Below are 72,089 nucleotides of genomic sequence, written 5' to 3' on the forward strand. Positions count from 1 at the left end.
TCAGTGTCTTTCACTCAAATAGCTAGTGTGAAATCTTGCTTTTTCTACTTCTGCTTTGTCCATTTGGAATTTTTTACTTTAAGTACTCATCCTGCCTTTGGATTTTGTGTTTCTGTGTAACCTAACTATGTGATTTCTGGTTTTCTTGTTAGTCTGATATTCCAGAATTTATGTATTATGAATTCTTCCTGCTTTTTAGTTTCTTGAAAGCATGAGTGGCATATTGGTATAAAGAGTAGCTAATCACTAATATGCTTCTACCAAATCTGGGGCCTAGTAATTTTAGGATCTACTTCTTAGTATGTTTCCTTATGGTTGGAGAATTGGTGACTCTAGATTTAGCTTCCTGTCTCTTTAGATGCATGGATTTGAATAACACTTTCTGCTTTCTAACATTAGGCTACAAGCTCAATGAATACATACATCTTGGATTTCTGTCTGCCTCATTCTAATCAGGCACCTATAAGAGTAAAATATGCTCCTATATTGAAAGACTAATCAATATATATGTAGCCACTTTAGTTTTCATAAAATGTCATAACCTCTATGAAAAGCAAATATCAATAATTTACTCAAAACCATTTGACTAATAAGTACCATGGCCAGAGCAATACTGCAATGACTAATCTTCTTACAACATAACTCTGGTCAGTCAGTTAGAAGAAATAAGAAATTCTTACAAATATCTAAAATATAGGAAATTGCCCACACCAACAAAATGATGTTTAATTTTCCCTTAGAAACATGCCATTGGTAGCTCTTAATATATTTAAGAGGTTGAAGTTTGAAGTCCAACAGAGTTGAGTTTAAATCCTGCCTTTTCCTCCTCTTAGGTGTATTACCTTAAACCTAATAATTTAAATTCTTTCTGCTTCAGTTTTCTCATTTGTAAAATTACTATTAAATAAGAAAATAAACTTAAAACACAATTTTTGACATGTGCTAAATGTGTAAGAATGTCATCTTAATATCATTATATTATTTATTTGACAGATTTCTCTTGTATTAAAAAAAGAAACTGACCAATATGCAAATGTTTGCTCTTCTCTTGTTCCATTACACATTTCTACCAGAAAAAAAAAATGCTAAATTTTTATAATCATTGACTCACATGTTCCAATAAAAAGGATTTATTCTTTCTGAAGTATAAATTCTTTCTATAGCTAAGCCATTATAAACACTGTAAAATGGACTACTATGTTTATATACTTTAACTTCCTGGAAAAGCAAATTTGGAGACTTATGTGACATATTTTTACTCTTAGGTGTTACAGTCCATCTCTATTAATGATGATTAGTTTGACCCAATTAATTGCAGATGGTTGAATAAGTTGAGTAATACAAGTGAAGAAAAATCTTGCTTAGTACTTGGAACTTTTATTCAGACTTACTTCTAGAAACACTCTAGCTTCAATAAAGTAAATAAATTAGTGGAAATCTAATTGTTCCTATAAGGGTAGTATTTAATCCTATCACAACATACTGTCTGTAGTATTTCATATTCTACCTTGATAGAGTAAATTTGGCAAACAACTCTGTTAGAAGTGTTAGAAGTGGTTTTGTGTTTATCATGTTCATTTTTCATGAGGTTTCCAAGAAAAGAGGGATTAGAAGCTTGACTAACTCACAACCAGCAGAAATTTTATTGCCATTCTTTTCTAGTAGTCTTAATTGGTACTTATTCCAGAGGGATGTACACTAAAAGACAGATGTTGCTTGATTTTTTTCTTTACTTTTCCTTACCTAGATAATTTACTATTAATCAAGAGTAACATATATGCTAAGTAATTACTATCCAGGGATTCTAAAACTATATACCTTTTTAACATATCTTTTTTAATCCTGTTGCATTTGAAACAAGGGACAAGAGGTATGGCTCTTATTACTTTAGCATAAAATCGTTTCTCATTTGAACCAGTTAGCTGACAAAATACATGTTTTGTCTTCAAATGTTTATGTTTGTATCTTTAAGATAAATGTCCCCTGAATTTATTCAGCTTAAAATTCCCATTTGCTATCATAATTTCTCTTTTATATCCAAGAGAAGAATTTTTGTGTAATGTAATTCAGAATATATAGAGATGCAAAAAAAATATTGTAATAACAAAGAAGATATTTCTTTCTAATATTTTCATATAAGCCAGAGTATTTATCCTTTGGCAACAAACATAGCTATTGCCAAATAAAGCTTTCCATTTCTCAACCAAAGAATAGTTCTACATCAACATGGGCAACTTATGCTTTTTATTTGTGGAGCAAAACATTCACAAGTGATATTCTAAGTGATGCAGCTGAAACATTTTGGAATGATGTTTAAATTCAAGAGTGTCTTAATAAATCTGTCTGTTTTTCTTAACCAGAATAACAGCAAAATTATTATTGAAGTGAAGCCTAAATTGAACAACAACAAATGTGTGCTTCATATTAAGAGAATCTCACTTACAAAATGTATATAAAAGTATGGTAATAAATAACTAGGATACTGGGAACTTATTTTTGTTTGGATAAATATTTGCCTTAAACAGAGATTACATTAGAAACATTTTTCTAACTCTTCACTTAGTGAAATAAAGCAAGAAAAATACTTCTCAGAATTGGATCTATTTTGTATATCACTACATATATATAATATAGTGCATATATTATATAGAGAATTTATTTTATATATATGTATAATCCACTTGGTTTTGCTAAATGTACTTGTATTAAAATTTTTACAACAGATTATTCTAACTTTTGAAAGAGATTATTGATAAAAAATTGTTCAGTATCATTCTTTAGAATATAAATCTAAAATATTTTTAGTGTTTGGGTTGCAAAAAAAACAATGTATACAATAGCTGTGTATTTATAAAGGAACATAATTTTTAGAAACAAAGAGGTTGGTAACACTGGAAATTAGGCAATTATAGTCCACATTTGAAATTAAACTTCTGAGGATTAATTACAATAGGTTTATGAAAAAAATTATGACAATATATAAAAAGTATTTTCACCATGGGCTTCATGTCTTGACTTGAATGAGGGAAACAGAATTACACAGCAATACATTTAATAATAAGGAGTAGAATTTCACAAGACAAATAACATGGGAAGTTCAATTAAATCTGGAAGGCCTCCATGTGAATTCATTTACTTTAAGTTTTCTATGCCCTCACATTTTAATGCTTACCCACCTTTGAATTTAGACTATTTTAAAAACATTTTACAATCACTCACTATATCACATGCCATGGACATGCTTTGTTTTAGTTTTGGTTTGGGTTTTAATTTGTTTTTAAATTCTGCACCATCTCCTGATAGGCATCAAAAATATCATATTCTATTAATTTTTAGGATTAAACTTTGCTTCATAAAACTTTGAATAGAAAGAATAGTGATATTTCTAATTGAAGAAAAGGACATTTCTAAAAGTTTCTAAAAGTTGTGTTTTTCTAATTCTCCAAAGAACACCCATTCTTGTTTTGCTAACAAATCCAAATTCTGTAGCATTAAAAAAAAAGTTAGAATTAAACCTAAACTACTTCAATGAGACCAGCCCTAAGAACAGAAGTATGAGAAGAAAAAACAAAAGCATTCTTAAGAAATTTCTCTGTGGGAAGCAGTGTCTTGCTGAATAGCCAATAAATCAAACACACATACAAAGAGACTAGTCAAAAATCAATCACTAAGGTAGTCGTGCACATCCTTACAGTCATGAGGAAAGACATACAAATGAGGAATATGCAAAATATCAATTTGATATTTCCTTTGATCATTGGAGAAGCTAATGTTTCCCAACCATTTAAGGAAAAGTCAATGGTCTTCTGAGGCAAACAGCTACTGGGAAAAACCCCACCAAAATATGTAATAGGAGACAGAATACCAGCAAAGGCTTTATGTTGTCCCCAAACAGCAACCAGGTTAATATCTCAAGCAGCTGTCCTGATCTCTGCGGTCTCAGCTTTTAACTAACTTTAATTAAATGGAACCTTTGGTGTGCAAGGGTACATATGCCTGGGATATGAATAAAAGAAACAAACAGCAGAGCCTGGCATATGGTTACACACACATGCATCATTTGATTTTTGATTTTTTGCAAGGATATTTTAACATTCATGAGAGGTAAAAAAGATGAGAGCAGAAATAGAATTGTCTCTCTAGACTTCAACTTTTTGCCTACTATTCCTACCATCACAGCAAGTATTAAAAAACACTATAAGTCTTAATTGTCAGATGCACAATCTGCAGTATTTAAATGGACCCTGTGGATTTTGGTCCAAAACCAAAGCAATTGGTTGCAAGCTATTTTTCTCTTTTGTTAGATGTTCTGCTGCAATATTTGCATAAATGTAACCGTGCTGTCCGTCTTTTAACTTTCACTCAATTAATTATGCTTCCAGCCCCCTGCTGATGGACAAAAATGAGACTTCATCTGCAAATAGCTTCAGCAGTTTACAGCTTATTAAATGCCAAAATCTAGTTAAGACAGTTTGAGAATTCTCATGTCAGGCATTTCAGCATGCCATTTTTAACACAAAATTCTTATTAAAAAAATGAATCCACTACTCCAAGTCAGGGAAGCAAAATCACTGGTATAAAGGTAACGAACAGATTAGAATTTTATACAAATTGTGTACTTAGCATACGTGGCTTACTCTGAGCACACTTAATTGGTTTGCCTAATAATGAAACCGCTATGAGAAAGACTACCACGTTGACAAAAAAATGGTCTCTACAAATTACAAATAGCTTTCATCTACGGAACTACCTTTTATAATTTATATAAAAGTGTGTGTATGAGCTGAAAAAAAGCAGATGAATCGGAGTTATATACTCAACTATTCTTTTAAAAATAACTTTTCTCCTACTTCGTGTGACAGGTTTTACACATTGCATCAAACATCTGGTGTATTCACGGGCTAGTATTTTTTATATCATTTGGGGTTAGCTCTTCATCTATGCCAGAAAGAGAAAGAGAAAATAATATATTCAGTAGCGCTAAATGAATAGATAAAGCATACAACACTTTGCCTTTTACTACGAAAGAACTGAAATAATTCTTTTTGAATTCTACGTGATAATTGACCTCCCTACATCCCCATGAGCACACCTACTAAAGCAGATAAAATCAAAAAGTCCTTGAGAAACATATTTTTTCATCAGGTATCTGGCATAAAACTTTACTCACTTCTGTACACACTTAATTCTCGATGTCTATTTTAGAATATTTTTATTAATAAGATATATGCAATTAAACTTTCTTAATTTGGGGAGAGGGCAAAAGCATTCTATTTATTCCACTTGAAGAAATTAAAATATTTACTAAAGTGTGTTTGCATTTAGTTCAGCATTAAGAATATTTTACTTATTGTCACAGAAAAGTCAGGTTAAGTTCTTACGGCAATTGGCCATCACTCTTTAATCTGAAGTTGTCGATTTCCTTCTTCAATCTTATGGCATATCATATGGTACTCTACTGTGTTGGATTTTATTGACAAATTATGTCATGTTTATGCTGTTTTCTTATAAACTACCATGATAGAGCTGAATGTGACATGATGATTTATGACAGAAATGTCAGGGATTATTTTAAAAGCAATTTCTGTCTGATCATATACCAATTAACAGCTTTCATAACAAATTCCTAAATATGTAGTTGGCATTTGATCAAAAGGAACATATTTCATTACCGATATTTGACTATTTGGGACATATTAAGGAAATTCATGTTTCCACTCAATGGCTATGACTGTGGAAACATGCAATAGCTACCAGTATTGCTCTGAAAACAAGAATATTATATATTACCTCAATAATATGTTATATCCCCCTTTCTAGAGCTTCTGATAAAAGCAGGGGAAACACAAAAAAATGTCATGAATTTTCTCATAAATTTTAATGAATCCTCTATGATATATTAGCAACCAAAAAGGTAGACTTCTAGAACTAGAAGGAACTGAAATAATTTTGCAAACCTGGAAGAAAGAAAAATTTAAAGTAGATGGAGCCTTATGTTACATACAAACTTTGTGAAAATATATAAATTGTGTTGCAGATATGGTTAAGAAGGTCTAGAATATCTTAGGATTTTTTTCTATAGGTTATTTACAGGCAGAAAGTGGGAGATGGAACAGAGTTTGCTTGATTGAATTTTTTGTTTATTTTTGGCTAAAAATGTAAGAATTTTTCATTTGCTCAGTCCTCAGAAAGACTTGAAGACTTTTTGAGATTTAGTCATGTGTGTGTGGTGGTAATGTATGTTCTTGAGATGTTTTATGGGTGTCTATTTATTGGAATATCATAGAATATAGAGAAATTTGCAACTGATCCATAAAGCAGTTGATTTGACCATTTTATCTGCTACAGTTAAATTCAGAAATAATGTCCTGCAAGAGGGTCACAGTTACATAACTCTAGTGCTACAGATAGAACACAGAATTTATTAGGGGGCGGGAAACTTATATGCAGAGAAGTAGCAGAACACACACAATCCTGTGGCATTCCATTATTCCATAGCATAAACCAGGCATAGATGTTCTATGTGTGTCATGGCACAGGCTCCAGCAGAGGAGGCCTGCCTTAACCAGCGGGCTGGAGATGGAATGTGACAGAAGGAAGGGCACTCCCAGAAGGGACCAGCCTCTCTCCCACCCCACACAATGCTTTACATATTTAATAGGTGAGCCTAAGAAGTTAGAGGACACTTGAATAAAAGATATCTATCTTCAAGGGGTCTCCATACCCAGAAACATACAAGCACCCTTCTACACTTAGTGTGCTTATCTTGCCTGCCAGGAATGATGAAATCAATCTAAGGCCCTGACTCTCTGTAGACTGGCTTAGCTCAGCTGAGTCAGATCTCAGCTAAGAAACCAAAGAGGAACAGGAAATACGCTCTTAAGGCCATCCAGAATGGTCTCTAATCAAATAGAATCTTAGTCTTTTAATGAACTTTAAAAGTTCTTTTAGCTCTTGCTAACTGTTCAGGAACTTCACAAAATCAATTCTATTTATGGTTTAAAAATTTATATCTTGTTCTCTTATACTCTTCCTGTTTCCTGTTTTTTTTTTTTCCCCTTTATAGCCAAATTACTCTGAAGAGTTGGCTGTACTTACTGTCTCTTTCACTCACCAGCCTCTAAACAAAACTGATTCTACTGTATCACTCCATTGAATCAGTTCTCACTAAGGCCACTGATTGCTTCCATAACTCTGAATCAAACATATATTACTCAGGCTTCAACTATTGTTTTGTGAAATAGTCTCTTCCCTTGGTTACTTTTACACTATACTCTCCAGGTTTTCCTAATTCTTTGTGGCTACTGCATTGCACATTTTTTTTTTTTTTTTGCAGTTCATTCTGTTACTTGATCAGTATATAGTGGAGATCTGCAAGGCGTGATTTTATTCCACATTTTCCTCTCTTCTAGATATTCTCTAGGCAATTTCATCCATGCCCATGGTTTCAATTACTGTCTGTGGGGTCATGGCTTCCAAAGCCATAGCCCCATTCCACAGAACTCCTCTGAGCTCCAGAAGCAGATATCTCCCTGCTAACAGATATTTCTACTTGGATTTCTCAAAGACATCTCAAATCTAACAAGTCTAAGACAAAAACCATGATTTTCATCCCAATACTAGTTTTCTGGTGCTCTTTTAAAACAGTGAGTGACAGCACAAAATATCCAGTTAGAACTAATTCCTATCACATACCTCTTCCATTCCATATCCAATTTTTCAGCAAGTCCTGTCAATTTTACCATTTAACTATCTCCTAAATTTATACATGTCTCTCCATCACTCCATCCATTACCTTAGTCTTACCTAACAATAACATTTGCTTAGATTGTCTCCATAGCCTGGACTTTACTCTCTTCATCTAAGCATCTATGCTGCAGCTTGACTTACATTTTCAAAATCAAATCTTACTGTTAAACCACACACACATTAAATTCTTCAATGACTTTCCATTTTTCATAGAATAAATTCCTACACAAGTGACAATGACTTTTGTGATCATAAACATATTTATCTCTTTAGGCTGCTCTTGTGTCACTTCACTTACTGCTCTTTGCCATCTGGGACTTAGGAATTCATTCTGATTTCTAGAAATATACAACATGTCTACTTCCCACACCTTCCACTAACACCAAAGTTTTCCTTTATAGTCAGTGGACTCTGTCAGGGTAGAAGTCAAGTGCTAATGATTAGTTTTAAGGCCATATCTCTAGCTTCATGGAAGCCTGAGGCTATGACCCTTCAGCTAACCTTCATTGCAACATGAAATCAAGGCATCTATAAACAAGAAACAAATGAGAAACTGACTGGGAATACTGTGTACAGAAGTAAGCACCTGTACCTTATTGTTGAGGCAACTTATTGAAAACCAGTACCTGTTATTAATGAGATGTATCTGCACTGGAGAATGGATTCTATTCACATTATCTCTGAGGGATACAGGAGCAGCAGAACATAAAATCCAACAGGAATTGTGGCTTAACTGATTCCCTATCATGAGATGGTTTGCACTCACCTATTCCTAACTTTGGCACTGTAGTCATTCCCAGTGTAGAGTTCCTGAGGTCCACGAGGTCTCTACTATGACTTTGTTGTGAACTTTGTATTTTTGCCTACCTTGTTACCTCTCTTAAAGCAAAATAAATTGGTGTTGAGTGAAATCTATTTTATCTCATGTATTTTATTATCAATTCTAACTTAGGAACACAGGTGCTAGACAAGCAAAATAAGTGTGCCACAAAGAGATAGACACTTACCTGCACTGTAATATTACTTAAATATCCCTTCTCATCCTAATTCATCTCCATTAAGGAGATGGTTCAAAATGGCAGAGTAGAAGGACATGTGTTCACTCCTTCTTGCAAGAGCACCAGAATTACAACTAACTGCTGAACAATCATCGAAAGAAAGACATTGAAACTCACCAAAAATCACCCCACATGCAGAGACAAAGGAGAAGCCACAATGAGTTGGTAGGAGGGGCACAATTGCAATAAAATCAAATCCCATAACCCCTGGGTGGGTGACTCACAAACTGGAGAACAGTTATACCATAGAAATCCACCCACTGGAATGAGGATGTTGAGCCCCACATCAGGCTTCCCAACCTGGCTGTCCAGCAATGGGAGGAGGAATCCACAGAGAATCAGACTTTGAAAGCCAGTGGGATTTGATTGCAGGACCTCAACAAGACTAGGGAAATAGAGACTCCACTCTTGGAGGGCACACAAAAAGTAGTATGCTCACCATGAACCAGGGGGAAGGAGCAGTGACTCCATAGGAGACTGAACCAGACCTACCTTCTGGTGTTGGAGGGTTGCCTGCAGAGGTGGGGGGCAGCTGTGGCTCACTGTGGGGACAGGGACAGTGGCGGCAGGGGTTCTGGGAAGTGCTCATTGGCATGAGCCCTCCCAGAGTCAGTCATTAGCCCATCAAAGAGCCTGTAAGCTCCAGTGCTGGTTGCCTCAGGCCAAAAAACCAACAGGGTGGGAACCCAGCCCCATCCATTGGCAGACAAGTGGATTAAAGTTTTACTGAGTTCCACCCACCAAAGCAACACCCAGCCCTACCCATCACCAGTTCCTCCCATCAGGAAGCATGCACAAGTTGCTTAGATATCTTCCTCCACAAGAGGGCAGACAGCAGTATCAAGCAGTGTCAGCAGTGTTTTGTTCTGTGGAAATGAAAACCACAGCCACAGAAAAATAAAGAAAATGAAAAGGCAGAGGACTTTGTACCAGATGAAGGGACAAGATGAAACCCCAGAAAAACAACTAAATGAAGTGAAGGTAGGCAAACTTCCAGAAAAACAATTCAGAATAATGATAGTGAAGATGATCCAGGACTTTTAAAAAAGACTGGATGCGAAGATGGAAAAGATGCAAGAAAAATTTAACAAAGACCTGGAAGAATTAAAGAACAAACAAACAGAAATAAGCAACACAATAAACAAAATGAAAAATACACTAGAAGGAACCAATAGCAGAATAACTGAGGCAGAAGGGAGAATAAGTGACCTGGAAGACAGAATGGTGAAAATCACTGATACAGACAAAAATAAAGAGAAAAGAATGCAAAGAAATGAAGACAGCCTAAGAGACCTCTGGGACAACATTAAATGCATCAACATTCACATTATAGGGGTCCTGGAAGGAGAAGAGAGAGAGAAAGGACCCAAGAAAATATTGGAGGAGATTATAGTCCAAAACTTCCCTAACATGGGAAAGGAAGTAGCCAACTAATTCATCCCCATTAATATTTTCTCTGTGAAAACACCTTTAAATGCAAATTCATTTACAAGTTCTTGTGGAACTTTTCTTCAGATCAAAATGTCTGTCTAAAATTAACGTCTTTTGGTATAACTCTTAATATTACCTTCCTGTAAGTTCCAGGAAAGTGGGCACTATATCTGTTATATCAGGTCTCCAAGTATCCCCAAATCCAAACGCTAGTCCTGGTGTGTGGAGAAAGTTAGTGAGTACTTTTTAAATGGAAGAATGCAGAGCAGGTGCTGTGATATCTTATATCATAGGAATCTGCTCTAGTATAATAATCTGGGTATTATTACTATCCTGGAGGAAGTAACATTAAGTTACAGCCTAAAGTTTGAGTAGTGATTGGGGAAATTAAGAATATTGCATTTCAGGCAAGAAAATATGTATTAATGCTGTAATATATGGGGTGTGGGGACCATGTCACATTCAAGTACTTGGAAAAAAAAATCCAGTGTGGTCAGATTATAATTAATAAAAGTGTGAGGCAGAAAGAGACTGTAGAGTTAAGTAGGAGTTGAATCAGGAAAGCTTTTTTTCTTTTTTTTTTTTTTTCTTTTTAATTTTATTTTTTGACTGTCCAAATCAGGAAAGCTTTAATGGCCATGTTAAAGATTTTGTTATACAACTTAGTTAATGGGACTCACTGAAGGCATGTAAAAAGGAGAAAATGAGATTTTTTTCTTCTTATATCCAACTTGGACCCTAATTCTTAGCCTAATTCCTAACCCATTTCACTGGTAACTTCCCTGTGGCTTCTTCAAGTCTTGTTTCTATGTCTGCTATTGATACATATCTTATTTAAAAGGTAAGTTAGAATTTATAAATTACAAAATCTGAGTGACAATACAAAGGAACTTTATTTTTCAGTTACTTAGTTAAAAATGGTGTAGCTGATGGGTAAAAAGCTTTCCTCCATATAAATTTTTAGAAAACTTAGTATCCTTTCATCTTGTGACTCTTCCAAAACTTTGACCAAAATAGACACAAATTTCTTCCACTCGTATTTTACTGGCAACATCCTGGCCACACAATACAGGGGGACTGGGAAATGTAATCTAGCTGTGTTCCCAGGAAGAAGTGAGAAATGGGGGTCTTGGCAGGGATTTAAGAATCTCTGTCAGAGTAGGTCACAAATATCTGTGCAAACTATACTTCCCATTGATAGAAAATACTCATCCTTTCTCCAAAGGACAAAATCAAAAATTGCATTGAGTCTATGAATGCAGTTCAGTGTCAAGCATCACAGTTTTCTCCAACAGATCTGAACATGGGTCCTCTTAATTTAAAGATTTGCTGTCTACTCCCAACCTTATACTCTCAACCCCCCTATTCTCTCAAGTACTCAATGTACAGTTGTCAACCAGGGACAGGAAAATACAATTAAAACTCTTTCAGGAAAGGGGAAGTTTTGAGACCCAAAGAAGTCTCTGGTAGTACTAATGAAATGCTTCTGTAGGGCACCTTCTGTATGGTGCCTTCCCTTCTAGGGGGAGTATCCTCAATCACCTCCCTGTGCTTACATTAATTTCCTGAAAGCGCTGGAGCCACAGGTTCATGAATCACACACGCAGGAACCCTGCTTGCTTGTCCTAAACCCACCCTTTGAATTTTTATATGAGAAAAAATAAATAACTACTGCATTTGAGATGTACATTTTGGGAGTCTGTTTGCTACAGGAGCTGGCATTTTTCAGGCTAATCACATGCATTGCAGAAGCGACACTGGTTTGTGACTAAGGCCATGGTATAGGAAGGAGAAACCATTTCCTATGTGGGGGGCATTACAGCATATCAGGAAGAACCAGGAACATTAATGCTCTGACTAATTCTGTTGGCCAGTTTACAACAGATAATGTGGGAATTGATAAAGATTATAATTTAATTTATTCAAGGATTGCTGTGTGGTTTTAAAGAGAAAAACAATTACTACTTACAACTAAAAGCTTTCTCTCTCTTAAAGAGAATCTGAAGTGAGTTAATAAATGTGATAAGCATGCATTGATTAATCACTAGTCCACTGGGGGGAAATGATGAATACACACCCCAAAACTCATAATATTCTCAAGGTGAAGTTCGAATTTATGGATTTGTGCATTTCTTGAATTAAGAAGTATGACATTTAAAATGTTTGTAAGAGCATTTAAAAAATTAAATATTTGTGTAAAACAAAAATTGTAAAAATAGAGCTCATTAGAAAGTCACATGTTGCAAAGTATTTTCTCCTAAATGAGTGCAACTTATCTCTTTGCTTGTTCATAGCACTATAGATGACTTTTGTCACAATAACTGTGGGAAAATAAATGTATAATACAAACATATTTTGAGAACTGTTTACCATCAGACTCAAATCCAATAATAAAAAAGATAAGCATTTCTTTGTGTCTTATTCTGCTCTTTGTCCTCAATTTCTAGCTATCCAGAGCTCACTGCTACCTGCTGAGGCACACCTCAGTCTTATGGGCCTTCTTTGGAATATAGTTCATTCAGTAGAACATTCCTAATGTCTTCCTTTCTCTTCCCCTATTCACACAATCTGCTGTGTGTCTCATTCCTTGAGAACTTTGCATTTTCTTGTTGGAGAGTTAATTTGATAAATATGCAATGTTAATTTTGAGTGACTGTTCATGTATTAAAGTGTCTTCTATGCTTTTACAGATAGTATCTGTCAAACATAGAGAGTTTTCCTGAAGACATGGCTTTAATCTACAAGAATAACATTAAATATTGAGAGAATGGCTGTCTTCAGGGACTTCATATTCACCTTCTTCTCTAATCCATATATGAGCTTTCTGAGCACTGTGTCATACAGCAGTGTGTATTAATGAGTTTAATACTATTTGTCTACACCCTCCTCTGTAGCCAATGTATGCTTTTGCAGTCTCCAGAATTTGCCATGGTCATACCTCTGAGTCTTTGGACATATGATGTTTCCCCTAAGCAGAGGTTCTCTGCAAGTTGCCTTGTGCTTGATTGACAATAAGTTTTTCAGTACAACACAAGACCATGAGTTGTATTGAATGGTATCTTCCGTTCCTGCCTGCTACCCATTAGATTATCCACCAGTCTCATCCTCTTCTATATGTTACAACATTTTATTGTAACTGTTTGCTGATTCACCCTTCTTTCCATTAAACTTTGTAAGTTTATTGAGGGCAGGAATTTATCTTTGTATATTTATAGAAACCAGAACTTTCCTTATCTTGGTAACCAGTACAAAGAGATGTTTGTGAAATGTGTGAATAAATAAATGCAGAATTAAATCTGTAGTGGGAACACTGTGGTAGGCAATCTCTTTATAATAAAATAGTCAAAGCCAATATAGGAATTAGTGAGAGGTGACATGTGCAAATTATAATGTTTGATCAATTGAAGGTAACTGAATTGTGATAGACTGCTTTTTCTTTCATGATTATAGAGTGAAATATTCCAAAGAACACATTAGTTGACATCCATAATCTTCCTGAAATTCACTGTGTAGCATTAAGGTTGTTTCCCTTTGATAGACAGAATCTTTCTGAGCCATCATAATAACCCTACTTTTTTTTTTTTTTTTCCTTTTCTTATTTTACCTGTGGCGTGAGGAGTACAAATTGACCTTAGGCCAGTTTCAAGAAATCCCAGGCTCAGTGGAATCATTACTGGGTCCACCAAATTCTTCCCTGAAATGAGTCTCAAAGCTTGTCACTAGGTACAGACATTAGAGACATCACCCACACTTTCACCTCTTGTTATCTGTATCTGAAGCAGATACACATCATACATTTTACTCGGTCACAAAGCATATATCTTATGTCATAAGAACACTTTGGCCTAGTAAGGTATTTTCATCCTTAACAGTAGCTGTATTGAATAGGCCTTTCTACTATTCTGCAAGTCCATTTGATTCTAAAATAACCAAGACAACCATTAGATAATCAAGCGCATGCTAAGACTAGTGAATTCCAAAGGAATTATCCCATTACCTCACACTGGGAAGTAATTTAGATTCTATGGTTTGCAGGATGTCATTCAATGAGTGTTTCTGGCAAACACAAGATAGGAAAAGAAATTCAAATTAAAAACAAGTGCCTATTACAGTAAAGAAACATTGCTAACTGTGCCCTCCTCCTGGTGGAAGAGTCTAGTATAAATAGTCTGCCAAAGACTGGCAGTGTGGAGCTATGTCAGGAATTGTGGGGTTCTCAATGCTTGGAACTCATCAATGAGTCTAATGAACTCACCCTTGGTTATGAAATGTTTGTGTGTTTCAGACTGTCCTTAACTACCAGCACATAATTTCTATGAGAACAAGCTTCTTTCTTGTTTTATGTTTTTTATTACTTTTATTGCTGCATGATCAGAGCCTGGACCATGGTCTGGCACATGATAGGAATGCAATAAAGATTTGTTGAATGAATAATACTAATCCTTGGGTCCATGGGTGCTTTGTTTTTGAACCCAGGTTTGGTACCACTAGGCTGGCAGAAAAGGCAAATAACAATCTTTCTTAGTATGGGTTAGCCTGATCACTCTATTATTTAAAAAATATATGTCACCCTTGGTGCATGTCTTTAGGTGAGAATTCACAACAGAAATGAAGAGTCTCAGACCCTGGGCCATTCCAAAATGTTCATCTGTGGATCCCTCCCCCACCTTCCTTAAAACTAATCATCATACAACACTGGCTACTGCCCAAGAATCTGTGTATAGCTCTACCCCAGCCTGTCTTTTTAAAGAATTTAAGAACTATATACACTTGCAGTTATGCTCCTTTAGAAGATTTCTTCCTCCACTAGTCTGTACAGGTGTTAATGCTGGTTTATCACTCAAAGACTTGATTTATTTTTTCATTATCAAGATTTTGAATAGAATTAAATTCCTGATGCAACAATGATTGGAGAGAGAAATTTCTAGAAGTTTATTGCTATTCTTGCAAGCCTGAGGAAACTCACATGGTTTCTTTAACTTAATGGAAGAACCTGGTTGTCAGAAGTTAAGTGGCAAGAGGCAGCAGGACAAATTTTAATAATCACATTGCTGGGAATAAGTTGATACTGAGATTTTGGGTTATGGCCAATGAATTATGGGGTTCCCAGAAATAAATCTGACAGGAAAAGTACTAAGGCCTCATCTGATTTATATAAGAACCAAAATAAAAGGAAAAACACACCAAAAAACCACCATCTAGTTTTGGCAAACAGAAGACTTCAGACAATGTATTAGAGATTCATGATCCTTTTCCCAATTTTATACACTTGAGTCATCTCACAATCCAGAGTTGTTTTTTTTTTTTTTTTTTTTCCTTTTCAGATCTCTTTTGGAGTATACTTGCTTTACACTGTTGTGCCAGTTTCTGCTGTACAACAAAGTGAATCAGCTGTCTGTGTATATATATATCCCCATATCCCCGTCTTCTTGAGCCTCCCTCCCACCCTCCCTATCCCACCTCTCTAGATCATCACCAATCATCAAGCAGAGCTCTTGAATAAAGAGTAGGGAGGTTCCTTGAGGAAGAACTCTGTATTCATCTTTCAGACAAACAAAAGCAATAAGTGCTCCTCACTTTTTGTCTTTTATACAACATACACCCTCTCCAATAGCTCAGAGAAATTTTCAGCTTATTTTTTCTGCATGAAAAACACAATTTCATTTCACTCTTATATTGAAATTGTTCTTCTTCCATTTTAGACTGTATATCACCCCCTGACACACACACACACACACACACAATTCTGAAGTCTTAGAAAGCTATGATCAAGTTTTATCCATTTTTCCACTTTATACCTTTCTGTATGTTTGCTGCATTGTATTGAATCGCAACTATAATTCCTTTCAAAGTTTTTTCCTGCCTAAAAAGCAATGAACCACAATCCAGCCTAGTTTTTCTATGTCTTTTCTCTCAATTTCATCATGCTTATTTATTTAACCTGTTCCTAAATAATGATACAACTAAGGGAGACTATGTGGACGGTCCCAAATCTTTGGATATGGTGAAAAGGTATGCTATTTAACAATGGAAAGAAATACTCTGCATATGATTATATGCTTTATATCTTCTTTCTATATTGACACTATTGAGCCATAGACAAGTATATTGGCTAACTAACCATTGAAACCAACTACCGTATAGTGTTAGGAGAGAGGGCAAGCAGAAAAGAAGAAAGAAGCAATTGTCTCACACTCACGATTAGTAGTAGAGAAGGAAGGGTAGCAATACAAGAGAAGGGAATTTGAAAGCATTTTCTCAGTTTTGATACCCCAAAAAACATCAATAGGTTTTACATAATTGGGAAAACAGAAATATAATTATATTTTATTAAAATTAGTAAGCTGGGGACTTCCCCGGTGGTGCAGTGGTTAAGAATCCTCATGCCAATGCAGGGGACATGGGTTCAATTCCTGGTCCAGGAAGATCTTACATGCTGTGAAGCGGCTAAGCCTGTGTGCCACTACTACTGAGCCTGCTCTCTAGAGCCCATATGCCACAACTACTGAGCCCGAGTGTTGCAACTACTGAAGGCTGCATGCCTGGAGCCCGTGCTCCACAATGAGAGAAGCCACCCCAATGAGAAGCCCGTGCACCACAACAAAGAGTAATTCCCATCCCCCAACCACTCACCACAACTAGAGAAAGCCCTGGTGCGGCAACAAAGACCCAAACACAGCCAAAAAAAAAAGAAATTAGTAAGTTGGCTTTCACATAAAACCAAAATTCAAGGGTATGAAATATGAAACATATCATTGTTTGGTCTGCACCTAAATTCTCTAGCTTCTTCATTACCAGGTATATTGAATTACTTGAATTTTGAATCTTTTTTTTTTTTTTTTTCAATTCTACACCTTTTGCAAAGGCATATAGCTTTCATACTTCTTCATCTTTTCAACTTTGTTGCTTCTCATCCTTTGGGTTTTCTAGAAGCAGATTCAAGAGGTTTAGGAAAAACTGGTAGAGAAGTGGGAAAATAGGACAGGGAAGATATAAGAACAAACAAAGTGTGTGCTGTCAAGCAAGTTGATAACAAAGGTAACTGGAGATTAATCCTGTGGAAAGTCTGGTGATGTGGAATAAAGGAGCCTGGAGCTGTTCCACAAGAGGAGTAATGGCACTAAGTATTAATTCATTTACTTCCAGCAATCATTGTCTAGTCAGTCACTCATTTATTTTTGAAGCTTTGTTTACCTGAATTATCTCTATTCTGCCAGAAATATTTATTGTCAGATTCTTATTTGACTTTGTTCTATTTCACCTTGTGGACAAAACCTCAGATTTCTGAAAATAATTATACCATGATAAAATAGAACTCGATAATGCAGATTTGAAAATGTGAATAAATACTTCCAAATCTTTGTTTCTATGGAAAAAGGCATTAGAAGAATATTCATACAAAGCAAAATTAAAGTCTATGTGTTCAACCTTATCTTTCTTAGTCATTTTCAAAGCTATTCTGGCAAATTAATCTGATAACAAAGTAAGTGATTTTAGCAAAGGTGCTATGCAAGTGATGTTCTGTTTTGTTTGGGTTCTCAATGAGAGTGGAGAAAATTCTTCATTGTTGTAGTTTTCATTTGCTTTTTACTGTTATAATGCCATACCATATACAGTATATCACTGTAAAAGCAAACATGTTAACCTTACGGTGCTATTTTTAGCATTAATGATGATGTTTTTCATTGTTTGTTTTTGCAACAAAGTATTATGGTAGCAATGGAAAAAAAATAAACCTAGAAAAACATTTTATCACCTATTCATCTTAAACAAAAGTTTCATATATTTCAATATGGTACAATATTGCAGTACAAAATTATGCAAACTAAAAGGCATTTCCAGCTGCAGGAAACTGATTGTTATTACAGAGACTGAGAAATGAAAGCAAATAAATTCACCTGTGTTGTGGCAAAAAGCTTTACAGTATTCAAAATCTGGTGATGTCAATAACTCAGTCATGATCAAATATAAATTTTCATTATATGTAGATTTGCTGGCCCATGCTGACAACAAGTAAGCTGCCACTGAAAGGGTGAAAATAAAACAAAGCTAAGAGCAAGTGACACACACAAAATACAACAGAGTGTATTGTATTCTAAATATAGTTTGTAAATATTAAAAATAGTATTTTATACTAAAAATAGTTTGTAAATCATTTTGAAAAATATGAGCAAGTGTTGACCCCAGAAGAATCTATGTAAAATAAAAGGTCCAAATATCAAATCTAAGTGATGCTGAATAGCATTTGCTCATTTGGACTCTGATCATTGTATTTAGAACTCTAGATTCCAACCCTTAATTCATATAACTCTTACATCTTTTTACAACTGTGTAAATGTACACAGTGTAAAAAATAAAAGCCCTCTCAAAGGGTTGCTGAGGTTCTTCTTAGCATCACTTCTCAAGATGTACATTGTGAGCCACCTGACTCAGAATCAAACAGTTGTATGCTAGCTGACCAGGACAGAACCTGTCTGAGGCCAACTGAATGAGAATCACAAAGAGGCAGTGGTAGTGGTGGTGGGGAATCCGCATTTTTAACAGTGTCTGCTGCTGATTCTTGAGACTTTATGGCTATAGTAGGGAAGATTTAGGTGAGACTTTAATTATTATAAACATTATATCCTGACTTTGTCAAGTATTTGAACATTAAAATTACAAATAAAAGATCTTTATAAAATAATATTATATTAATAATAAACATATTTTCCATAAGACTTCAGCAAAAGAGAGAATGTTTCAAACTATTTTGAAAGATAATGGAATTTCAAAATATTTTAAGTTCTCTTTAGGGAAATCTCATTGTTTTTCATCTCTTCATAAATATATGTATATATGCATTTTAAATGAAGCATAGTTGATTTAAAATATTATTAGTTTCAGGCTTATAGCATAGCGATTCGATATTTCCATAGATTACAATTTACTAAAAAAAAAAGTCATTACATAATAATGACTATAATTCCCAGCTGAACAATATATCCTTGTTGCTTATGTATTTTATACATAGTGGTTTATATCTCTTAAGTCCATACCCCTATCTTGCCCCTTGTCACTGGTAACCACTTGTTTGTTTTCCATACCTGTAGGTCTGTTTCTGTTTTGCTATATACATTTATTTCTTTTAATCTTTTAGATTCCACAAATAAGTGATATCACACAGTATTTGTCTTCTCTGACATTTCACTAAGCATAATATTCTCTAGGTCCATCCATATTGCCACATAAGGCAGAAACTCATTCTTTGTTATAACTGAGTAACATTGCATTATATATGTATTCCACATCTTCTTTATTATTTGTCTATTGATGAACATTTGGTTTGCTTACATATTTGACTATTGTAAATAATGCTGCTATGAACACTGGAGAGCATGAATCTTTTTGAGTTAGTGTTTTCATTTTTCCAGCTATATACCCAGGATTGGAATTGCTGGATTATATGGTAGTTCTGTTTTTAATTTTATGAGGAACTTATATACTGTTTTCCATAGTGGCTGCACCAATGTACATTCCCACCAACAGTATACAAGGGTCCCCTTTTCTCCACATCCTCTCTAACATTTGTTATTTGTAGACATTCTGATGATAACCATTTTGACAGGCATGAGGTAGTATCTCATTGCTGTTTTGATTTGCATTTCTCCAATAATTAGTGGTCTTGAGTACCTTTTCATGTGTCTGTTAGCCATCTGGATGTTTTCTTTAGAAAAATGTCTATTCAGGTCTTCCACCAATTTTTATCGAGTTGTTTGTTTTTGTTTTTGTTTTGATATTGAGTTGTATAAGCTGTTTTTGTATTTCAGATATTAACTGCTTGTCAGTCATAGCATTTGCATATATCTTCTCCCATTTAGTAGAAAGTCTTTTTGTTTCTTTGATGGTTTCCTTCATTGTGCAAAAGCTTTTATGTTTACTTAGGTCTCATTTATTAATTTTACTCTTATTTCTGTTGCCTAGGAGACAGGTTAAAAAAATTTTGCTATGATTTTTGTCAAAGAGTTTCCTGCCTATATTTGCATCAAGGAATTTTATGATTTTGAGTATTACATTTAGGTTTTTAATCCATTTTGAGTTTATTTTTGTATATGGTGTGAGCAAATATTGTAATCTCATTCTTATGTATAGCTGTCCAATTATCTGAACACCACTTATTGAAGTGACTTTCTTTTCTTCATTGTATATTCTTGCTTCTTTTATTGTAGATCTATTGACCAGAGGTGTGTGGGATTATTTCTGGGCTCTCTATTCTGTTCTGTTGATCTATGTGTCTGTTTTTTTGCCAGTACTATGCTGTTTTGATTATTTTAGCTTTGTAGTATAGTCTGAAGTCAGTGATGCCTCCAGCTTTATTCTTTTTTGTCAAGATTGCTTTGAAGGCTTGGGGTCTTTTGTTGTACTATATAAATTTTAGGATTATTTGTTCTGTGAAACAGTTCTGTGAAAAATGTCACGGGCATCTTGAATAGGATTGCATTTAATCTGTAGATTGCTTTGAGTAGTATTGCCATTTAAAACATATTAGTTCTTCCAATCCAAGAATGTGAGATACATTTCAATTTCTTTGTATCATTTCTTTTTCTTATTTGATTACTGTGACTAGGACTTCCAATACTGTTAAATAGAACTGCTGAGAGTGGGCATCCTTGTCTTGTTCTTGAATTTAAAGGAAAGGCTTTCAGCTTTTGCCCATTGAGTATGAAGTTAGTTGTGGGTTTGTCATAAATGACCTTTACTATTTGAGTTATGTTCCCTTATATACCCACTACAATAAGAGTTTTCATCATGAATGGATATTGAATTTTGTCAAATGCTTTTTCTGTGTCTATTGAGATGGAGTAGTATTTTTATCCCTCCTTTAGTTAATGTAGTATATCACATTGATTGATTTACAAATATTGAACAATTCTTACATTGCTGGAATAAATGCCACTTGACAATATTATATGATCCTTTTTATATATTGTTAGATTTGGTTTACTAATATTTTGTTGAGGATTTTTGAATCTAAAGTTATCAGAGTTATTGGCCAATGATTTTCATTTTTTTGTAATGTCTTTGTCCAGTTTTGGTAACAGGGCAATTGTGGCCTCATAGAATATATTTAGGAAAGCTCCATCCTTTTCAATTTTTTGGACTAGTTTGAAAAGGATAGGTGTTCATTCTTCTCTATACATTTGGCAGAATTCCTCTGTGAAGCTATAAAGTTCTGGACTTCGTTAGGTGGGTGTTATTTTTATTACAAATTGAATTTTACTGCTAGTGATTGGTCTCTTCAAACTGTTTTTTCTTATTCAGTCTTAGCAGGTTGTATGTTTCTAGAAATTTGTGCATTTATTCTTGGTTGTCCATTTTTTAGCATGTAACTATTTTAGTACTCTCATGACTTTTTTGTATCTCTGTGATATCAGTTGTAATTTCTCCTCTTTCATTTCTTAGTTTGTTTATTTGTGTCCTTTCTCTTTCCTTCTTGCTGAGCCAAGCTAAAGTTTCATCAATTTTGTCTATCTTTTCAAAAAACCAGCTCTTAGTTTCATTGACCTTTTCTATTATTGTTGGGTGTATTTTTTTTTTTTTAATCTCTATTTTATTTATTTCTTCTCTGGTCTTTAGTATCTCCTTCCTTTTGCTGAATTTGGGCTTTGTTTTTTCTTCCTTTTCTCATTCTTTTAGATGGAAGGTTAAGTTGCTTGAGATTTTTGTTTCTTGAGGAAGGCATGTATTGCTATAAACTTCCCTCTTAAAACTGCTTTCACTGTGTCTCATAGATTTTGGAGAGTTTATTTCAATTTTCATTTCTCTCTAGTTATTTTCTGATTTCCTCTTTGATTTCTTAACTCACCCATTGTTATTTTAGCAGCAGAATGTTTAGTTTCCACATTTGTTCTTTTCTCATTTTTCTTTCTGTAATTGATATCTATTTTCATATATTTACAGTCAGAAAAAAATGCTTGATATAATTTCTATCCTCTTCAATTGATTCAGACTTGTTTTGTGGCCCAGCATGTGATCAGTCCTAGAGAATGTTCCATATGCCCTTGGCAATTTTGCTGATTTTTGTTGTAATATCCTCTAGATATCCTTTAAGTACAACTGATCTATTGTGTCCTTTAAGATCTCTGTTGTCTTCTTGATTTTCTGTCTGGATGATCTGTTCATTGATAAGTGGTGTGTTAAAATACCCTATTATTATTTTATTATTGTCAATTTTTCCCTTTATACCTGTTATATTTGTTTTGTATATTTAGGTGCTACTGTACTGGGTACATGTATGTTAATGAGTGCAATATCCTCTTCTTCACTGATCCCTTTATTATTATACAATGCCCTTCTCTGTCTTTTATTATAGCCTTTATTTTAAAGTCTATTTTGTCTAAGTATTGTTATCCCTGCTTTCTTGTCATTTCTGTTTACATAAAATATATAGTCCCATCCCCTTACTTTAAGTCTGTTTGTGTCTTTAATTCTGAAGTGAATCTCTTGTAGGCAGCATAAAGATGGCTCTTGTTTTGTTTGTTTGTTTATTTGTTTTTCTAAGCTCTTAATTGGAATATAATTGCTTTACACTCTTGTACCAGTTTTTGAGGTACACCAAATTCAATCAGCTGTATTTATACACATATCCCCATATTCCCTCCCTCCTGCAACTCGCCTCCACCATCCCCATCCTGGTCCTCTAGGCATCAGCGATCTCCCTTTGTTGTACAGCAACTTCCCACTAGCTATCTATTTTACAGTTGGTAGTGTATATATGTCTATGCTATTCTCTCACTTCATCCCAGCTTCCCCTTCACCCCCTGACCCCTCAACCTCATGTCCTCCCATCCATTCTCTGCATCTGCATCCTTATTCTTGTCTTGTCACTGGGTTTATCAGTACTATTTTTTTTTTTTAAGGTTCTATGAGTTAGCATAGAATATTTGTTTTTCTCTTTCTGGCTCACTTCACTCTGTATGACAGACTCTAGGTCTATTCACCTCATTGCATATAGCTCCATTTCATTCCTTTTTATGGCTGAGTAATATTCCATTGTATATATATGCCACATCTTCTTTATCCATTCATTTGTTGATGGGCATTTAGGTTGCTTCCATGTTGTGGCTATTGTAAATAGTGCTTACAGTACATGTTTCTTTTTGGATTATCATTTTCTCTGGGTAAGTTGGTACGGCCACCATGGAAAACAGCTTGGAGGTTCCTTAAAAAACTAAAAATAGAACTACCATATGATCCAGTAATCTGACTCCTGTTTATTTGTTTTTAATTAAATTCAGTTAACCACACTATGTCTTTGATGGAGCATTTACTATATTAATTTTTAAAGTAATCATTGATAGGTATGTACTTATTTCCATTTTATTCTTTGTTTTCCAGTTGTTTTTGTAGTTTTTTCATTATTTTTCTTCATTTTACTTCTTCCCTTGTGATTTGATAATTTTCTTTAGTAGTTTGCTTCTTGCTCCTCTCTTTTTAGTTTTTGTGTGTCTATTCTAGATTTTTTCTCTTGTGGTTACCATGAGGCTTATATATGTTGACCCATAACTATATCTACTTTTTCTTGAAAACTGGTAGTCATTCAAGCACCTTTTAAGTTCAAACACATTACAAAAGATCCACATTTTTACTTCCCTCCCCCACATTTTGTGTTTTTGATGTCATATTTTACATTTTCGTGTTTATCCCTCAATTGTTTTGTAGTTATAGCTACTTTTACAATTTTTAACTTTTAATCCTTCTTACTAGCTTATTTAAGTGCTTGATCCTCAGCCCTTACTATATATTTGCTTTTCCTACTGAGGTGTTCCCTTTCCTGTAGATTACTTTTTCCACTTAGAGAAGACCCTCTAGCATTTTTTAGGATAGGTTTAATGTTAAATAACTCTTTAATTTTTGCTTGTCTGACAAATTCTTTATCTCTTTTTTGATTCTAACTGCTAATCTTGCTGAGTAGAGTATCCTAGGTTGCATGTTTTTCTCTTTCAGTATTTTAAATATATCATGCCACTCCCTTCTGGTTTGCAAAGTTTGTGCAGAAAAACAGCTGATAGCCTTATTGGATTCCCTTGTATATAACTCTTTGTTTTTCTTTTGCTTCCCTTAGAATTTTCTCATCTCTTTAACATTTGCCATTTTAATTATGATTTGCCTTGATGTGGGTCTGTTTCGGACTCTCTGGGCTTCCTGCACCTGGATATCTGTTTCCTTCTTCAGGTTGTGAAGCTTTCAGCCATAATTTTCTCAAACACATTTTTAATCCCTTGCTCTCTCTCTTCTCCTTCTGGGACTCCTATAATGCAAATGTCTGTACTTAATGTTTTCCCAGAGATCTTTTAAACTGTTCTCACTTTTTAAAATTTGTTTTTCTTTTTGCTTGTTTTTATTGGGTAATTTTTATTATTCTATCTTCTAGATCACTTTCTTCATTTCTGATTGAGTCTTTATATTTTCTAGTTTCTTGTTAAAATTATCACTATGTTCATCTATTCTTTTCTGTAATTCATTAACATTCTTGTTACTAATTCTTTGATTTCTTTATCTGGTAAATTGTTATTTCTGTTTCATTATTTATTTTTTCAGAGATTTTCTCTTTCTCTTTCAATTGAGACTAATTCCTCTGACTTTTTGTTTTGCTTAACTTTCTTTGCCTCTATGAATTTAGGTAAAACAGTTACTTATTGCAGTCTTGAAGGGCTGTCCTTATGTGGGAGCATCCCTATACAGATTGCATGTGCCCAGTGTCTTTGGCAGGAAAACTGGATTTGACATGAATGCAAGTCACATCCTTCATCAGGGTACATTGGAAGCTATCACCTTGGTAGGAGATGGAACTGGATGTGAAGTGGCTAGACCTGGAGCTGGGATGAGGTAGTGCTTCCTCTCTGCTTAGAAGCCATTGCGTCTCTATTAGGGGTGATGTCTGATCCCAAGTTGCAAGAGCAGAAGCCCAGAGGGTTAGGCTCAAGCTGGCTCTGTTCCCTTTAAGTGTGTGCTCTCCCTTTCCCAGCACCAAGATCCTTGTCCCAGAGTTGGAGCATGCTGAAGCAAAGGGATGTTTGTGGGCTCTCGGCTCATGTCACCCACAGACAGATGTCCAAGCTGCCTCTAATGCATTGCCTGTGCAGGCACCAGCAATTGTTTCCTTTACCCTGCTCAGATGCAGCTTTGGGTCCAAGTCCCCTTTGCCTCTCACAGCCAATCACTCCCCCCAGCCCCTGCTGCCCCTGCCTCATTATGGATCTGCATCACAGGGCAGACAGGACCTGCATGGACTCTTGGTATGTATTGTGGAGTTAGCTGTGGTTGGCTGACTGCCTTCAGAGTTCTGGGGTGCTTCTGATGTGCTGCTTGAGTAAGCACCAATAATGGCCATCACCACCTCACTCAGGTGCCACCCTGGAACAAGGTCACCTCTGTGTTCCATGGCTGAGCTTTCTCCCTGGTCATGGAAGGCCTATATCCAGCACCATGCTGTGACATGGAATAAGTGGGGCTGGGGTATTCACTAAGCTTGGGCTGGTGCACAGGCTGAGGCAGTTGGGAAAAACTTGCAGTCACTACCATAGTCTTCAAACAGCTCTCTCTATCCTGGCTAGAGGCAGGCCAGCATATGCATGCTCCTCACAAGTGGAGTCCAAAAGCCTTCCTGTCAGTTTCAGCAGTCCTCCAACCAGCCGAGAGGGCTCCTCTTTCCAGTGTAGGACCCCAGCACTGGGGTGCCCTATTTGTGGTCCAAACTACTCACTCCCCAGGGTCAGTCTCTGTCCATGTAATCTCCCCTTTCCTCTGAGTCCCCTCCCAGAAGCACAGATCCTGAACTTGTCGCTTCTCTTCTCTTCCTATCTGATTATGTGTGTGGATCATTCTTACAGCCTTGGTTGTACAGGAGTCTTTGTGCCAGTTTCCAGTTAGTTAGTTTTCAGTGAGGACTGTTCCACATGTAGATGTAATTTTGATGTGTTTGTGGGGGGAGATAAGTTCTCTGTCCTTCTCCTCCACCATCTTAATCGATCTCCTCTATTCATATATATTTTCTAGTCATTGTCTAAGATTGTTAATCTTTTAAACTTTGGTTTTAAAATCTCATAACTGTTCCTTTTCAGATATTGTTCTAGTACAGCTGTGAAGTTTTGGGTCTTGCTATAAAATAATATGTTTAGGCACTCTCACAATAATAGTAATGATTAAAGTATTACTTATCCCTTGTCTTATTACAAAATGTACTTAAAATCTTACAAATACCTTCCAGGGAATATATAGTTTTAAAATTAGTACAAAGGGTAAATGGGGATAAAAATAAAATGTATCATATAGAAATTCATTCTGCCAGTTACTGTGTAGACCCCAAATCTAACTTTAAACTTTAACCCACAGCAAATTACAACAACAACAACAACAACAACAACAATACTACTAATAATAAAATAAGTAAATAAAGTAAATATGACATGGTGGATATGTTTATGACATAGATTATGGTGATGATTTCATGGCTATATATTTATCACCAAATTCATTGGGTACATTAAATTTGTACAGTTTGTGAGTGTCAGTCATCCTCATTAAAGTAGTATTTTTTTTTTTTGGCCATGCCATGTGGCATGAGGAACTTCCTTGACCAAGAATCAAACCCATGCCCCTTTCACTGGAAGCATGGAGACTTAACCACTGGACCACCAGGGAAGTCTAGTAGTATTTTTTTTTTTTTTTTTGTAATGGCAATTAGTGAACAAATAAGTGAAAAACAAACCAGGGACAAAACTAAGGTAAATATATATATATATATACTCTCCCTGCTCCAAACTTGGATCATGTTCATATACCTTAGCATATAAAAATTGACAGCATAGAGTTCACAGCCAGAAGAGAGGTAAGCCAACTTCCATGATCTCTATCATCCTCAGAGACTCCCACTCTTAGGTTGGGGACCACACTTACTGGCTCTCATAATAACCTGTGAATATTTCTGTTGTAACACACACTCTCTACCCAACATTTTAATTTTCTGTCAATTGTCTTTCATTACTACTGGACTATAAACTTCCAGAGAGCAAGAAATTATGCTTTTTATCTTGGCATACCCAGCACCTCTACTATATCATAGCACTCAACAAGTAATTATTGAATTTTATGAACAGAGCAGCATTCCCTATACAAAATTGGGGGCTACTTTCACTTCAGCTCTTGTTTGGGAGAGATAATACCAGTCTCAGTCCTCACTCACTTGTGGCAAACTCCTCCTTTTGCCAAGAAATTAATTTTATCCTTATGCAAGTTTAACTCCTAGCAGATTATCCTCATAAGAACTCACAATTTAGTTAGGTATATAATCTCCCCCCAAGGGAATTTCCTTAAATTCATACCATGTAATAGATATGAAAACTTATATCATTTAATTCTCTTAAAAATTATACTATAGCAAAAATGAAGTTCAACTTGTCTTACTGAGTTGCAAAGTTAAACCATTGTATAAGTTTTTATAAAATTTTTATAGTTTAAATTAATATATATATAAGTTATATATTATATAAGTATGGTTTATTTTGACTGAGAACATTTTATTTTGATTACATAAATTTTATAGTAGTACTTAAAGATCTAAATGTGATACCACATGAATAGTAAACGTTAACAAAATTTCCAGAAATTTAAAGCTGGTGAAGCTTGGTTGCAGAGAGCACAAAAAAAATAACTCAAGTGGCAGTAAGGTTTATATTTTATGAACCTTAGACTATTTGAAGATATTTAGTAAGACTCTTGGATTATAGAACTTGTTTTTGTTATTTATTTTTAGAATTGAGTGCTCATAGAAATATAAAGTTGGCTTGAATTTGGGTTATTTTATACTTTTTTTTATTAGGCCTTTTGAAGATCTTTTCCCCACTGATCTTAGAATCACATAAGGTGTTACTTGTTTCTAGACATGAATCACTTTCATTGATTTTGCCAAAGTTAAATAGTTCCATTTTCCTGAATACTTGGAACACTTTTAAGCCCAGGAATATTTTCTTTTGATATAGATTTGCTCTTTTTTATATTTGTTCTTACTTTTTTATCAGAAATATTATTTTACCTGGATAGGCTTTCGCTTTCTGTCATCCAGATCTAATCTTTCCTCATAATTTTTATATCTCTGCCTTTTTTCTTGGGTTATTTGAATTCTGTAAGTATTTCTCAAGTGTGAACTGTGCATCCATGGTCTTCTACATTATGTACAAGGGTAAATCATAAATTATCCACACTCTGGATAAATTAAAACTTCTGCTGGCCACACTGTCTTCTCAGCGCTTTCTGTTCAAGGCTACTGTCTCCCCAGTCACTGCTGTGAGGGTCTGAATGTGTTACATCAGTTCATTTGTAACTGCAGTGGGAGCAAAATGGATGCCCCGCTTGTGATGTGAGTGAAAGAAGAGCAGCGTACAGTGATTCATTTTTTGTGGTCTGAGGGTGTATCTGGTGCAATTATTATTATTATTTTAATTAATTTATTTATGCAACTTATTGGCTGCATTGGTTCTTCGTTGCTGTGTGTGGGCTTTCTCTAGTTGCAGCAAACAGGGGCTACTCTCCATTGTGGTGTGAGGGTTTCTCATTGCAGTGGTTTCTCTTGCTGTGGAGCTCGGGCTCTAGGCATGCGGGCTTCAGTAGATGCAGCACATGGGCTCAGTATTTGTTGCTCACGGGCTCTAGAGCCCAAGCTCAGTAGTTGTGATGCATGGGATTAGTTGCTCTGTGGCATGTGGGATTGTGCTGGACCAGGGCTTGAACTGGTGTTGCCTGCATCGGCAGGCAGGTTCTTAACCACTACACCACCAGGGAAGTCCCCTGGTGCAATTATTTATCAAAGACTCTGTGAACAGTATGGAAAAAGTGTTTTGTCATGAAGAAGTGTGTATGAATGGATAGAGAAGTTCAAGGAAACCCGCGCAAGTGTTAGCCATCAAGAAGGAGTCGGACCACCTGAAAACAGTGGTGCATTTGTGGCTCCCAGATGAGCCTAAAACATTTTTTAATGAGGGAATATGAAAGCTAGTTGACAGATGGACTAAGTGTATTGAAATTCAAGGAGATTATGTTGAAAAATGATGTATTTGTCTTTTCTAAAAGTTAATTAAAATAAATTCTACAGCCAGAGTGCGGATAATTTTTGACTCACCCTAGTAGTTTACATTACAAGTAATGTGTCTTTTATACAGAATTTAATCCTATTCTTCAGTATTTCTTTATCTAATCTGGTTATTTCCTCTGAGGTTTTTGTTGTTTTGCTTTGCTTTTATAATTTGATCTAGTTTGGATTTTTTCATCTTACTACTTTCTCTAATTTAACCTTTCTCTGATTTTTTTTTTTTCCTCACAACACTCCTTTGTTGTGTTATGGAAATTTTGTATAGGACTTTGTTTTCACCACTGCTTTAACTTGACCTGAGTTTCTCCCCAACTACACATGAGGAAAGTTTTGTATACTGCTCTTAACCCCATTCCCTGTTCTAGGATCCATGCAGGTGTCCTCACAGACTGAAAGAAGTTGGGAGCCTGTGAAAAGCCTCAAGAGAAATCCTTGATGAATGAGGCAGGAAGTCTTCCAAATTCACTACACATCCTCTGACTGTGAGAAGTATACTGACTATTCTTGAGAACAGGAGGAGGTATGTAACTTAATAATTCTATTAATTACACCAACCAGTACAATTTATAAGCACCTTTTGTATGCCAGGTGAATACTCATATTGACTCTAGTTCACTTAATGTGCCTGAAAATTAGGTGATATTATTATTATATTAGAAGTAGTATTTGCATTACTGAATGTTATAGATTGGAAGAATAGAGATGCACTTAAATTGAACTTTTCACGTATTTAATTTTGATGTGAGACAAAAAAATTAATAGTCAAGTAATAATGGAAAACCAAAGGCTTTTAAATGAACAAACATGGGGTCAAATTCTGTAGCTCTACAGCTTTATATTTTTGAAATATTCATTTCAAAATATTCATATGAGAGAAAATGCAAAAAAATCATTAATATAAATAAATATTTACAGATTTGGTGATATGGCTGTAAAACTTAATCTGAAGTAGTATTTATGTAAATGAATCTTCAAAACTTGATTAGCTTATGCAGATTTATTTCTCTAACATTGTCTCAAGTAAGTAAACATTTATATAGTAAAATTACCTTTAAACTTGCTGTTGGGAATAAAAGGTAAAATTTCTTTTTGCCATTTTACCTGATAAATTTTTAATTTCAGACTCACATATACAAACATCTTTGGAATTTCATTTTATCTTGCATACTATGCAGAAATGTCCTATATATTTCTGTTTAATAGTGTTTGCTCTTTCTATTTAGGCTTCTTTAAAATAGGTTAAGGATGGTTAAATGAATCAGGATTATGCTGTAATTACTGAAATCTAACATTTCTTTGCCTGAATCACAGTATGCCTTTCCTCAACGTACTTTCCTCAAAGTTGTCATTATTCAAGAACATATAATTTGCTTGTTTTAATCTTATCATTTTCAGATACCTGCTAAAGTAATTAGCTTTCTCTTCTCTTCTTTTTAGTTAAAAGATTGCTAAAAGATCAATGTACAATACATCATTTTCTATTCTGCAACACCAATTACTTAGACCCCCAGTGTAAATTTATTGATTTTTCTTAGTAGTACATTATTGCCAGTTATTCACAGCATGGTGTTTATTAATTAGTAAGAGATATATAGATTCATTTGTGATAGTTGTCCTTTTAAGTTTCTTGTCTAGAACATGTGTGGTAGTATGGTACCTTCTAATGGCATATAGATTTGTAGACTAGAGTTTCCTTCTCCTTACCACAGTTTCCATACCATTCTTTTGAGATGTATAATAACCTCAGTTAGAAAGAAAAAGAAAGAAAGAAAGAAAGAAAGAAAGAAAGAAAGAAAGAAAGAAAGAAAGAGAAAGAGAAAGAAAGAAGAAGGAAGGAAAGAAGGAAAGAAAGGAAGAAAGAAAGAAAGAAAAGAAAGAAATCTTATGTAAACTACTAAGCTCTAAAAATTTCAGGTACTCTGGCCTTTATTCTCAAATAAACTGATTTTATTTCTTTTTTCTTATGACCAAGGAATACAAAGGAGTTACACTGAACACCTTTTTATGTTAGTTTTTGCAGTATCATGTTACATAGAAATTATAAAGTTGAAGTAAATATAATGATACAATGAAGGAAAATATTTTTTGGTTATTTGTGTATTTATCTTACTTACTAGATTGAAACTTTCTGGATGGCAAAAATGAAAATGAAAAATAAAAATATTTATTAAGCACAAAATTGCACGTGATTTTCGTAAGATATTCTCATCTGTCATTATTTTGTCATCATTTCTCTTTTTATTCATTCAATAAATATTTGAAGTGTCTACTGTGTGCCAGGAATTCTAGGATCCAGATATGGTAAAGAACAACATAATATCCATGTTTTAGTGAATGCTTCATTTGAATATGGAATGTCTCAAGACATGAATAATTATGAAACAAGTAGAGTTCAGTTACAGTCAGAAAAAAACTAACTGGTTCAGGGACAAAAAAAATACAGGGATATATTTTAGATAGGGTAATCAGAGACAGCCTTCTGGAAGAAAACTTAGAACATAGAAAAGACTGAAGTAAGAAACGCAGCCTAGAAAATATCTGAGGGAACAATGTTACAGAATTGGAGTCTAAGAAGAACAGATGTCCTAACTACAGGGTGCTTAGTGGAAGGAACAGCAACAAGGCCAAGAGTAAAATGCTACTCCTATTTTTCCTTCTTCTATTGCTTTGTTTGTATTTTTATTTATTTATTTATTTATTTATTTATTTATTTATTTATCTGTCAATCAGGTTTCTGTGTTGATATTCTTAGTCATCAATATTTTCCATTACGTGTTTTTCTCTTTTGAGGGGTTGAGGATATTTAAAAAGGCATCCCTCACCCCAAGGTTATATATATATATTCTACTTTATATCCTCTAAAACATTTATAGTTTTGTTTTAATATTCATTTTTCTTATTTTAATATTTATTTTTAAAACATTTAGAAGTCATTACTGTGAGAAACATGAGGTAAAGCTTGAGATTATTATTTATTTTCTTAAATAAATATCCAATTAATTCAATCTTATTCATTGTCCAGTCTTTCACATTTGGTTTGAAATAAAACCTTTATCATACACCAAATTCCCTCATACACATATGTCAAAGTCTATGCTCTATGTTTCTCATTTTATCATGTCTATTCTTAATTATCATATTTTAATTTCTATCTGCTTATAACTTTGAAATATGATAGAAATTTATATTTTTATTTTTAATTTGTTTCAAATTTACTTTCAAATATAATTTTATGGGTGATATACATATATATACATATATATGTATATATATATACTCCTGCATTTAAATTGGAATAACATTGACTTAATAGATTGATTACTCAATAATTCCCATTAATAAAATTTTGAATTGTCTTATACATTGTCAGGGTTTATCTTACCATTTATTCAGTCTTTGATTTTTCTGACATTAAAGATGCATAGTTTTTACCATAGAAGTCTTAGACCTTTCTTATTTGGTTTATCCTTAGACACTTTGCTGATCTTATTGATATCATACATGTAATATATTTGTACAATGGGCTATTTGTATGTTACATAATTCTTGCTGTTTTTAGTAGATTTCAGGGAAGGAGAAGAAAGCAAAATGTTTTTATTCTGCTATGTGATTCATTTTCAACTAAATGTGAATTTTAAAGTCATAATTTTAAAACATCAAACATTTATTAACCAACATAATTACATGCATATAAATTAAAGTTCATATTGCTCTGATAAGCTGCAGTTAGTAATTCAGTATTGAATGTGGTTTATGGCTTCAGCAGACAGAACTAAGTTCACATATTAGAAATGTTAACAGGAGGGTTACCAGTGTCTATGTATTTTCTACATTATTTTTTACTAAGCTTGCTAAGAATAAGTTCCTTGTAGGTAGCTCTGAAGGCCAACCTGATCCATATCCTCTTGAATAAGGATTCTTACTTCCTCTGCCATTTAAAACACAACTGGAAGTCCCATTGAATGAATAAATAGAGATATATTCAGACATCGCTGAGCACAGGTTAAATTTTTTTGCTTGATTTACATTTTCTTTTCATTGAAGTATATTTGATTTACAATATTGTATAAATTTCAGGTGCACAAAATAGTGATTCAGTATTTTCTTATTTTAGACTAATGTTTCCACTGTTTTTCTAGTTAAAAGGTTTTAAATCTTTGATCACTTTTGAGCTCCCTGGTTCTCTTGTTTTCCCATCTCGATAATTATTCTGTTACTAATAATGTTTACCTTTCTTGAATTCCTCACAATCCATCACAATCATGACCCCAGATCTCTACTTACTTTAGCCTAATGTCACTTAACTGATATCCCTGTCTCTAGTAGTTCCAGCTACAACCTAGCTAGGCTACCACTGAAAATTCACTTCCCTAAGGGAAAGCTTGGATCAAGCCTGTCCCTTCTTATAAAGCGTGCATGCCTTCACACTCTCATATCTTTAGCCTGACATTCGTAGTCCTTTATTACTTGGCCTAACATACTTTCTTTTTGGTCTTTCTGAGTAGCTAAATCCTGTTCCCAGGGTCCATATGCATAGTCAGCTCTTCATCCATTAAAGTTTACTTGTCACTTTTTTCATTTTCCCTAAATTTTCACACTTTCTTATTATCATGCCTCTGTAGTTGCTTTTAGTGGTGTTTAAAATGCCTTTCCACTGCACTCCAAACTTTCTGTCTCTTGTAGAAGACCTATGCTGTTTGCCTGCCTGCCCAGTATCTTGATTTCATTACAGCACTCAGATATGCCATGGGAAATCTCTAATCCCCAGTTCCTGGCCATGAAAGGTGAGTGGATCTCACTCCACACTTGGTTCCAGGAGTTGGTACAAACCATATGCCTGGCTAATTCATCAATCACCTTCATTTTGCCAAAGTGATTGGTTCATGTATGGAGCCATGACTCAGAGTTAAGCCTGTATATTTTCCAATGAAAAAATAGAAGCTCTTAATTTCCAGAGCTTCTCTCAGAGTTAAACCAGTAAGGAGAAAGCAGAACAAAACTATGGAGAGTGAGGAAAAGAGGTGGAAGAGAAGGGAAAAGAAGAAAGGGAGGGAGGAGGAGAAAGATAATATGTAACATCTGGTGAGTTCCTGAATCCAGTATTTCTATAGATTTTCATTTATTAAAGTATATAAACCCCATCTTCACTTGAGGTGGTGTAAGTTGGTTGAAATTTCTTAAATTTAAACAAAAAATAAAAATAAAAAGAAGGAAATTCTATCACTGAATATCCACATAGTAAATATTAAAATTTCTAATAACTGGTGGGGCAGGGTCTCAATTTTTGAACTGGAAAAAAAGCATGCATTTTTAAATGATTAAAAATTCAGATTAAAGTAAGAATTTGAGGATTATTTTTCCTTATATTTCCTGTAGTTATTTGTATAAAATAAATACTTTTATGATGTCTCATTTATTATAAATTTAAAAATTTTGTGTGTATTATCAATGGGAAGTGTTTTCTTAAGTACATATTCTATGTAATTTGTGTGAATGTAGTGTATCTGAAGATATAGATATTTAAACTTTGTACAGGCCACTTCTCTTTTGAACAACAAATATAAAGGTTATAGAAATAATGAGGCTAAAAATTAAATTTAGTATCTCGGACAAGAGAAGGCACTGTATGAAAAAGGCATGTGCTTAGTCTCTGAAGATCAGCTCCTCCAAATAATGCTTCTGAATTTCTATTTCTTACAGGGATCATTCTGTTTATGATAAGGCTGTGTAACTTTTTTTGGTTGTGACTTTATCTTACTGTGTTGGGAACTTTTGTTCCACCCTTTCCTTCAACAAATCTTTTTTTGTGCTGGACAATAAAGTCCATTTTCTAATAAAGCTGATAGGAGCCTGGCCTGTGAGTTTGGTTCTTTGTCTTTGGCTGTGTCAATTCAGACAATTAAGATGAAAAGCACATTTACATGAAAGTAGAAAATTGAGATTACAGAAAGCAGTGTTAGCTTTTGTTATCTTAGTAATATTCTAAATTCCATTTACTCTAGTTGTCAAGAATAGACCAAGTTCAAGGGATTTTTTTTGCACCTGAAGGTAAGGTTGATTTATTAAAGAGACAGAAAGAGCATAATTGATGGGGCCTGTGGCTTTGCTATCTATTTTGTATGCTTGCATGATTTTGTGGGGTTTCTACCATATAAGTGGCTGTTTTTCAGTGTGTCTGAGATGGTAGGGGTCAGAGAAAATAGCAGGGGACATGAGAGAGAATGAGAAAATTATTGAAACAATACATAATCCCAGTGGAGTTATTACTCCTAGATTGTTTCCAAACTAGCTGCTATCTGCTTTATTTGTTGTACAAGGTCTGTGTTTTCATTGTGCAGTGATTCTGCACTGGGGTATTCTATTCATGTTTATTATTTGTTTTTAGAAAATATCTTCTGATATATATATGTGCATACACACATATGTATATATACTTATTATATACATAAACACAAAAGTTTCCCATTTCCCTGTGTGTGTATGTATATATATACAGACACATATATATACTATATATATTATACAGAATATGTGCATATTTGCCTATGGAAATCAAAATTTTATGTATCAATACATTTCCCCAAGAAAAAATAATATTATATGGTAATTTTCCTTTGTTGTCAAAAAAATTGATGTAGCGAAGACCAGGAATGTCAAACCAGTTTCAAATCATGTTTTCACTCTAAATGATTACTGAGTTCCCTAAAACCTTGGATTGCCAACTGTGAATCCTTGTTCTAGTAGTGTGGGACAGAGCTGTGATTAATGCTCTTATCTGAGAGATGTATAGTACTGGTCTGTGTTTTCCATCACCTCTCTAGAGAAACAGACATTAAGGAATTGTTCATTTTTTCATATTTTAAAAATTATTTAAATTTTACTTAGCACTTAGCATGATTTCATGCATGTTCAATTCATTCCAGAATACTTATGGTATTACAAGTATTTCTCACAGGGATTTAATGTCTATGACATTCAAAGCTGGAATCAACATTCTCCTATCCTTTCAGTGTTTACATGTTTCCATTCAACCATGTATCTAGGTATGCAACTCATAAACCTAGATCATCAGTCTTGACTGCTGCCACTCTATACCTCTCCCATCATATTAAAACTGGGGCACATTGATGTAACCTCTGAATCAAGATCCATAGATGTAAAGATGCCACCTTTCCAAAGACTGAGATCACTAATCAATCAACATTGTAGTTGCATCAATGATAGATTGCATTTGAATTAAAATTAGTTTGTGTCATTTGATTCCAAATATTTGTCATTTATATTCACTCCTTTTTAACTTATCTTCCACTGTCTTCATTCAGGCTATCTGTACCAGGATTGTGGTTCATTTTCCTCACTGATATCCTTGATTCTAGTCCCATTGTCTGTCTATGTTAATCTTTAGAAAGCCACAGATTGACTTATACAATATAAAAAAAATCCAAAAATGATACTCTCCCTGAGAGAACTTCAGTGTCTCCATTGACTCAAAACACAAAGCAACTCCTCAATACTTTCACAAAGCCATCATAGTCTGACTCTTACCTACCTCTTCATTCTCATCTCAATCTCATCTTATTCCTTCACATGCATGCTTCATGGTATTTGTCATTGGAGTTTTGGTTTTCTTGCCTGCTTGTCTCAAATTAGTGATTCATTCATTCAAATATATATATGGAAGACCATCTATGTGTTGGGCATCATATAAGGTACTAGGAATGCTTATTCTTCTCTCACCCTCCAAAATTTTGCTTTGCAAGTTATTATCTTCCTAGCATCACTTCACCAAGGGAGGCTTTCCTTATTGTTTGCCTTTCCCCTGCCAGGCTGGGTAATGTGATCATTTCCTGAGCTCATTTTGTACAATATACATCTTTTTCTTTGTGTAACTGTCCTTTTGTTATACAATACTAATATTTTGCTAAGAGAACATATGTTAAATATAGAGTATGTTTAAAACTTTTTTCTGAAATATGTGATTTTCTAATATTATGTATAAATATAAAAAACAATAGCATACAAATGTTACTTATTGAGACAGCATAATGTTTCAGTAATAACTGGATGTGAACCATAGTTTTACTTATTATCTCTGCATCATTGGACAAGCTCTTTGACTTCATATTACCTCAATTTTTTTATTCTTAAAAATCAATGAAAGGTATTATGCAAACATAATAGACAACAAAAGTAGTGACATATGATTGAGTCCTATCTCAAATTTAATGTAATGTAAAATGAAGTAAGTGAATTCATCTCTGACTTATAGCATATTTATATATTAAATATAGTAATAGTATATACCATACATGCAGTATTATCACTATCTAATAACATAATGAATATAAAAATACTTTGCAAATTATAAAGCATTACAGAAATATAATATTGCTAGATATTTTGGTTCAGTATTTCAGTGGTAGTTGTAGTCACTAGGTTGGTGTCCTCTTTAGATCCCCAGGGTATCACATGGCCAGTGTACCATAACCCATCTGCTATGTATGTTGCTGCTAATGGCAACCTTGACCTGGCCCTGTCTCTGCAAATTTGCCCTTAGGCTGAACAAGAACAGCTCCTCTTGGCAGCCTGCATGCAATGACTGATGGACAAGAGGGTGAAAAATACAGGGTCTCTTGCTTCAAGGTGAAACTAAATGTGGGATGAAATTCATATGTTGACTTCCTACTCCTGCTCAGCTCCTTCACCTACTCTATCCTACTTTTTTCATTCCTTTTTCCCTAAGAGCAGGGCTTGACTATATCACATGTTTTTTTAACTCTTATCTCAGGGTCTACTTCTGGGGAACCCAATCTAAGATACTGTTTTATGTGAATTAGAATCACCCCCATCCTCCTCTATTTTCTCCTAAGCCTCTTAACTTACTTGGTAAATAAATACTGAAACAACTTTGGAGAGAGCAGAATATTTTAAAATATCTAAAAAGCAACTCAAGAAAAAATGTCAGTGCTCTCACCTAGAATGTCCAGCATTTCAAAGTATTTCCAAAAATGATAAAAAAATAAATAAAAATAAAACTATATCTGGATCAGGGAAGATACACAGAAAACTGACATGTTTGTTTTGGGGGAAAACCATCTTTAACAGATCTTTTAATTTTTATGTGAAAAAGAAAAATACTTCTCATGAAGAAGAACATGTCCTAGAGACTGTTTCTCAGTCTACTTGTATTGCTTTCCTCAACTTTTTGGTTATTCCTATTTAAGGATTAAAACACATAACTCTGCCTCTGCCTACTTAAATGATTCTTCTGATCTTAAATGATTCAAAATATTTAAAGAGCTCTACATACACTCAGAGAAAAAAATGGCCAAAAACAATCATGAAAAAAAAAATAGACAAGGAAAATATAAATACATGAAAAAAATCCTTGTCTCTATAAGTTAATTCCAAAATATTTAAATGTGCCTTTCAACATGAGCAAATGACTAATCCCATTATCATAATTTATTAACCAGATCTTTTGTTCTATGTAGTAATACACTGTATTTCCATGCTGTGTGTTTTTTATCCAGTGACCTAATTTGCTTAAAAGGAAACTCTTAAAACTCCCTTGTTGTAATGAATAAAATGTTAATGAAGAACTACAGAGAAATCCCCTTTGCATTAGTTCCATATTCCCAGGAACATCATCATAAATTTGTTTGCCTGGTTCTGACAATGGTAGTGATGTTCCAGCTGCGCAGAAGCATAGTAATGCTAAGTGGTTCTGATGGAAAAGTTAAAGATGTTCAAGGCACTGTCATCTGGGATAGACGATGGGAAGTTATCTTTTGGAGGCAGTATTTGATGAATTTGGCTTTCATCCAACTTTTTTAACATTTATTATTTGCATTGATAACTACATTACTGGAAGCTTTTTTGGAAAAATGCAAGTGGAAACTACACAGGCAGATATGTTTTCAGCAGAAAATGCAAGATTTTAAGTTGGTCCTTTTTTCCCCTCCACACAGCCCTCAGTAATGTCTCAGTAATGTTGGTACAAGAAAATAATGAATCTAAACCATTAAAATGTTTTAAAATTATTCTTGGTTATACTAATGTTCATGTTTTTGTGTCTGGACCTCTACCCTGCATGATGAATGTATGATTAATAATTTGAATAAATTGATAGATAAAATAAATGGAAAAAATATGTATAGCAGTTTCTGTTGACAAATTCAAGTGAATATAACACTGATAAAATTTTCAAATCCAGGTAGAAAAATTGATACTCAATTTGAAACTTGAATGTCTAAATTGTTAAGTACACTACTGTATGAAAATCTAAAATTTATTTAATTTTCTACTATGTTACCAAAATATCTGATTTTGGAAACATTAAAATCATAATGTGCTAATATCAATTTTAATTTCTCTAGAAAATATAAGTTGAATGACAAGCCAATTACTTCTACAAAAAACATTTAGCATGTGTTTATACATTTGAAAATAAAATAAAAATTCAACATCAAACTAAAAGAGCCATTAAGGAAATAGAATTTGTAAATCATAAGGAAGACTACATATGGTTAATGTCCTGTACTGTATATGGAGTTATTAACATGTGTAAAAGGAAATATTTTTAATACTTTTGCTTTGAGATATAAAATTCTGACATCCTGTCAGTTTGGATTGTCTAAATTTCTATCAACTTTTTTCTTAAACAATCAAAAGACTCTTTCTCTCCTTGCTCTATACTCAGAGGATGTGTATGGCCACTTGGTTTCTACTAACTTAAAAGAAAGTGCCTTGTTTATATTCACTTTAAAACAGGTGCAAGATACGTAGCAAAGAGGACTATATTGTCAGCAACACATTTACCTTCATGAAATATTAGGAAAAGCAAAGGAAGAATCCTGAAATAGGTGGAAAACAATCATGTTAATTATTCATCAGTGTTTAACTGCAGTTGAGATAAGAGCTCAGGGGAAGAGGAAAACTAGAATGGCTCTAATATCAAGCAATAATATTTTATAGTGTGAAAGTCTCTGCATTTCTATAAACATTTTGTTAGAGAGAGTTAAACCTTTTATTTATAATGGACAATTCTGTTGCATTGACAAAGTTGTTGAAGGTGAAAGAACTAATATATATGTGTGTGTGTGTATAGATATATATAAAATAATTAATATATATATAACTACTATGAGTTATAATATTTAGATATTTTATTTTAATTACCTTTCAAAAAGACTATATCAGATGGTATTACTATAATGGAAAGGAACAGGGTTTGAGAGTTAAGAATTTCACACAGTTTGCAACTGTTAGGATTGGAATATGTACTCAAGTATATCATACTTTAAATCCCATGTATTTTCCACAACATCACAATGCCACAATCTTAATAAGAGGAGAAAGCTTTAACATATCACAATGCTGATTTGCTGTAAAGTTAAAAAGCTTAATTGTCAGTAACCTTCGTTGCCTGGGCCCTGAACAATGCTAAGGGTCCTATGTTCACATAAAATATATTTTTCCAAATTTCTAAAGGTAAAATATATTGATACAATTAATCTGAATTTCAGTTTTTTGGATGGAAATCATCCATAATAGAAAGTATCCCATTCCTGTATTTATACAACAGAAACATAACAACACTACAAAGAGTGTGATAGCACCTGTATAAAGTGGCTTGATTTCTTCATACACAATAAGACACTTAGGATTTACTACCAATGACTATAGAATTTTGGTTAGTAATTAAAAATTTCCAATTCACATGTTCTGTTTTCACATCTTATTCATGTTAAAGATATATTTAGAAGGCATAGTATACAGGAAAGCCAATAAGTATTAAAAAGTTCATCCTTTTTGTTTTACAAACATGTGTATATAAGTGTGTGTGTACACATGCACAGAGAGGCCTTACTGACAAGGCCATAAAGTCTTTACAATTAGATTAGGATCAAATGGAAGAACAAAATCCAGGTAAAACAAACTAAACGCAATGGAAAGAAGCAGGAATTATTATTAAATGGTGTAATAAGAAATGAGAAATGAAAGAGATGTATAAAAATGCTCATGGTTTATCATGGCTGGAATCCAAAACAAGAACATGGATATTAACCTAAGTAAATTAGATATTTTTTATTAAGCTTTTCCTGTGGCTGGAAATTGTTGGAAATGTGCTCAGTACTAAAATATGGCAATGGTAGAGGATGTCTAGCTCAAGACATGTTTAACATTTATCACCGATGTACATCATCATACATGGTTAGAGCATATTCATAAATGTGAATCCATAGAAAATCCTTGGTTAGGATGAAACAGCTGTGAACTCTGTGTTTATATGCAATAATAATGGCAGGCTTCAACCTTACAGATATAATTCAAAAAGAATTATCATTTATGAAAACACAGTTTATAAATGTTGAAATATGCTGTTACATGTCTTTAAAGTATCCAATTCCTGTGGCTATTATGAAAACAGTTTCCAAAAATGCACTGTTTACCCATTTTTTTCAGAGGAGCAAGTTATTGGAATATAAACAGTTTAGAACTAAGAGTCAAAGACTTTTGGTTTCAAATATGGCTTATCCTTTTCTGGCTGTGTGAATACAGGAAGCTGAAGTTTCTTCATCTGAAACATAGAGATATTAACATACAACTTGCCTAGTTTTATATTTTTTATAAATGACTTAAAGGATGTGTATGAAAACAAACTCACAAGTCAAAGACCAATAATAAATGGAAGCTATTATTATTCCCCTCCTGACTTAGTTTTCAAATCTGTATTCCTTTTTTCTTCATTCCCTTACTTATTCAGATTTTTTTGGATTCATTTATGTCTTCATTCATTGAAATTGTTTTGGAGTAGGTATGCATTCATTCACAAAAGTGCATGAATGAGAGTCCTTTCTCCTAAGAAGTCCATACACTAGTTGCAGTTGTACAGGTATTTGGTTAATGCACATCTAGCCATGTGACTCAGATTTTTTTCTGCATTTCAACTTATAAAATGGAGTGAGGAGCAATGATGCAATATTTTTCCCTTATAGGTGCATTGGCTCAAAGAATTTAACTATATCTATTTAGCAAAAGCCAAGCAAAACAGAACACCCAAGAAAAAAGTTTTCATTAGCATAGATTTTATAATGAAAATAACTTAGGAGAGCTTCTTTCTTCTCCCTCTCAAAGTATTTTAGATTCTACATGCCTTCCTTGCTGAGGGAAGTCATACTGAAGATCACGATTGTTTTGGGTTTGTATTTTTAGGTATTATTTCTTGGTTGGTTGGTTTGTTGATGTGTTTGCTTAGATATAACATGGCTTCTGAGGTAAATCAACTACCTCAAGTAGCGCTCATCTGAGGAAACATTACCTTCTCTGAAGGCTAAGGTGAGAAATAAATGAGATTTTTTAAAGCAAAGGAGCTAACACATAATGAAGGCTTATTCAATGTTGGAATGCTCTCCCATATAAAGAAATTAGACTTTTGAAAAAAATGGAAGGGAGAACATAGAATTTACATGAATTCAAAAGAATACCATAAACTACATAAAATAATCTCAAGCTAGTAGAAGCAGAAATATTATGATTCTAAGGTCAACAGTAATATATCCCTAAGTACATAAAGGTTAATAATAGGAAAGAAAGCAAGGACTCTTGCTTTGGATATACAGAGTAACAATATTGAAATGGTCTAAAAATGTACAAGGTGCTGAGTGATTAAAAATCTAAGGTTTGAGAAAACAGGTTGATAATGCTGTGATCAGATATAGGAAGTGCTGTTATGGAGAGCAATTAAAATCCTTAGTTTGTGTCAGATAGCAGAAAAGATACTTATGGGTAAAATTATTTGAGATAAAATTAAGTTCAAAATAAAATTATTTTCTAAATATTAAAAATTAGAAAAACCACATGGTTTTCCAAGGAATGAGTGTCTTGGTGCTAGAAATATTCAAACAGAAAATGAGCATTCGTTTGTAGCAGTTTCTATGGAATGAATCACTGGGACACAGTTTGGAAGCTAGGCTAGATATACCTTCATATTTCATTTGCCTTAAAATTCCATGGCTCTCTAAAAGTATCCATTCTAAAATTTAAATTATTTTGAGGTTGTTCTTCCATGTCTGTGATTATTTATATAATCTATGATGTGCTCAAGTGTACAAATTATTGGAGAGCATGGAAGCATGAATAGGGAGGATCTCTCTCTATTATTATCAGGCAAAAGGACATATAAAAGCCAAACCAAAAGGAAACCATTGTCCACATTCTTATCTTGTTCTGTTTTTTTTTTTTTCTTTCAGCCTAACCTGTTTAATGATTTTTTTCCAACAGCTATAAAAATTGGGCATCAACCACTCCTTCACTCAGCAAATTAAAGAATATTTATATTGAATACACACTATGTTCCAGCTGTATTCATGGCTAATCATATATAAATAGTCCCTACTTCTCACAGAACTTATATTTAGTGTGATATTTAAAGTGCTCTGATAAAAGAAGTACAATGATATGGGAATCCACAGAAAGAATATCTAATTCCAATTTTGAAACTGAAAGAGTCTTTGCAGATTTCCTAGAAATTGTGAATTTTCTTCAGAAAGTTTCAACAGCCTGAAAAAAATGAAGCAGAGGTTGCTAAATTGGACATTAACTCTTCTCTATATGTGTACAACCAATAAAATTGTTATTTACTGCCTCCTGTAAGTAGTACATTACTACTTTAGGTGATTTTTGATAGTTTTTTAGAGATGTTGTCCATGTAGTTTCTACTTTTAGCTTAAGATCTAGTTGGATAGAAATACCTAAGCACATAGAATGTGTGAGATGCTGAGGACAGTGACAAAGAAAAGAGTATGATCATGAAGCCAGGTTTAAAAATGAGATTGTTCAAGCATAAGTGATTATAAAATGCTTTCACATACATTTAAAACATTTACATTAGACATTAATATGAAATTTTATTTAGCTTTAACTTTAAGATACTTTTAAATTAAATTTGCATTATATATCAATTTGCTTCACTTAAAAATCATGCAGGGAAAATAGTTTGATTCAAATTTGATAATTGATAGATTATGTGACTTGTTCAAGATCATATTGCTGGTAGGTTGATGCCTCTACGTGTAAACTCAGATCTTCTGACTTAAAGGCTTTTTCATTCTCATGAAGTGGAAATATAATGATAAAATTCAAAGAGCACATAAATAACTAGAATGTTCATGTGGAGTAAAATCTAGTATGTTCGTATGGAATAAGTAAATATTAATACTGGTTTTAAAAAAGAGGAAGATACTATCAAGTTAGGATGGGAAATGTTTTATCTATTTTGTACCCATTTTCAAGGGTGCTCATTTTTAATGCCCTTTATGTATAGGAGCTGGCAGCTCATAAAATATTAAATTAGAAGTAGCCCTTATAAAACTTCAAGTACAACTGTACCCAGTTCAGGAATTATTTGCAACTGTCTGCTTATTTTTAATTCATTGGTAAAGTGAAGACCCCGAAAAACAAATTGTCCACTTTAAGCCTAAAATGTGTCATTCTAGATAATACCAATTTTATCTTATTCCATTATCAAAAATATTATCAGTTTGACCAATTTTGCTTAAATTGACATTTTCTTTTTTTTCTTACTCTCCTTATAAAAAGAGTTGATTTTCAACATAATAGTAAATGAACAGACCAAGAGGCAGAGTCTAGCCTAAAAGAGCTTTGTGGAATTGTGTGTCTATTTAAAGAAAAATTGAAATAAAAGTATAACCTTGATTCCAAGGTGTAGCCAAAGGCTAAGAAAAGAAAAGTTCAGTGAATGACTCTTATTAATCTAGCTTTAAAATGGATGAATAATATGTTACAACCTCTCTGACATATGGTGAGGTTTGCAGCAAGTTTGGCATAATGGTTTCACTTAATAAACACCTGATTAGCATTGTTTAACAGGTTTGGAGTGCATGAAAACAGTCAAATAGCAACATTCTGTCTAGTTAATTCCTCATTAGCAGACTCACAGTCACTGCATTTGACAGATTGTATACCAGTCTTGACACAAGGTGACCTCTTGCTTGGACCTGTTCATCACCTTCAGTCTGTCATAAATGAAGTCAGTATAAATGTCAGAGTGAATGTGACATCACCAGAAACTTCATCTGATGCCTAGAAGGTTATTATTCTTCCAATATTATTATTACACACACAGTGAAACTATAAGTGGCTATATAAACAAAATGAGAGTGATAATTTTGTAGAAGAAATTTTATATGTATGAGATCTTGATTAATGTATTATTGCAATTAGGTGTGTGACATGTAAATAAATTTCTAAAATGTTATCATTTCAATTTCCTGATGTCAAGTATTCTTTTTGTCAAGAATGTGTAAGCTGTAACCAAAATGGACAATCTGTATAGGTTTTGAAGGATTAACAGTGAAGCTTAACTAATTTATTAACAATATTCTCTCTGTTTAATATATCCATATCAGTGTCCTCCCTTCATGATTCATTTTTTAAAAAATGAAATAAAACCAAATATAAAGATAAAGTTGAAGAATTGAATCAAATCAAAAATTGTAAATATGAAGAAAGCTTTGAGGAACATATTTTGTGAGAAAAATCTTTGATCATTTTAACACTGAACATTTGTAAATTCAACATTTCAAGGAGTAAAACCTCCAAATTCCATGGAAATATTCATTTACCAAGTTTGTCAGTCTTGATAAATTATCTCTACCAAAGAGCTCCTTTTAAATCACAAAATCAATTATACAATTGTACAACATTTATATTCTTCTCTATGACAAGAGGAAATTGAACCAGTTTCAATTTATCCAAACAAAGCCTTAGTTAATGCAATATGTTATTGTAAACAAAACAAAATATAGTATATTCTTGCTTTTTTCCATTCCTTTGTAAAATTTTCACAAAGACCTCCTTAAATATTATTTCTAAAACTTATGACCTAAAACAAATAAACAAATACAATTGTGAAATCAGCAGGTGGATATTGCAAAGGAAAAATAATCATTTGAAAAAGGCCGACTTTCACACATGGAAAGGATTAAATGAAGACTGTTATCCATTGAATTGGAAGACTGTTAATATCAAGAAAAATAATTAAAAATACATCTTAATTTTACTGTAAGAAATAACCTTTAAGGTTTGGCATAAATAAGACAAATTTAAAAATATTTTAAAGAGGTTATTTTAAATCACTTTTACATAAAGTACATTCTCTAGACTTTCTTAAGTTTTAAAATATTAAATACTATTTTAAATGGATATAACAGTTATAATTAATTACCCATAATAGTTAATATAGATAGTTCTTGGACTATCTCTCATGCCTCCATTTTAATATGCATGCATTGTTTAAACCAGTATGTTTTCAGACTTTCCTGCAGCTATTAAATAACAAGTGGGATTCTAAACTCAGCTCTGTGTTACTCTAAAGGTCACAGATGAGTAGAGCACACTTGGTCATTGACACTATACTTGTACAACCACATGACACACTGCTTTCATATGTTCTTTATAGTTCTTTATAGCTATGATATACATTTTTCTCTTTGTTCAATGTATTTTCTTCTTTCAATAGTAGTCTTTCTATAATTGCTTCCTTGCTGGGCTTATACATCTATGATAAACGTAGAGTTATTTTCTGAGTTTTATATGTTTTTATCTCATTTATAATTTATAAAGGTCTTCCATTGAATCAGCATCTTTCATTGTCATCATTAATTAGGTATAGTCCATTTTCCTTTTGCCCCCAAACTAATTGCAAGTGATTCAATATACTGGTGCACAATTTTCTTAATAATCTATGATATATCACATCGGGGCAGCCAATCTATAAATGCTCATTTTTTCAAGTACTATATTCCCTTATCTGCCTTTGTCAAATGTCATTCTTGAATGTTTTTCTTTATTTTCTAATTGCCCAAATGTATTTTATTCATTTTTATTGTCAAATGTTTACCTGAGGCAAGGAGTTATAAAGATATGAGGCAATTTAGATTCATTAATAATTTTATGCACCAGTTTCATTAATTATTTTTGTTGTCATTTTAGTAATTATTCCTAAAGATGAGGACAAAAATATATAAATTTAAAAAATTCAACCTTTTAAATATTTCTCCAAATCCTTGTGAAACTGAATAAAAATAGGCAAGTTGCCCTTATCTATTCCTCATAAGAAATGAACATATTAAAAACAGGGCTTCAAGAATCCCACCTCCTTGCTCCAATGGTAGCTAGAAACTTAAGGGGAAAGGTAGCAAGCAGATTGTCTTATTTGTATTAAACAAACTTTCTTAGCTATAATCTACTTTCTTTTCTTATTTTTCAACATGATAGTCATTGCCATTTAATTTCATTTACTTAGGAACTTGCATGAGAATATTTAAGAAATAAACCCAAACATTTGTGGTAAAATGGCTCTTTGCTTTCCCCTATTCTGTAAGACAAACTATGTCTTAAAGCCAGACATAGAGAAAACTGTCAGTCTCGTTCTCTACCATTATATACACTGAGATGATTATTTTTATTTCACAATTTTAAAGTTATTCGCTGCCTGCTGCAGAATGATAATAAAATCTCAATTTTGCTTTAGACTATAGGTTTGTTCCTTATTTATTCCACTCACCACCATTCAACTGTGGTGTACCTAATCAATGTCTCTCATGATGATCAAATCGGGGTAGAATTAATCACTTAGCACATGCTTAGTTTCCCTTTCCATCTTTGGTCTACTTTATCTGACTTCTTTTCTCTTTCTCTTACTTCTTCCTCTCTCCTTCCTCTCTCCTCTCTTCTCTGTCGCCTTAAGATTGTTTTCTATTTCTAAAGTTAGAAACCACACTATGTAATTATTTGGTTCTGCTCTTGGTTTAGTGTTATACAGGGTCTGACTATAAAATAAAATATATATGGTAGCTTTTTTCACTGAGCAAAATTCTATTTAAAATGAACACTTTGTCATAATAGCTTATTTTTAATGATATTAGTTAGCTAAAATAGAGCCAAAAAACTTTTAAATGTGGTCTGTATCTCCTGAATTGATGACTAAATACCAATCATTGGATTTCTATTTGCTAAGAACTTGTGTAAGACTTCAGTAGTTGCTTCAGGATAGTTTAACAAAACATTTGTGAAATTTGGATGACTCGAGTGTTTTAAAAATGGTAAGTTCAAAATTTTTTTGGCAGAGAAGTATGTGGAAAGGTCTTTGAAAAGAGTTGAGCCATTTCTGAATCTTATAATTGTCAGTATAGACAGAGCCATTTATGGCAGGATGTGTATAATACATCATGAGTATTATGAAATATTACTCACTTCTAATTCATTACAAAAATACTTTCCTAAACTTGCACTTGTGATGGATGGCAAGAAAGCTGGTATTCACATCTAATTAGAAGGGTTTTTCTTTGTGCTAAAATGGACTCTATTTATCTACCAGTGCAATCAATTCATGCATTTTTCTTTATGTCTGTCACTGTACTACCTAAGCACTTAGCAAAGATATTAAATTAGCCAAAAAGTGTGGAGTGGGATGTTTTCCTTGTCTTTACTACATTTATCTAAGCCAACCTAAAGCTAAGCAGACTGTGACTAATATTGGAAGCCTTATTCTTATCACAGACAGAGTTGTTTTCATTCTTGTTATTATTAATTGGTTGAATGCCAACAATATATTCAGCACAGGACATAATTGCACAATATGTTCTTTATCCTGTAACCTAGAAAGGGATCAACTGCTTTCATCTACTAACATTGGTGCCAGAGTGATGAATGCCTCTTCATAACCCCCAGCTTCCTCTCCTGCCTCCTTTCCTTTATCTACTTCCTTCACCAGCTTTATTTAAAAAAGAGACCCATTAATAGTTATTTCTTAACTTTAGAGAAGGATTTTAGAAAGAAAAGCATAGCTATTGCCTTATGATTGTCAAATGTTGAGCTGTAAAAAGGCAAATCTATCTATATTAATTTCTCTGAGGGTCTTAATAAATATATGCTTACAGTTTCTACTGATAATTCTGAAAAAAATTAATGTATAGATATATATGCTTAACTCATGATATATACAAAATTACATATATTACATATTATAAACATAAATTACATTTGTGATACCCCATACATACCATAAGATCCTCAGAGACAGATTTTCATACAGTCCCATTTCTCAAAAAAGTTAATTTCCTTTTGTTCATCCCACCTTAACTGACTGTAAGTGCATCCACTTAGAAAAAACAAGGGCTACTTCTATTTATTTTGTTTAGTTTTATGGTTCTTTCCCAAAAGGACCATGGGTTTTTGTTTGTTGCCTTTTTTAAGCCATTAAGGTCTTGAGAACAGTACTTATTACATATAAAATCAAGGTAATATCAGATTTCTTAAAAGCAGGGAAAGCAAATGTATTAAATTATTTTTGCTAATACTTTACATACAGAAATATTATTGTAGAAAGTTTTGTGTTGGTTGTAAATGGCCCTCATGCTTAGTAAATTGAAATATATTTCCATTTTGCATCTTGCATTTAGCCAAGTGGGCATTTAGACTGGACAGACCACAAAGAACCAATGGCTACCAAATCTAGGAAATGGGAACCATGAGCAGTAACAGACATGCAAACTTTACATTAGATAGAAAATTCAGGTCAAAGTGAGCCATGTTAATAGCTGTGGTGCAGCCAATCATTACACAGAAGTTATCCTTTGTGATTGTTCTGCAATGATATTCTCTGAGTGTTAGCTCTAATCATATTCTAGCACAGAGAACTGAAAGAGGAATAAGTGTGTTCATTAGCATATATTATTTTAGTAAACAAAGCAAAATTTCTAATTTTAATATGTTGTAGAGGCTTGAAGATAAACAATGAACAGAGAGTGAGAACATTCAGAAAGCTTTCTATAATATTAATTAATAAAGAGATCTATACAAATAACTATGATATACAGCATAAAGTAGAAAGTGATATAAAATTACAAATTGCCATCAAAGTTCAGGAGGACATAAATAGCTTACCTGGGATAATCATGAAACTTAACTATTCAAACTGGACTGAGAAGAAGAAATGCATTTTAGCAAGCAGTAATATTTGTAACTTCCTATGAATGTAATAAAATTGATTCTTAGGCGGAATTTCCATAAAATTTGAAAGGTATTATATAACAGCATAAATTAGAAATAAAAAATAGAAAAATTTTAATTTAAGGAGGAAGAAAATCTACTCAGTGTGTTATAGAGGTAAAAAAAAAAAAAAGAGATTCACATCCAAAGGAAGTCAAAATGTATGTCTTTTCATGCATAATATTTCCTATTTATTTCAACATTTCCCCCAAATTCTGAATCATAAGTATGTCTAAATCAAAAATATTTGGCATTTTTAGGCTGTTTATTACTTTTGTCAATTTTTCTTTACAATTTCTTTCTTTTGTAAGTCCTTTCCTTCTCTTGTGTTTCCCATTTAGAGAAGTTCCTTTAGCATTTGTTGTAGGGCTGGTTTGGTGGTACTGAATTCTCTTAGCTTTTGCTTGTCTGATTTCTCCATCAAATCTGAATGAGATCCTTGCTGAGTAGAGTATTCTTGGTTGTAGGTTCTTCCCTGTCATCACTTTAAATATATTGTGCCACTCCCTTCTGGCTTGCAGAGTTTCTGCTGAGAAATCAGCTGTTAACCTTATGGGAGTTCCTTTATATGTTATTTGTCCTTTTTCCCTTGTTGCTTTTAATAACTTTTCTCTGTCTTTAATTTTTGTCAATTTGACTACTATGTGCCTTGACTATTTGACTACTATGTTTCTCCTTGGGTTTATCTTGCCTGAGACTCTCTACTTTTCCTGGACTTGCATGGATATTTACTTTCCCATGTTAGGGAAGTTTTTGACTATAATCTCTTCCAGTATTTTCTCAGGTCCTTTCTCTCTCTCTTCTCCTTCTGGGACCCCTATAATGTGAATGTTGGTGCATTTAATGTTGTCCCAGAGGTCTCTTAGGCTGTCTTCATTTCTTTGCATTCTTTTCTCTCTTTTCTTTTCTGCATCACTGATTTTCACCATTCTGTCTTCTAGCTCACTTATCAGTTCTGCTGCCTCAGTTAATCTGCTGTTGGTTCCTTCTAGTGTATTTTTCATTTCAGTTATTGTGTTGCTTATCTCTGTTTGTTTCTTCTTTAATTCTTCTCTGTCTTTGTTAAACTTTTCTTGCATCTTTTCAATCTTTGCATCCATTCTTTTTTCACAGTCCTGAATCATTTTTGCTATCATTACTCTGAGCTCTTTCTCTGGAAAGTTGCCTATCTCCACTTCTTTTAGTTGTTTTTCTGGGGTTTTATCTTGTCCCTTCATCTGGTACAAAGTCCTCTGTCTTTTCATTTTCTCTATCTTTCTGTGGCTATGGTTTTCAGTTCACAGGATGAAATACTGCTGATACTGCTTGACACTACTGTCTGCCCTATTGTGGAGGAGGCTATCTAAGAGGCTTGTGTCCACTTCCTGTTGGGAGGGACTGGTGGTGTGTAGAGCTGGGTGTTGTTTTGGTGGGCAGAGTTCAGTAAAACTTTAATCCCCTTGTCTGTCAATAGGTGGGGGTGTATTCCCATCCTGCTGGTTCTTTGGCCTGAGGCAACCTGGCGCTGGAGCTTACAGGCTCTTTAGCAGGGCTGATGGAGAACTCCAGGAGGGCTCACACCAATGATCACTTCCCAGAACCCCTGCCACCAGTGTCCCCAACCCTGCGGTGATCCACAGCCACCCCTCACCTCTGTAGGCAACCTTCCAACGCCAGCAGGTAGGTCTGGTTCAGTCTCCTATGGGGTCACTGCTCCTTACCCCTGGGTCCTGGTGCACCCACTACTTTTTGTGTGCCCTCAAAGAGTGGAGTCTGTTTCTCCCAGTCCTGTGGGAGTCCTGCAATCAAATCCCACTGGCCTTCAAAGTCTGAGTCTCTGGGGATTCCTCCTCCCATTGTTGGACCCCCAGGTTGGGCAGCCTGACATGGGGCTCAGAACCCTCATTTTAGTGAGTGGACTTCCATGGTATAACTGTTCTCCACTTTGAGAGTTGTCCACCCAGTGGTTATGGGATTTGATTTTATCATGATTGTGCCCCTCCTACCATCTCATTATGGCTTCTCCTTTGTCTCTGGATATGGGGTGACTTTTTTGATGAGTTCCAGTGTCCTTCTGTCAATGATCATTCACCAGTTAGTTGTGGTTCTTGTACTCTTGCAGGAGGGAGTGAGTGCATGTCCTTCTACTCTGCCATCTTGAGCCATCTCTTATAACTTGTCTTAATTGAAGTAGGAATTTAATCATCAGAAAGAGGCTTTATACTTGAGTCCTATTATTTTTATTTTTAAAAGTTTTTTTTTTTCTATTCTTATATTATATAGTATTTTTTAACAGAGTGAAAACAAGGAACCTGGATATTAGATTAATGTTAAGTGATTATAAATTCTGGTCCATAAACCTTTATTGTGTATAAACCTTAGAAGTTCCTCTTGCTCATATAACATCCAGGACAGATATAGACAGAGGTCAGAAGAGAGTCTCTTTTCCACAAAACTATGCAGAAACCCAGGAAAAGAGATGTTCTTCCATCTGTAACTGCAACTTCTAAAACATAATGGTCATCTACCAGTGGCTGAACTACCAAACAGAAAAAAAAGACTATAGGAGAATATATCAAGGAGGTTTCATGGGCCAGGCCTTGAAATGGTACACATCACTTCCATACATATTCTTTAAGGAAGAAGTCAGTATTATGTCCATATCTAATTGCTGGTGTGGCTGAGGAATAAGTCTAGCTGGGTGCCCAAGTTGAAGAAGGGAGTGCAGATTTGGGTTCCCTTTCTAGGTGTTTTTTTTCTTGTAATATATTGAAGAAACCAAAAAGTACAAGCAATGCATAGTACCATTCTGGCTCTTTCCAATACATTCCTCTAGCACCACAGACCTGGCAAGCACTTGTCTTTCTTTCAAATTGTTGCTGGCATCAATTTTAGCAAATATTTTGCAGGAGCAGAGCAAACCACTTGAGCTTTCCAGTCTACTACATCTGTTTTCTTGTTTTCTGCTACCTGCCTTTCAAGGCATAATGCCAGTCAACATCCATAATTTAGGATGTTTTTATAGCAATATATTATTTAAGGTAGAACATTCTGTATTAGTACAGATAGTGCTAGATATTCTTACAAATAATAGGTCAAATAAAAACAGCTCAAACATAGTGAGTTTATTTCTTGTTGATACAATAGTTCTGAATAAGCAGAAAAGATAGCAAGGCAGGGAAGTTCTCCTTCATGTCATCTATCAGGAATTTAAGAAGGCAAATATTATGCCATCTTCAACAATTATCTTTTATTTTTACCTTGGGCATCTCTATTGCAGCCAACCGAAAAGGGAAAGAAGTAAGTACGTAGGAAAATATTTGGTGGCCCAGTCCTGAAACTGGCATATATTCTCGCATTCTATTGGGTAGATCTTAGCCACATGGTCATACATTACCAACAATGAGTCTGCACAGTGTAGTGTAGCTGTGTCCCCTGGCAGAATTTGAGTTCAGTTTCAGAGATAACCACATATTTGGTGAATTAAGTGAAACTAAGTTGCTAACCTATCTACCAACAAATTATTTTATAATAAATCTGTGAATTATAAAACAAATAAAAACAAAATATTTACCTTCTAAGGACCATATTGAGTACTACTATATGCAATAGTTTATAGAACTACACAAAAATTATTAGTCTTATTTCAAAAATATTGTATAAAAGTGTTAGTAAGCTCTGTCACCTCTATCAGCACATTACAAAACATCAACAAACAGTGATTCAGTGGTAGCTTGCAGTAACTTCTAAACATACAGCTTAGGTTTTATTACTCACTGAAATAATTACAACTTACTGAAATAATATGTATTGGCTTTCTGTTCAAGTATCATCATCAACTTTTGAACATATACATATTTGCTTAGGAAGAAATCTCTTTCCTCTCAAACTCCTTAGGTGGTGTAAGCTAAAGACATTATTTTTTAGTATAATGTCCTTTTATTGCAGTGAGAACATTGCATACAATTTTAACTTGGTTGAATAGATTGCAATTTCAATTTAGCTGTTAGAGGAAAACCTTCATTATAGCAATGAACTTCCATTCTGTTGGTATAAAGGATGTTCCTAACAAATTATACATTTTGCTCCAATAAACATAATTCTGAAAAATTCTAGTCTGGTAGAAAGGACCATTCAGTTGCAGTTGATATAAAATGAGCTTTCTAAAGTGCCATTTTTCTGCTTAAAAAAATCAATAGTCTTTATTATATACAATAAGCATAACCTGCTGCCATTTCCCAGATCAATAAAATCTCCTCTTCCTTCTTGATATTTCAAGTACCTTGGAGACAATGCGGCCATTTGAATATTAATTCTGATAGTGATTGCTAAGTCTTATTAACTCTTAAGTCAGCCCCACATATGTCTTAATTTTACATGATTTTACTTTCCATAGAAATTATCTAGAAAAAGTGTTATCTTATAAAAATTTAATGTCCACCACATTCACTCTATTCAAACAAAGATTTCTTTTTTTTTTTTACCACTTGTTGGTGATCAGAAGTGGTATACCTACTTACCTGCTTTTGACATAATCAACTGCCTCCTCATTTAGACTGACTAAACAAAATGTATTCTGGATACAGTACATTTTCCTCTTAAAGATCATTTCTTAATTACAACTTTTATGTCACTGTCACAAAGTAGGGTGTACTGTGGACAGTAATACCTGAACCCAAGACATTCAGAGAGAAATTCCATCTTTTGGGTTTTTTTTTTTTTTTTTTTTTTTCCTTTTTCTTATTTACTTAGCTCACTAGGTTATTTATATTATCTGGATTTTTTAAAGTAGAAAGTATTTAAAAGGAACTAGTTAAATACATTCTGTTAAAATATTATATAGAATTCACCCCCTACATGCAGTCTCAATCATAGGAAAATTGATTATTAGGGCATGTATATATTCTTGCATTCTTGCATGGTGGAATACTTCTTTATTAGTGGTATACTGAGATTCCATATTATTCATTCACCTATTTTGAAATGTATCAAATGGGTACATACACATATGACATTTAAAATCAAGTGTGTCATTTGAGAGATCTATTGAATTGTATAAAAAATGAATCTAGTAAATTCAATGTGTAGTTGAATAAAGTGAGGTCCAGGGAGATTAGGTGAAATATTTAGGATCACACAGTTACTTTAGAAGAGAATGGACTAGAAAACAATTCTTCTACATCTCAAGCAGATACTCTTTTTAAGCCATCAGGTCTATTTTTTATGAAAATACATTAATGCTGTAGAAAATAAGCCTGCTCTAGAAATGTTTTGTTGAGCTTTCCTCCCAAGTTCAGAACCACTCAGCAGATGATACAGGAAATAGATTGATGGAGATAGTTATTAACATCATCACTAATAAATCTAAGTTGGATACATGTTTTTTAATGTGTATTAGAAAGACATCTTAATAATCTTTCCTGACTCCAAGTAATATTTTCCTATTAAAATTTGCAATAGTGTCTACATTTTCATGTAATTTTCATCTTACAAAGAACAATAGCATGGTGTTAAGGTTTTCAACTGACGAGACTTTGGAAATGTGGGGAAGGGACATTGATGTTGTTACACTTACTCAGGGATGTTATTGTTATTTGATGATGAGATTTGGGAATGATAACTGTCCTCCAATGAATGGGTCAGTCCCACATCTAAATAAGACACCAGTTGAGAAACAATCTATGAAGAAAAACAGTGATAATTTTTGAAATATTCAGTGTTTCAGTCTCACAGGAGGAAGCCCTCCATTAGGCTTCCCCACCCAGGGGCAGAGTTCAAAGGAGGATGCTCCCAGTTCTCTGGCAGGTAGATTTTTTAAAAAATGGGACAGGCAAGAGTGGAATCAAATGTATCTGCTTGTGCCTTCAAATTCACCAGCTGGATAACTCATGAATATGAGACTACAAGCTGTGTTCTTTCTTCTCTGGAGAACAGGGAATTGGCTGTGCATATCTATTTTTTTCCTTCATTCTTCATTCACTTCTTCCTCTTTTACTCTTACTTCTTATTTCTCTTGTCTTTCTTCTCTGTGTATCAGTGATGACAAGAGAATTGTTCTTATGAAGACTTGCAAAATAAGTAAGCAACCCTAGATTTCTCAAATGTTAATTTCAACTATGATTGACATTGACTGCTTTAGCAAGGACTGCTGTCTAATTAATCAGTATTTACCAGTGATCTAGCTAATAGGTATTTCGGATGCCACAGCATTGAAAAATCAAGATTTAAACTATAGGATTAACAAACATAAAAAGAAATTGATGATATTAGAAGGGAAAGATAAAGTTTATTGAATATCCTTAAATGCCTTAACATTAATTTTGTTATGTCAAAATAAGAATCATTTTTAAGTTGTATAATGTGTTTAGGTGCATCACAAAAATGTCTTAACAGCAAATGTATCAAATAAACATTAACTGAATGTAAGGTATCATTACCATGCAATAAGTATGGGAAAGAAGGGAAAGTGTTGATATATGCTTAGTAGTAAGATTTGGATAACCTAAATTGTACTAGATTTTGTATTATTGTAATAAGATTGTTAACAATGTCTCTAGTAAAAGTAAATATTTCTTATTTGGTATTACAATTTTATTTACTGTTTTAAAAACTCACCAGAGCAAAGGTTGTCAAGCATATGATCAGAAAGTTCCCTTCAATGATACTCCCTGGGCAGAAGCCACAAGGATTTCACATAACTAAATATTATCACCTTCTTAATCATGTTAAAAAGAGTAAGAAAAATCATCACTGCACTTCCCCATAGCTATTCCATCATCCTCCGATTGTGGAAATCTAAGAAATAAAAGTAACTCTTTCCTTTATAAACTCTAATAAATCCTCCTCTAGAGAATCAGTAGAAGAGAAAGTAGCAGTATTTTAGACCCTTGCAAAAATTTGAATCTTCTTAATATTGTCATGCTTTTTAAATATATTAAATGATGTATACATATGACCTCATTTAATCCACAGCATATTTGGAGGCAGAGGTTATCAACTCCATTTACAGAGAAGAATCTGAGAATCATGGAGTTTACATTAGTTTCCCAATGTCATGAAACTAATCAGTATTGGAACCAGAAATAAAATTCAAATTTATTGGACTCCAAGCAGGAATTCTTAGCTATTTTTCACTGAAAAATCCTCTGTAACCTAAAACTAAAGTGGCTTTGGCTAATGTTTATTAGGCAGATATGAATATAGAAAGGTGAAGTTAATTTTCATAACCATGTTTGTGATCTGGCGGGAAACAGGACAAAGCACCCAGCAGTACATAGCTTGAAAAAACTACTCGTATCAATCTGATGTGCAAATCTCCTTCCTACCCACACTCTACCCTCCTGCAGGTAAAATGACATTTCTTTTAAGGTATGATCTATAAATTTCCATTAGAAATTAGAATGAAGACAATATTTGTTTTTCACTTTATTAATTTCATTGTCTACATTTATTCATCATTAAATCTAGATGTCATGCAGTATTAATTTACAATAGTAATAAGCCATACTAATTCACCTGCAATGAAATTAATATGATTGGTATTTAGTGGGGTTTTTTTGTTTGTTTGCTTTTTGTTTTTTGCTTTGGGTTTGATATATTAAAATTCTTTTCCTTTTATCCCCTCTACCACCACCCCATTTATTTTGGCAATCAGAAGACTTACCCAAGTTTGCAACATTATTTTGTTAAATTAACAAGTGTTGGAATGACTATGAAAAGATAAGAGAGAAGCATACCAATATAAGTTTAATAAACACAGATATGTTTAACAATGTGTACTTTGACTTGCCAGCAATATATACACTATGCTGTTAAAAATGGCATAGCGATTTGTTAATGTGTGCTCTTGAGCAGTGGGGAGATGGAAAAGGAACTGCATGTGTTCCTCCTCGGATCTAGGAAATGTATGTATGTGATTTTGTTTATCTCTTGCAATTATCCTATAGAAGTAAGTGTTCACTATCTTCAGATGTGGAAACTGAATTAATAGTTAAATTACCTAAATGGCAAAGGTAGAAAGCTTTGGACTAGAATTTGAGTGGAATAAGTCTAAGACATTCAGGCTTTTTCACTATACATCAATTCCACCCTTGCTGCCACCTTCCTCTCCTCTCCAATCACCATAATTGGGTGTCCCCTGAAATCTATATATCATATTGATAAAAACATGGCCTTTGGAATCAGACTGACTTGAGGGTGAATTTCACATATGTCACTTACTAACTGGATGACATTGGGAGACACTACTTAACCATTCTTAGTCTCAGTTTCCAAATCAGTAAAATGATGGCAGTAATAACTGCCAAAGAAGATCATTATGTGTGTCAAGGATTAAAATATAAATCACTTGGCAGAGTTTTCTCTATGTGATTTGTATTTAGCAAATTTTGTTGACTACAAACTGGCTATCCTTTTAAGTTGAGTTTCATTTTCATCTATGTCATATACTCCAGACAGTTGTTTCAGTTACTACAAATGTTACTACACTGCTAATTCCATCCTTGACACAACTGTCTTTTTCATAAGTTTTTTACTCATATTTGGAACAGTCTGACCACTCCTCACCCCCCCCTTACATGATGTCATTTTCTAGAACAAATTGCTACAGAAAGATGGTCTCAGCTTTACCACCATCTTCAAATCTAGCTTTAGTACTCTTGATTGAAGAAATCCAGATACAGTAGAAGACAAGAAAAAGAAGACACTTTAGCGAAGTAGCAATGACCAAAAAGATAGGTAGCGGACAGGAGGAAACTGTTTTTCAAATTATTTTGTTGTTTTATCCAACCCAATCTTAAAAGAAGCTATTGGTTCTAGTCTCTCACTTTTTATTTTAATTGTCACTTTTCCAAACTGCTATTATATGTTGGTATTTTGACTACAATGAAAATCTTTAGCAAGATATTTGATAAATGTATCACATTCATATTTTCTAACAGGTATCATCAAGACCATAATTTTCAATTGGCTCAGACCTTTGCATGTTATTTTCAGTAATTCATGTGTTATATATCTCCAAACTGCAAATCAGACTTGAGGGAATCATGACTATTTCAGAAAAGTTGTACTTGCAATTCACTAGTTTAATCTGCTTCTTTTCCTAGATCAGGAGTAATTACTTTCTGTCTTACTATGTGATTCTTGTTGTTTGTTTTATTTTTACAGCAGGTTTTTGGTAAGGACAGTCTTTTCATTGTATATCATATAGTTTATGTGCTTGTCCCTCTTCTGCTAGTAGTTCTGATGATATTCATTTCATATGTGATTATATTTTTAAGTCAGGAATCTTAAAAACTTATAGCAACACCAAACATTTTGTACTTGCACTTTAGTTTAAGATGATCTGGCTACATAGTAATGCTTGATTTTTTCAGTTTTTGTTCTTTTTCATATTATTGAGGAAGTGAGGCATATTCTGTCTAGAGTTTGATTTCTGTGACCTAAGAGATATACAATCAATGGAGATGTTTTTCTTCTAACAAAATGCATTTTATTAAGGTTATAAAATGGACATTATGCTTTGATGGTATAGATGTGGAACAGGACGTGAGATACCAATATAAAGGAAATATTTTGAGGAATGTAATCCTGAAAGAAGTTTTAGATTATTTGACTAATTTTGACAATTTGTCTTTTTAATTATTTTTGTTTGTTTTGTTTGATTTGGTTTGGTTTGGTTTGTTTGACTGTGTATGCTTACTCTTTCTGGAACCCTAGCACACAGGATTGTTTCAAGTATCTTTGCAGCCACTTGATATAACTTAAGTCAATTACACCTAATGATTTAGTTCTACTAAAGAGAAGCCTAAGCCTTAAAAACCTTAGTAATAATGAGACAAATGTGTTCAACATTGACAATATCTCCTGTTTCCCTAGCACATGGATTTCCCACATTGTGATATGACCAGTTCAGCATTCTCCTCTTTTCACATCTCAAACACCTTGTTCTCTCATTCAATAGGGACTTTGAATTTGAAAATTATGTTTTCATAAAAACATATACAAGTAAATCAGCACTAACTCAACTTTACATGATAAAATTCATCAAATATTTTTACTCATATTTGCCTTCCCTCCTCTTCAGGCTAAAGATGTATATTGACACTAAATTGTGCTCTCGCTTTTATCCAAGGATTTGTGATGGTAATTTCCTCCTCTGATGTGCCTCCTCCTCCATCATCATTGTCCTTCTCCTCATCTTCATAGCTGCTCTCTGATTACTTCCTATAAGGCAGGTAATACACACGCACGTGCACAAATATGGCTCAATTCTCACAACAAATCATACTTTTTATTTTCTCCATTGTAATGATGAAGAAGCTGAGTTATGCCTTTCCTTCCCTAGGTTTTTTTTTTTTTTTTTTTTTTTATACCCATCTTCATTTAAATGTACCTTAAAATAAATCCTCTTTAACAAAAGAAAATCTCCCTCAAACCATGCTTTCCTCTATTTCCTCTGCTTTATACCACAATTTATCTCATAAGAGATAGCTTTAAAGGATATCGCTTAAAGACATCATTTTTTTCTCAATGTAAATAAAAATTAAAAGTCTTACCTTAGAGATAAAACCCCACAGAATCAGCATGTTAAACACAAGAACCAAGGCTGGCACCTATCAAATATTCTGTGCAAGTCAGAAGTGCTGTTACTATCATCATCACTGCTGTTTGAGCCCTATTTGCTTCTTTTTTTTCTTTTTTTTAAGCTCCTTATTGGAATATAATTGCTTTACACTCTTGTACCAGCTTTTGAGGTACACCAAAGTGAATCAGCTGTATTTATACATATATTCGCATATTCCCTCCCTCCCGCGACTCCCTCCCACCTTCCCTGTCCTGGCCCTCTAAGGCATCACCCATCATCGAGTTGATTCTCCTTTGTTATACAGCAACTTCCCACTAGCTATCTATTTTACAGTTGCCCCTTACCTCATCTTCTTTCTCCTGCTCTCTTCTGCCCACATTGGCCTTCCCTCTGTCCCTCTCCCGTACTCAGCTCCTTGCTCTCAGAACCTCTATTTCCCAATGCCCTGTACCCAGGGTGCCAGTCAGCAATTTTTACATGGCTTTGTCCTTGACCGCTTTCAGCCTTGACTTAAAGGTAACCTCCTATCTACTGTTGACACCCATCCTCCACCTTCTTATAATGCTTTATTTTCACAATAGCACTTCCCACTACTGGGGTTACCTCACTTACTGATTTTTTTCTTCAGCTGCCTCTCCCCCGATTATGATGCACGCTCCTTGAAAGCAGAGATGCTACAAAATGGGTATGGGATTGAGCAAGACTGAGTCAGTCCCTGTTCTCATAATAATCATGAGGAATTAAAAAGTTATGATTAACACATTTTATTTACCATTTTCTTCACTTCCTCTTTCAAAGATTTCCCTCTACCAAGTATCTTCTTGAGCTCCCTTTAAATTTATCTAAGAACTGTTTCTAATATTGAGGGAATATTGATTTCTCTTGATGGTGAGGTTGTGGATTATGAGCTATTTGATGCGATTCTCTCATACTTATATTGAAAGAAAAGTACCTGAATTTATTTCAAACTCTAGAACTCAGAAATTTTTATTTAAGAAGTCTAATGGCATATTTCACACAAGTATATAATTATCTACTATATAGAAAATCTTCCTTTTTATTATATGTGATATAATTCAGAAGACACTATTATGTTTGAAATAATATAAAATAAATACAATGCCCTTTTTGTACTACATGTTATACTCAAATACATTTTTTTTTCAAATGCAAGAAACAATGACACCAAGATAATTTATCTTCAAATTTTACCTTTAATCCTCTATTGCACATTCACCACAGGCCACCTTTTGTTTTCCAAAATGTGATGCTCATATTCTACTAAAGATTTTGCCTAAATAACTTTTGTATATTAAGATGATGCATGTAACTATCTAAATTGGTTACAGTATAAAATTAGCAAATGATAAGATTAACAAACCAAAAAAACCCTATAAACATGTTTAATATTTAAATCCTGGAATTACTACAATTGCAGTCTCTGGAAATTATATTATTATTAATATATATTTATATTATTACTTTCACATATAAATTATAGCACAATGTTCATTTCTTCATTACTTTGAAATAGAAACTTAAAATGTAACTGGAGTTTAATAGATTTTAATACATTACTTGTTAGAACAGGGACTTTGGGGATCTTTTCTAACTACTTCATCTGAAATTTAAAAAAGGGATTACCATCAATATTATAATCCTAATCCAATCAAATGCCTATTGAGAAATAATTGTTCTTACCCTCATATTTATAAAGCACATTTCTTTAAGAATGATAAAACTTTATATACATACTGTTCCATATATCCTTTTGCTATCCCCATAGAGAAAACAAAGTCTTTTATTTTTATTTCCTTTGACTCCTCCATTGAACCTCTCAAAGTATTGTGTTGTAACAGGCTAAATTTCTTATACATTTTTATTGGTGGTATAGAACTGAAATTTTCACAAACATGCAGTATGTTGCATTATCATCTAACTACTTATTTGAGTGCTAAATAGCAACTAACGTACAAAACCAAATTTTGCAGCCACCATTTTTATTGTCAAAGTGGGAACCAAGATTTTCCTATGATGTGGTTCTACACTCTCACCTTGAAGATGCTGTTAAGCATAACAACCAAGATGTCGATGAGGTCTTGCAAAAGGAAGTAGTGCTTTCCCCTTCAAGCCAACCAGCATAGCTATTTTTAACTATTTGCCAAAGTACAAATATTCCACACCAGAAGTAAAAGTCTTAGTTATAATCACAAGAACGGGCTTTGCAAATGGCCTGTTAATCAATTGATATAACTTTCTTCAGAGGACAGTCATAATCATGTATTGGGAGTTCCCTTGGAAAACATTCAGTGTATGATTCTTCTACCAACCATCTAAGCAAATTGCATTTTTCATGGGCCTCATAATCTCTAAATTGATATTTGTATTATAAGGTCACTGTAATTGTCCAACTGTTGGGACATTTAATTTATAAAATTCCTTAGGTTAATTGGTTTTAAACAAACAACCATAAAATAAGTGATTGCATTTCTATAATATCACAGACAGTAGTATTAATTCAAATCTAGGTCATAAAAGTATCTGAATGATTCAAAAAAAAAAATACTGTATAATGTTTCTTACCCTGAATTATCTTGACAATTACTAGTATATGAACTTGCCCTTACAGGAGGGGGACAAGGACTAAAAAAATATGTTTTATCCTCTCAAATGGAAATAAATCAATGTTATTTTAGTAAATGTTATTTTAATTCTCGGCCTCAATATGAATGGTTTTGGCATTATATTAAAATTAAATTTAAGTTTTAAGCTAAAAACTTTTTATGAAAGTCTATGGTCATCCATCTTGAACTCCAAGCATGTAGGAAGACATAGGTAGAAGTATATTAAATCTGACAAATGACCTCCCATGTGCAAAGGAGGAAATAAAGATTCATTCTCCGTGTTTGTGAGATCATTTTGATGAAGGAAAGGCTAATTGAGGATGACATACATTCTAAATCTAATTCAAATCAGCATTTTTACATGAAGACTCATCACATTTCCAATGGTACAAGCTACCATAAAACAGCTTAGCAAAGACATTTCGAATTTGATTCTTGGAATTTTTTAAAATGCTTCATCAGAACTGACATTTTTAGGGGTAATGAGTTTCCAATCTGAGTATTAGTTCAAACTGGATACTTGTGGTATTTTACACCTTTTATTTAAAAAGAAGCATTTTTCTTTAGCATAATTAAGTCTTATGTTGCAGACAAAATTGCAACTAATATGCGATTATGCCTAGGAAACATGCGGGGAAAGTGCCAACACAGGGTTTCTCACTGTAAAAGCAAACCACCTTGAAATGATTAAAATGTTAAATTATGAAGGACTCAAACCTCTGGCATTCAAAAAATAATCATATTCCAAGACCAAGTAGTCCCACTGTTGTTTTTAAAATGGAAAGATGATTGCTAACTCTTTCCTTTTGAAATGCTCCAAAATTAGCATTAATATTATCTTATTAATACACAGTTAACAGCTCAACTCTGTAAAAAGACCACCTCATCTATTATCTAATAGATGGTTTTGTTAATTCTGCAAATTTTGCATTACAGATATCATTTGTTAAAAGTCAGGGTGATATATATTTTATACTAAGATAAAGTTGTATCTTGACTATATTTACACAATGACAATTCAAAACATAGAGGGCAGCTTTACTGAGAGATTCGATGGAAACAATATTCAGGGTTGCTACCTTTAAGACTCTCTATTATATGCCAGTCATTCTAATTAAATTTGGAAACAGACATTAGCATGCAAGTTGGTAGTTGTAAACATGTCACATACAAAGACCATCAGCATGGCCTGTTTATGATACTATATTCCCATCTATAGCATGGCCATGTGGCTTTCCTCTAAGAATAAAACAAAACAGAATGTCTACCTTTCTAAATTTGGATTTGAGAACATAGTACTTTTTTTATAAGATAATTTATTTCTAAAAAAATCACATCTACTACATTTTCAAGGTTGAGACTTCAGAAAGATTTTATCTTACCTAAGGATTGAACAGTGGACCTCTTCCTCCTCTGTGCACCTGTGAACTATCTCAGGTATTTGAATGGTCAAGTATAATGTATAGTTAAGCACATGCCTCACCCTAATTTCCAAAGTTATATTTACCTTTCAAAGCAACTGAGTGTATAACTCATTGCTTATTTCCTAAAGATATCCCTGGGCAATCATGCTATATATTTCTAAAGATTAATATGGAGAATATTATGATCATCACCTATGATCATTTACATTGATGGAACAATGCACAATTAAATCACTTGCTCATTTAAAGGCTCAAAAATTCAAGAATTATGACTATGAATCTAGAGTATTTTTCTGTAAGCTCACTGTACCTCATATGTAGGTATAACAGTCTGTCCATAAAAGTACTAGAAATCCCCAGAATAAGTTTTAATTAAATTTATTGAAAACATTTTCATTGGTTTCTTTTTCTGGCATGTTGTCACTTGAAGGAATTGGGAGACATTATGAAATACGGAGTCTCTTTCATGAGATAAAATTCTTAGCCTGGAAATCTATAGCAATTGATATGTTTTCAAGATATTCTTATTTATATGGAGTTTTGAATGAAACCATACAAATATGGGCAATACCTGTATGTAAACATGTAAGTCCTTTGTCCTGTAGTTAAGAATTTATCAAGTAACTTATCTATTTATTTTTGCATTGTGAAAGGTAAGATTTTGAGGACAGCATCACTTTTAGCATCTTCTTTGTTAACAACAGTATTGAAGATAGTAATGATAATAATAAATGTCAAATACTGAATGTTCTAGATCCTTCCAAATATGTACACAACACATCCATGAGCTTACTATTCACAAGGAAACTGAAGCCTAGACATGCCTCAGAACTTGACAAGTCTCACTCATAAAGTCAGTGGCAGAGCTGTGGTTTGCTTCCAGTTATTCTGGCTCCAGGACCAATACTCTCAACTGGTAAAAATAAAGCAAGGAAATGAGGAAATGCTCTGACATCATGAGAAGATACAATCACAGGAATGACATTATACGTTTTTTATTTTTAAAATGACACACTGATTGTTTATTCATTAGTTAATTCATTACAACACATTTTTATAACTAGTATGTTCCTAGAACAACAAAACTCATTCAAGATCAAAACATTAAAGACAATGTAAGCAAGTGAAGGAGAAAAAAAAAAGCAAAACTTCTAAGCAAATATTGGCAGTGAGGAACAATATAATTGTTAAGGAAACTGATTTGGATCTTAACCAAATGAGGATGAATCAGGGAAGGTGACATTTTATTTGAGTTATAAATGGGTGGGTGTAGAGTGAGTGTGAAACAATGAATATGCTAGGTAGAAAAAGAGAGGCCTAAGAGTCTACACCATGATCTGGAGACTACACATATTTTGGTATGGCTAGAGATAACATTAAGGTTTAGAGGAATGAAGTTTTAAAGTTAGGCAAAAACTAAAACTTCAAAGGACCTGGTTTAAAATGTTCAGCTGCAGAGCTACTTTGTAGCAAAATAGTGTGTAGCCAACCTAGTGTTTTAGAAATATGATTCTGTCAGCATCAAGTAAAGTACATGGTTGAAAAATACTGATGGAAGAAGCAAACCAGCCAGGAGTCTGATTAGGATAGCCTAGCTGATGAGGGGTTTGAAGGTGCAATAAACAAGTGAGTGACATTGGATTAGGAATACCTATGAGCATTGGCTTTGTAGGACAAGATGACTGATTAGACCTGAGTTTAATCAGTTAAATAAATTTAAGATATGTTTCAGGTTTCTGGTTTGGACAACTTGAAGGGAAATGGGAAATAAGGGTGCAATTAGGTGAGATCTATATCCAGAAAGGGGAGGCAGTTTGAGGAAAGCTGTGAGTTATTATTTGTCTTGTCTACCCAGATGAAAATGGCAAAATGTAACTGCATATACAGATCTGGAATCCGTAGGTTTCTGGGTTAAAGGTGGGCTGGATTTACTAATAAGACAAAAGCTTCCTTGAAAGTGCCATTTTAGGTTCTCAGAAAATTCACACAAGGATTGTATTATATTTATATACTACAATATGATATACATTTTATTAATGAGAAAATTGATTCTTAGAGATATTAAAAAACTTTTAGGAAGCAGTAGTGCTGGAATTTATACCATAAGATAAAGCCAAACCCAAGTGCCTTTCATTATACCACTGTCCCCTCATCTGCATGTTGCCATTTGTATACAGGAAACAGTTGAAACTACTGGAATGAATGAGATCATCAAAGGAGACCATTAAGGGAGGAGAGGGCCACAGACAAATCACTGAATATTTACACTTTTTAGGAAGCCAGAGGAAAAGAATACAGGGAAGGAGAACTTAAGAAACAGAGTAAGGAGAAAATAGCAGTAAAAAAGCACAAGTAGAATAGAATTTTTCAAAGAGGGAAAGATCAATAGAATCAAGTAATGAAAAGAGGTTAAAAAATACACCTATTTCATTTAGAAAGCATTTATCCACTACCTCATACTGATATTTCCTAGACACTAAAAATCCACACTTTAGGCATCATTTGTGACTATAAATTCTGAGAGAATAAACAAAAACTATAGGCAGTGCAGACATTTTTAGGTGGTTGTGTTTGCATGAGTGGGAGGAAAGGTGTGCATCATCTGAGATAAAAGTCTTCAGCTTGGATTCCTGGGAGTGGGATGTGAGGAGAGGATGATGATGAAATTTTGAATCTAGTGTGAGATTTTTCTGGAGGAGAGATGGGGATTTTTCACAGAAGGTGCAGTGAGACTATTGGAATATTTGGCTGTGGGACATCATAGGGACTTCAAGGTGTTATCTGTCTTGCTCTCTGGCTTGATATAAACTACAGTCATCAATCATTACATTTTCAAGCAAACATTTACTCAAGACTGACCTTTGAACGTTTAAGAAGCTACTTCTGCTTTCCCATCTCCTTCTGCCTAAGAAATCGAGTAGTTTCAGCAGCCCTGCCCCAAAACTTCTTATGTAACATTCATAGTACCCTCTATTGTATTCCATGACATTAATTAAATTTTACACATATATTTCTCAATACTTATTTTATGTAATAGATCGAAAGCTTCATGAGGTCAGAGTTCCCAGCAGTTTTTTTAATTGAATAAGGTAATGAATTAATGAGAGAGAATCCACAGATTCCTCTGAAAAATATAATCTACATATATACACACATATATGGATACATATAATATATGTACATAATTAATGGCATAGAACTGCCTTGTATTGGAGACCCAGACATTTTTAAGTTTGGTCTATTTCCTGTTCTAGAGTAAATGCAGGAGAAGTGCCATGCATTACTGAGTTAATTAATTAACTGTCTCAGGTTTATACTTCCATGTAAGGTATCTTATACATTTTTCCATTCAATACATTTAAATCTAAGAGGATGATATATAAGTACACTTTGCAAACCAGGAACTCTAAGGTAAAGCTCAATGATGGGAAGAAACCACTACTTTTATCAGTGCAAAATACATATTCTTTGGCATTAAAAATATGAATGTTGCCTCCACATTCTATTCTACCCTGCACCATCAACATGTTTTCACTTGGGCTGAACAAATTAACTGCAAACAAATATTGCTTTTACTGGGTTTTCATTGAGCAACAAGAGTGTGTTTAAAATTATTCATGAATAGCTTAGGCTCTCAGATATCTGCTTTTGGTGCCTGAAGATGCATGCTTTAAGAATCTTTAGTCATTAATATCAAGTCAGAAAACACTAAGGGTAAAAGGCCCAGTATAATATATATCTTAAGATGCTCCACTTGTAATGATTGCATTGTTCTTTTAAGGCTTCATTTATTCTTGACAGAAACAATTATGTGAAGTAATTATGTCTAAAGTCAGGCAGTGTGCAGTGTTCAATTTGGAAGGTAAAGAGCATTGTTTGACTGTTGTTACCAGGCACATTCCAGATAGGGAACAAATGCTTACATCAATAAGAATCATGCACTTTGTAATTTATTCTTTTATTCTCATATGCTGTTATCATAATAAGTGCCAGGTTAACCATCTTAAACACAGAGCCAAAATTACTAGAATAACATCAAATGGGAGAAAGCAATATAGAAGCAGCTCATCAGTATTTCCTTTGCATGGCCTGTTATTTTATAGGGCTCTTTTTCCTTGCGTGACCAAATGTTGCATAATTGACTGGACAGAATTATTTCACAAGACATCCAAACAAGGTGGAAAGGCCAACGTCCTTGGTGAATAAACTGGATGACACATAGAATTTAAAACAGTTAATTTGACCAGGTACTGTAAATTGAGTTGCTCCTTAGATATGAGTATTTTCTCAGAAACAAATTATCTTTTTTTAAAAATATATATATAATTGGACACAAATTGTGATTTACATTAATACATAGTTCCTATGTAGTTTGAAAGAGTTCATAAATTCTCCCAAGTTGTCTAAATTGCAACTAGCCAAGCTGACATATTGACCCCTGAATTCATCTGAATAACTCTGCATTCAATGCAAATTTATTAAACAATTTATGGTAAGGGAGAAAATATGAATATTGAAGTATCACCATGAATCTATAAGTCATTTCTTTTCCTTCTGTTTTATTTAAACTATTAATCTGTTAATGCATTAAATAATTTATTTTTATTTCAAGAGGAAAACTCACTTTACCTTAAGATATTGAAAGGTATGTATATATTTCAAAGTGTCCTATATTTATCTAAAGTGTCCTATATTTATCTATATTCTGCTAGTAAAAATCAACAATTCTGCATAATTATGGTCTCCAGACTAGCAGGCATTTCTAGGCATCATCTTAAATATACCTCTATATCTTGGTAAAATGATAATTGTTTTATTTCCATCAATGTGCAGCATATATTTTACTCCATAAAAGTATAATCATACATAATAAGGCTACTTACCAAAAGAACTGGTTAAAATAGCCAAGTTAAAATGATTGTAACCTTGAGTACACATTTTATCTTTACTCCAAGAGAAAGTTAAGAGTTTTTTGTGTGTTTACTTTCTTTTCATTCCCTCCACCGTGTCTGAGGAGTGATAAGGATATTGAATCAATTCCTGTAATCTGATATGTTTGCATATGCAGCTCAGTTTCCCTTAGTTTAATTGCTGAATTTTTTTCTTTATCTATCTTGTTATTGTATCACTTTTTTGAAAAAAATAGAGGGTTTGTTTTGTGATTTTAGATCTACATCACCAAACCTCCTCCAAGAATATTGGCTTAAATGATATTTAATAGTAGATCAGTTATTGCTCTGATGATTCCAAGTAAATAAACACAATTTCAGCCAAGATATTGATGGGTTTTATGTAATTCGAGGTCAGGTGTTCTGTAGGAATTCATAAAACTTGATCTATTGTCTCAAATATCATTAGGATTGTATTTTTCTTTCTGATTCTCTATGTCCCCTTCAATTTTTGTCTCTCAATGAGCCCACTTCCTCTGTTTTTCCACACCATATTAAATAAATCTGGTGTCTTGTAGCTTCAAAATTTATAATTCAGCTAGAGAGACTGTTATATGTCACAATATCATCTGTACACTTCCTGGTAGGGACTAGCTAAGCCTGGGTCATGTGTACATCACCATACTCTTAATATGTCAATTTCAATAGTAACTATGTGGATGGTACCTGGGTGATGAATGTTAGTTCCAGATGGATAGATGGGTGAAAGTTCTACACAATGAAACTAATAATTAACTGCTATAACTAGTTACTGCAATCATAGACTCATTGCTGATACACACACACACACACACACACACACACACACAACTACTCTGGCAACAACAGTCCTGCAAGCAGCAAGCATCATAGTTATGGAATATAAGTGGAACCTGTTCAGGCATGCCCATTCCCCAGTCTCTGCCATATGTCCTACCATGGACAAACAATGGAAATGCACAATAACTGAATATCTGTCTCATTAAATGGCAGCTCCTAGAAAACACAGACTTCTTTCGTTACCTTATACCAGTGGGTTTTTCATTTTGCTCCTAATCTAATTATAGAGAGAAACTGTCTGTGACTTTCAAACTGACAAATACCTATTTCAGAATCTGAGGACAAAAGATCAAATATCATAACAAAAGATGCTCCCATAGCTCTTATCACTTAGGAAATTAGAAGCTTTGTGCCAGGAATGGGATGAGGACCAAATATATATTTCTTATTATAAATCACAATATCACACATAAAAACAGACAAGAATTCAATAAAAATAGAAAAGCACAGAAAATTAAAGTTCTTAAGTCAAATAATAGGAAGTAAAATTTAGCAACACCTTAAAAAATAATATGCCATAACTTTATTCTGAAATAGATTCTGGAACAGATTCCGGAATAGAATCTGGAAGTTTATGAGTGATGCAAGATTGCCAAGTAAGTATTCATTTTAAAAAATTATAGTAATAATAACTGCTAAATTTGACAAATTTCAAAACATATGTCTAATTCAAAAACACTCAGGAAAATAGGAATATTTGGGATTTGTCCTGACATAATATAAAATAAAATGTCAATAATGTTTACCATGCAAAAACTCAGAACATGTTCTGAAGAGTAGATTGTTATCAAATTTATTATTTGCAAATATTTCTAGAATTTTATTAAAAGAAGAATTCATGCATTATATAATTGACTTTTGTTTCAATAAGCATAATTATTTTGAGATTCATCCATTTTGTACCATGTACTATTAGTTCATTCCATTTTCTTGCCAAGTAATATTTCATTGTGTGGATAGATCACAATTTGTTGATTCTTACCTATTGGTGGACTTTTGGGTTGTTTTCAGTTTTTGTCTATACTTAGCTTCTTAACATGGTAAATTACATTGGTGGGTTTTTATACAGATTTTTTTTAAAGTGCAAAGTGACTATACACTGTGTGACACCATTTTTATGAAACTTCAGAAAATGAAAATTAATTTACAGTACAGGAAAGTAACTCAGGGGTTATAAAGAATTGTGCGTGGGAAGAGGAAGAAGGAAGGATTATTAAGGGACACAAAGAAACTTTGGGGAACAATGGATATGTTCATTAGCTTATCCTGG

The sequence above is a fragment of the Hippopotamus amphibius genome, chromosome 14 (assembly GCF_030028045.1).
Source record: "Hippopotamus amphibius kiboko isolate mHipAmp2 chromosome 14, mHipAmp2.hap2, whole genome shotgun sequence".
In the NCBI taxonomy this organism is placed as follows: Eukaryota; Metazoa; Chordata; class Mammalia; order Artiodactyla; family Hippopotamidae; genus Hippopotamus; species Hippopotamus amphibius.